This window comes from Chenopodium quinoa, unplaced genomic scaffold (genome assembly GCF_001683475.1).
Source record: "Chenopodium quinoa cultivar QQ74 unplaced genomic scaffold, ASM168347v1, whole genome shotgun sequence".
In the NCBI taxonomy this organism is placed as follows: Eukaryota; Viridiplantae; Streptophyta; class Magnoliopsida; order Caryophyllales; family Amaranthaceae; genus Chenopodium; species Chenopodium quinoa.
The window spans coordinates 1620031-1692119 of record NW_018742651.1 but is presented as its reverse complement, the minus strand read 5'-3'; the positions used below and the strand labels follow the sequence as shown (position 1 = coordinate 1692119).

Below are 72089 nucleotides of genomic sequence, written 5' to 3'. Positions count from 1 at the left end.
AACAACATTCCATGCAGATCATCCTGGTCACTGAATGGTTCGGTTGTCCATGCTTGATCAATCTCCATCTCTCAGTCTCTCTGCTGCTGTCTTACTCACCCCTGGTCTCCTTTCCCTATAAAGGATTGAGTGTTTGCCATCATTGAAGTCCTTACCAGGTAGCAAAAATGAGGTGCTTCAAGCTTGCACCCAGAGATGCTTACCGCTGGTGGTAGCATGGCAAGCATTTGGAGTGAAGAACCAAGGAGCCAAGGACTAATTATACTACAGGCTATGCTGGTCAATGTCCTTTTCAGATGCGGCTTTGTTGAAAAAATGCAAGTGCTCAACATCCTCTTCATCTTAACATGTACTACACTGTAGTTTGTATTAGCACTGATGATGTTTTTTGTCCGCCAATTTCTTCCTTGGTCAATGCATGTATAGTGTTAGGTTGATTCTGCTCTGCATACTTGGGTATTGAATTGCTTCCCGCACTGCCCCAAAAGCAATTTGGGCAATGTCAAGGCATTTAATCACAATGCACATATTTGTGAACTTTAAATGACTCTTCCAGTTATATAGCCTGATCAGCGATGTTAGAAAATTTCTAGGACGCTGCTCAGAAGATCAGAAAGAGTCCAAGGATACTGATTTTTGCTGGGATTGTTCAATTAATGATTCCTATAATGTGAAAACCAGGCTATGCACAGCTTAGAAATTTTCGGGAGAGCTTGATGTCTTGATGTACTCAGGTAATGGATAGTTGTGAGTTGAACACAACTTATAAGACGCGAAGAGTTTTTATGGAATTTCACATTGAACTTGAGTTGTATATGTGCCCAAAAAATTGTCATTATGTTACAAGAAAGCAAGTAAGTTTTGACAGGCAGAGCTGCAGAGACAAATTTTCCGTTTATGGGGTTGCAATGAAGCTTGGAGCAAAGCAATGATCCATGTTGGTCATGTGAGATTGTGAGAAGAGCAGCTCCATACTTTGCAGCTCAATGAGTTCATCCCATACAGGTTTTTTATACTATAAATTACAAGGTCCACAGAGAAGTTGAGAATCTATTTCGGGTTTGAATTGTTGAGGTAAACACACGATACTACTAGTTTGTTCAACGTCACACCATACTTGTTCAATGTAACACCAACACTAGCAATATGATATATTCTCCAAGATCAATACACTAGCAATATCAATACATAAAAGACTGCAACATATAGCATAGAACGAGCACAATCAACCAAGAAAGGAACACAAGATGTTTATGTGGAAAACCCTTTTAAAAAGAAAAGTAAACACCATGGGACAATTAGGAAGTCCACCAAATTGCTCTTATTATGATAAAGGAATGTTACACAAACACAATTTCAAGTCTTAAAAGTGGGTACTCTACCCAATATCAACAATCATAAAAGCTAAATTACGGAGGAAGAAATTGAGAAAATGTCACAAGAAAATAGGATTATGTTCAACAAGTTATACAAAACTTTTGTTACCCACACAATTTACTCGGTAAGGCACTTAGGCACACCAAAAGTTAATAAAAGATGTGCTTATTTATTTAAGAAGGCTTTACATTTGGGTATAAGCTATACTACTTGCCCCAAAATAATCACCACATCAAATGAGTTTTTCCACATAAAAAGGGACCAATAGCCCAACATGAATCTCCCTTCATAATCAAACATCTTGAGCATAATTTCTAGCCTTCTGTACAAAGAATTGCAAATCAATTGTTTGACAAATTCGCATACTATATAAAGTAAGTGTCAAATGACTCTAATCACATGATCTAACAAATATTCCCACAACTAAGATATTTACGACTTTGTCAATCGATAAACAATTTTGTTTATTAAGGAGATCAATTAGGCATCCTCAATGATAAAAAGGCACAAATTATTACTTTGTAAGTTCATATATACTCCCTTTGTCTTTAATTGATATACTTGACATTTTTACTCAATTTTGACCATTTTTTTTATATTAAATATATTAAACTACTTCGTATTAATAAATAAGTTATTGTTGAATTTATCTTAGCATATATTAATATCAAAAAATATGGTTAAAAGTCAAGTGTATCAATTATTCTAGGACTTATCTTAGCGTATATTATAATAATATCAAAAAAATTGTTAAAAGTCAACTGTGTCAATTATTCTAGAACTTATCTTAGCGTATATTATTATAAAATAAAAAAAATGGTAAAAGTCAATTGAGTCAATTATTTTAGGAATTATTTTAACGTATATTATTGTAATATCAAAAAAGATGTTGAAAGTCAAGTGTGTCAATTATTATACGACGGAGGGAGTAATGTTGTCACTATCAAAGACTCAACGTCTCTGAAGTTTAACATGCACCATGAACCGCATTTTCCGAGTCCGAGCCAATAGTCCACACTAGTGACATGACCACTAGCCCTCGTACGAGCCGTATCCAACCAACTAATCTAACCACATACGTAGTATTTGGGTAAGACTATGCCCTCAATTCAATCACATTTCCTTCCTTCTAACCTCTTTCCCGCTCCACTGCAACTACCAACCAACCTTCACACTCTCTCTCCTCCACCTCCAATGGCGGCAAACTCCGCAACCTCACTCCGCCATTACCCCAACCTCTACCTCTCAGTCCCACACTCCATACTCCAACCTCAACTACACCATCAATGGCAACCCAAAACCTCCGTCATCCCTATTTCTTGCGCCTTCTCTCCTCGTCGCCGGCGCCGGCGCTCCACTCGCCGGAACCCTAACAAGCGAAACGACTCTTCTCAATCCCATTCTTCATCTTCTGATTCTGGTAAACTTCAATTTGTACTTGATGTTGATCAATTGAAATCCAAAACACCACTCTCTTTTCAACGAACAATTGATTTGTGTGAATTGAAGTTTCATCAATTTGTGTCTTCTGGAATTGATGCTTATTATGATTTACGTAGTCTTGTTGTTGTTGAACCTGGGAGTAATCGAATTGTTGTGTCGTGTTCTGAGTCGACTGTTCGATTCGTAGGTGGTGTTGTGCTTTGGAGTTTTGTTAGTGTTGTTTTTGTTAGGGTTTTGGTTAATCTAGGGTTAGGGTTGCGTCGGAGAGGTGGGGATATTAAGGTGGAGGTTGTTACGAGGAGGGATAGGAGTTTGGGTGGCAGAGAAGTTGTGGTTGAGAAGAGAGTTGTGGAGGGGGTTGACAGAAAGAGTGATCTTGAGTTGAATGAACGGGGTTCGGAGGGAATGTCGAGGAACTCGATACGAAAGGAGCCGCAGCGGAAGTTGCCCGGTTGGTGGCCAGTTATTAGTCCAAGACCTGTTGTGGAAGTGCTGAGGGAGGAGTACCGGAGTGCGGCCAACAAACTCGTTCAAGGTTCGTGTTTTTAGGACTCAGACAATGCTTTGTTAATGATAGTTGATTTTGTATTGGTGATTAAATGTGGTGTGAAAGTAATTGCTTAGTTTTTTCTTAATGTCCATGACTTCTGCTAGTAGTTTTTTTTTTATCATTCTTAAATGAAATGTGGGTGATGAGGAGTCAATATTAATTGGAGTATTCGTCAAAGAAATTCTTGTTATGTATGCTGATGCAGTAAGTAAGATGTATGTAAGGAGTAGCTGAACTAGAGCAAACATAATTAAGCTTTGGATCAAACCATTTACTATAATGATCCATCCGAAGAATGCATACATTCATAATATTATATGTTAATGAGAACATTAATGGTCAATGAGAAAATGAGCCATTCTGCATTATGACAATTTTGTTACGTGGACAACATTACTGCCAGAGCTTTTCAGATTGTGGCTAGCATGCTAATTCAATCAAAATCTTATTATTGTTGGGAAGAACTATCATGTCGACTAGTACTTTTCAGGTAGTGGCTAGGATGATGGTCTTGCTGTGAGCGATTTTAGTACACATATTATGTGGTATGTTGTGCACCTTGGATGGTTCTCTTAGGTCTAGTTCATTTGCCTGACACTTATACATGTGAGCCTATTATTCGCAAACATAGAGATGTGATGTAACGAAACGGATTTTGGAATGATGAGAGACACTTGCATGAGGGAAAATGGTTAGGAACTTTGACCAACTCTAAAACTGATTTGCATTATGCTAGAGATTAGTATGAAAACAGTAAGTAAATCAGCTAATTAGAGAGAGAAAATAGCAGCCAAGGGATGTTTGTATTACTAAACAGAGTATTTAGCAATACAATGCCTTCAATTCGAGAAGAAAGAACTCTCCTACACAACAAACCTCACAATTAATTTTCTGATGCCTTCCCCTTAACCCCAAACACCTATTAATACCTCATTCAGCAAGCTGTTGCTAAGAGAAACCAAAATAACAAACTCATAACAAACTTTCATATAGATTACTATCTTACCCTCTTCTCCCAAAACTGATTTTAACAAACTTCCAACTCAGCATTCTGATTAATTCTTGAGCCTTCTAGAATAAGTGAAGCGTGTATTGGGCTGATTCCTTGCACATTATACCCTCGAGAGAGAGGTGGAAGTATTTGAAGTATCATTAGAAGAGCAAACTTAACTACATGATCTCCCAATTGCCACCTGCTAGACCACGTACTTGTTTATCTCATCAATCTTCGGAAGATTTTGACATTCCAAATATTAACCATATTCATGAGTGGAATCCTGATGAAAACTCTGTTATTTCTACCTGAGAAAGTGTTATAGACTGGTAATCTGGTTGTATGCTTTACTGATTAAGAGGAAATTTAAAGCAGAAAGCTTGGAAATTTGATTAAACGGATTAATGGTTTCTTACAAAAGGTAGTAGGTTTAGCCTACAAGCTCATATTATTGACTTGAGGTCACAAGACTCACAACTCTCCATCTCCAAATAGTGACTTTAGGTCACAACTCTCTCAAGGATTCACTCCAAAACTCTGCCTAACTTCTTCTTCCTCCCCTCTCTCTATTTATACTAATGCTAAAAATCTACTAACCTAATAATACTAGACTTCCCAAATCGCCCTCTTAAGGTTAGTCTATTACAAAAAGTGAACCATTTGTTACTTCTCGTAGGCATCAAAGCCTTTCCAATTTCAAAAAGGGCCAAGCATGAACCTTATACTTCAAAGCCTAGAGAACCAAGCCCAAATGCACACCTATTTCTCCAATTTGTTTGGGGCCTAAACCAATATTTGTTCCTAGCCCAATTCGTCAAAGAACTAGCCTAAATTATTTATCTTACCCATCAGCCTCTTATACACCAAGTTCACCCGTTAGAGGTTACTGAGCGGATGGTGAATCAAAGGTAAATGATCTAGACTATGATCCAAGCAAGGCAGATTATGATTTGGAAGACAATTTGTTGATATTTTACTAGTTATTTTTAATGTTTTCAATCAATGCCCCAGATGGCAAGTTTTTATAGTTTTTTTGTTTGGGATAATTCAATTAGTGCCTGCTTGTTAGTTAAAGTTTTTAACAGGCCAATTAGTGGCTCGCATGTTAGTTTATTCTTCCAATTAGTGGCTCGCAATATCACCCCTTTTTCTTGGAAAGGAAGACCCTATAAGCCTTGAATATTGGATTAGAAAATTTGACAGGTTGTTTGCTGCTATCAATTGCCCTGAAGATCTAAAGAGTGAATAATGCTATTTACTATCTTAGGGAACGAACCCTTTCTCATATGGGGGGGAGGACTTCCGCATCAAAGCAATTCCTTAACTCTCAAAGAGGACAATATCTACTAGTTGGCTTATGTTAACATGAGCTATTACACTATGGATTATGTCAAGACAAACTTTGGACCTCTTTATGGTTCAAGCTTTATCAGGAGGCAGCAAGCGGCCTCTTTGAGCTAATAACATATGGCTGTAATAGGGAAGTGAGCAACTTTTGTTAAATTTCGAAGTGGAGATCATGTCACAGTTGACATGGTACTTATACAGTTATACATCTCACATTAATGAGGGGGGAGATAGAGATCATACATAGTGAAAATTCCTGTTGGGGTCGTGTGGGGGAAGGGGAGAGAGATGACCCGTGGCAAAGCTCCTGTCAAACTTAGTTTCTTTTTTGTGAAATAGAGTCCAACATGGTTCTAATCTAATACTCCTCTCTCTTAGTCTTTTATTTCTTGTGAATAAATGATTAATTTACCTTTATGTTATTTGAAAAAACAGGTACCTTTGTGCTGTGTGTCCATATTCCATAGTAATGCTTAGTTTTCGATCTTCCCTCATTGTTGTATACTTTTTACACTCCCCAAGGTGTCAACATTGTGTGATTGATTGCTGTTTGTCTTTTGAACAGGTAAATGCATGCATTTCAAGCCTGTCTAAATGTTAGAATCATACTTTTCTCCTTCAAATCATGATTCGTTGGCCTGTTTCCAGCAATCATGGATGATAAATTGAGAGGAAAGGACGTCTCAGAGGAAGATATACTTGAAGTCAGTGGTTTCTTATGCTATTCGTCTTTATCTTATAAGTTATAACTATAAAATTCTGTTATGAACATGTTTGTTTTGGCATTTTGCAAATAATCTTGAGTTTCTTTAGGGTTATAGCTGCTTTAAACTTCTTCCTGCAGTAAAATTGTGGTGGATATAGATGACTTAAGTAATTGCTTTTTTACTTCTCTCAAATTTTGGTAAACTTTTTTTCCAGGCTCTTTTTTTTTTTTTTTTTTTTTTTTTTTTGGGGGGGGGGGTCATAAACTCGCTCCATTGCTATGTAAGGAAAGGCAATGCTGTAGAAGGTACTCACTCCGGCCCTATTTAGTTGACATGGTTTGACCACATAGAATTTCAGATATATTTTTCAACTCTAGTATTTTATTATGTAAATGTTGGTAGTGGTGTAGTTTTTTTTATTGTAGTTAGTGGGGTGTGGGAATTGTTTTCAGAGAAGTTGGGAAAAATGTGAGACCCATAACAAGTGAGAGGAAACATTAAAAAATAGTGGGATCGAAAAAAGTAGAAGTGTCCCAACTAAATTGGGACGGCCCTACTGGGAAAGTGTGTCAACTTAATAGGGACAGCAGGCGTATAAAAAAAAATAATAAAAAATAAAAAAAGAAGAAGAAAATGAAGCTGAGAAGAGATGGTTGTAGGGGGGATGAAGTAATGAATGTGTCATGACAAAAGATGAGAGGGAAAAGCTATTTCTTTCATACGGAGGGTAATAGTTGTCCTAGGGTAGAGGTGGGTAACGATTACTCCCATTAGGATGGTAATAATTCATATAATCATTCCCTCTCCTTTATATTAACACTATATTTCTTTACTACCACTTCTTCCCGTTAATCACCATCTTCACTCACTTTTATTTTCCTTAGTTTGACTTTTACTACCCCTCCTTGATGCATTACTTCAGAGTAGGGGGTGGCAATTCAGGTCAGTGGGTTGTGTTCGGGTCAGATTTCGGGTCGATTTCGGGTTATGCTTAGAAACAATAAAAAAAATAGTGTAAAACTTAATATTATTACGAAATATGAAATTTTGGCCAAATCGGGTCGAATTCGGGTTATTCGAGTTCGGGTTTCTCTCAGTAACTTCACGTCGGGTTCATTCGGGTTATCGGGTCGGGTCAGGGATTGCCAGCCCTACTTCAGAGTATATGTGATAAAAGTTTCAGTCCAGAAGGTCCCAGCATTTAACAAAAGTTTCTTCAATAACGTCGATCATTGTTTACCAGGTTGCGCTGCAGATAAGGCTTTAGTGTGATTTTCTAGATGAAGCTCTTGATAATCCCAAATCCCCAACACTTGATATTGAGGAGTGTGGTTATGAATATAATCTGTTTTTTTAATCATCTTGTGATAAACACTAGTTTTCCAATTATTATAGATGATATTACAAGAAGTGGGAATTCACTTTGCTTGTGCTAAATTGTGATAACAATTATTTATGGTAGAAGAATATTATCTTAAAAAAAATAAAATAATAAGTTATGATGTAATGTGTCATGGTCTAAGTGCTTAGACACCAGATTGTGTGGCACTGTTGCCAATGTGTTGGCAAGGGTGCAAGCCTGGTGCAGAAAGAGACTTGTGTGCACATAGCAACCCTTGTGGGTATTTACTGTAAGAAGGGGAACTCTTGCCTAGTGGCGTCAAGAACAGAGACAATGATCATAGTGCTTGTGTGCACATAGCAGGCATAAGCAAACGAGAAGAATTTTGAGTTTGCAAAGCTTTAATGAGTTTAGGGTGCTTTGTTAAAAGTGTAGGCATGTTATAAAGGCCTAATTAACTCAATGCAAACATTATAGCAAAAGCGACTTTGGGTAGGAAGCCTTTATTACAAATGTAGCAGCACATTATATATAAAAGCCTAACCAAATAAATAGCTTTAATTTGCAATTACAATTTATTTTCCTTCATTTGATTGGTGTTAATATAATAATTACGTCTAACGCCCAAATACCTTGATGAAAAGTCCTAGAATACATTGAAAGGAGGTTGGATTCTAACACAACAGCTTCAACTAGGAGCGATAGAACCTATATGTTTTCTCTTATCAATTATTTGAACGTTCAAATGCTAAATTAAAAGAGTGTGTGTACTATTGTACTTTGTGTTGCTGTTTTTATTATTCACTTGAATTATTGACTGGAATGGCTATTTTGTTTTTCTTTAATTTGGTTGGCGGGATGAGCAGCTGCATAGGATTTGTAAAATTTCTGGAGTACAGCTCTCCTTCGGAACGGAGAATGCCCGAGACTCTTTTTATCGTCTAGCTGTGCACAATGTCATAAACACTTGTTGTAGGTATTAGTCATTTTCACTTTTAACATCCGCTTACAATTTTCCAGATCTAATGCACTTCCAGACCTCCCCAAATTTTTAAGATATATTAAGTTATTTTGCAGGGCAGGAAGTCCTTCAGTCCAAATTGATGGTGAAGATGCTCGTCTGTTTGTAGCTGGGCTTGCTTATGATGTAGGTCTCTCTAATCCTCGAGCAGCAACAATTGTATCTGCTGCTATTGCTGCTCAAACACGCCAATGGTTTTTACAGGCTTGGGTAATGTTATTAATTATCAATGTTTAATCTTAATTGTTTGTAATATCATTTGTTTTGTTCTTATTATTTTACATTATGTTAATTTGACCAACCTTTTTATACTTGCAAAACATTTTTAGTGAAATATAATTGATGCATTTACCACACTTCAGCATCCATCAAGATTTTATGATGAAACATTGGTGCAGAAAATGTTAGAAGTTATGGATGAATCATACTTTGTTGTATTTATATGGGGTTTTCCTTGTAATTTTCAGGCTATATACTACTCGTATATAATTTCTTTAATTGATGTGAAGTCATTTAATTTATGGCTCAAAGTTGGTCTCCATTATACACAGGACTTGTATGATGCGTGGATTCTTCATTTTTGCTCAAGTAACTATGTCTGATACTTAAATCTCCTAATGGATTATATACACTCAGACACTTCACTATTAGCCTAAGAAATGAGTTTCAATAGGAGTACTTGCCTACTTGTGAATTGTGATGAATTATACCATGGAAGTGGTGACCCTGATTTTTATTCTTGATTTTAATACGAAGTTCCTGTGTTTGGGCTTCAATTTACATCCATGTCTAATGTTTTGAATGGACTGATTCTAGTGTTGTTTTCTGTTCCCTCTTTTTTCAGGCCTTGGAGATGCAAGCAAAACATTCTGAAGCTATGGAGGAATTGAAGAAAATATGTCTAATTCATCAGATATTTCCACCAGAACCTTCTTCTGTATGTATATTTGCTTAGTTGCTTTTGGATTATTATTACAACGTATATGTGTGCATGGGCTGCGAAAGACTGTTTATGGGTCATGCTTGAATTTATCTGTATGTTAAAGAACTTTAACAGAAAATAATCAAACTATATGAATGAAAAAAAAATTGGGTTTCTTGTGGCCATTATACAACGGCATTGTAAGCTCACATTCAATGGAGTCAAATGTTTGTACAGTATTTTTTTTTTTGTTCTTGGACTATAATTAATTACCTAAAAGTAACCTATTAAACCTCCTGCATTTACTTTTTATGAAATAGCAGGCAGTTATTATGCATTAGATTAGGGGTAAGGCCACATACATGTGATCCCTCTCTCCCCACTAAAAAGCAGGAGCCTTTTAGAGCCATTTGAGGTAATATAGTTGTAGTGTTGTTGCTTTGACTTTTATATGGCTTTATGCTTGCTTAATGGTCTCCTGTTTAAAGTTAGTGATTTCATATCTTTCCCATTCTCTGTACGTCTTCTCTCCCCTACCTCTAATAAGGCTTTTTATATACCAGAAAGAAGCATTCTGATTTAAAGTGGTGCTGATTGTTCAACTGTAGCTACTCTTGCCGTTGTAATGTTCACTCTAATATTTAAGGTGTGTATGTTTTTGCAGCCAGAGATGGAGATGGTGGCTCGGGGTCTTCAGAAACACTTGAAACCAGAGCACCGGGAGTTGCTACTGACAAATTTTGTCAGTATCTGTGGTGAAGGGAGTCCAAGAAGTGCTGCAGAGGCCCTTGGTCTGGTCTAATACCCTTTTATGCATTCTTCTAGCAAAAATCCTCTGAAATTGTTTGTAGAAGATTAGATAGGTAGCCATTAGCCAACAACTGATTGAAGATTTCACTTTAAAAATAATTTTACTCACGGAATTTATACTTGGGCTACATCAATTTATTATAGCATCAGTTTATCTAATGTAAATTTAATTTATTATATAGCCCACGTTCCACGGTGAAAGAGTGAATGGAACTTGAGCTTCTTTTTTTGACTTTTTGGTAGAAATGAGAAAGTTGTTTAAAGATATTGGTATATAATTATGTATTACTCCATATTTGTATAATGTGTAATTGTGCACCATATAACAAAATATTATTTACAATTTACAATATATGATTGAAAAACGGAACAAAAATAATCTTTTAAAGTGACCATTTAATCAAAAACAACCTCATAAAAAAAAATTTGTGACTTCAGACTTGATTACAAAATTTATTTGTCAAAGACAGCCTAAACCTACTCTCCGGTGTTGACCTTTTGATTTCTGTCATTGGCTTTAGTGTGCTTGTCACGTGACCCTTACTTTTACTAATTGCACCCCTTTCCCCTCCAAATTCCAACTTAAAAAGTCCCTCTCTCATTTCCTTAATTTCATCCTTTCTCTACAACAAAGTTTCGAGGATTAATTACTAACAAAAATTCTCATCAAAAAAAGAACAAAAATAAAAACTAATTGTTTCTACAATTTAAAGTCTTCAACCAAGTAATTCCTTAATTTTGAACCAGGTATTGTGCCTCTCCTTCTTTAATATATTAAAATTATTTTAGAAATTGGGTATTACTGAAATTTGTTCCCCCCCCCCCCCCCCAATTTTTCAAATCGATTAATTGACTAGCGATTTATCAATTATGCAGTAGTCATGGTTTATTTGAAGGATATCAAATATTCAAATATACTTTGTGGTCCCTCTAAACCTCCTAGACAATGATGTAAGCTCCCTCTTCCCTTTGTTTTTAACCATGGTTAAAAAAAAACGTACAAAAGAAGAAAAAAAAAACTATAAAAGAAGAAAGTTTGTTTGACTTGCATCAACAAATTATTACACTATTTGGGAAGTCTTCATTAATGGAGCTTGTAACTACAGAGATGAGTTGCAAAGTGAATGACGAACACTAATTTATTTCCAAATTGAGGGAGTTAAAGAATAGGGGTTTTATTTGAGTGATTTGGAGGGGAAAGGGGTGCATTTAGGATAATAAGAGGTCATGTGGCAGTGGCACATACACTATGGTCAATGCCGGAAATTAAAGGGTCAACACCAAAAAATGGGTTTAGGTTGTCTTTAACAAAAAAAAATTTGTAATCAGGTCTGAAGTAACAAAATTCTCATTGGTATTTGTTTAAAAATTCTCATTGGTATTTGTTTAAAAAAAAATGTTTAATTAAGCTCAATATTTGTTAATTAGAAAAATATTGTCATATTAGAGAAATTTATCAAAAGTAATGCTATTTTCGAGAATTTGTAAAAAAAAAAATTTGTTACCATTAAAAATGTGCAATTTTACATTGCTACCAATGAGAATTTCCCTAAAAAAATTTATAAGGTTGTTTCTAATAAAGAGGTTGCTTTAAAAGGTTGTTTTTAACAATTTTTCCTTAAAAAAACAATAAAAATGAGTTTGATCCTCATTCAAAGACTTCAAGATAAAACTACAATAGCATGTTAATTTTTAGAATGCATGTAACTATGTAAGCCTACATTAATTAATAAGGGTATGTTCTCTTCAGCTAAGTTTCTGTTCAATTTAGTTCAGTTTAGCTCAGCTCTAATCAGTTCAATTCAGTTTTCAATTTCCTTCTCTCATAAACAATTCATTCTAGTTCTATTTAGTTTAGTTAAGCTCAGTTCAGTAAATCAAAACAAGCCCTAAATCAATTTTTAATGTTGTAAAATGTTTCCTTCTTGAAAGATTTATAGCAATTTAATAGTACTCCTTTCATAATGGTACGAAGTGAGTCATGGTACGAAGTGAAAGATCGGGGATAATGGTACGAAGTGAGTCATGGAAGACAACTTCACTTATATTGGACTATACTTGATTCTTATAATGAAAAGTGTTTCCTGCGATCTCAAATGCATACAAACAAAGATTCAATATACTCCAAACTAGATTAGGTTAAATTGGTTGAATATAAATGCACACATAATTTTAGATATTAGTGATCACTTCAATTAAATATAAGATTAAAAAGGAACCAAACCGGTCGTCCAAATTATCTTATTAATTGTTATTTTCAATTACATTTTATCTTTATTATTTTCAATTACATATTCTCTTTAAGCATGCAATATGGTGATCAACATACATAGAAAAAACAATAAAATTTGAAGCAATTTAACCATAAAATTGTTAGTCAAATCATTAAACACGTAACTCAAAACCTAAACACGATATTAGTAATTAATATAAAACAAGAGTAAGTAATTAATTGTATAAATTACTCATGTTTCGTGTTTCTTGAAATTGCTACATCATAAATAAAGCGTTAGTAACTTCAAAGAATAAATAAATCGAAATGAAATTAAATTAAAGTAGGAACTTTTGTCAACAACTACCAATTAAAGCATGTGTTTTGAAAACAACTACTTATTAATTATTTTTCAAAAAAGAACTACTACAAAGTTGTAAAAAGTTTAAGTAGCACTACTACTCTAACAATTTTGGCTAACATTTTTGGCATTTTTGTCTCACTTTTTATCACTTTTTACCTTTATAAAGGGTAATTTAGTCAATTTAGATGGTGATTTTATGAGGTAAAGGTAAAAAGTGGAACCTACATGTCGAATATTCTAGATGGAATTATTAGAGTGGTAGTGCTACTTAAACTTTTTACAAATTTGTGGTAGTTGTTTTAAAAATAAAGAAATTATTAATAGGTAGTTGTTTTCAAAACACGCTCTTTAATTGGTAGTTTTTGACAAAATTTCCATTAAAGTAGAGTTGAATTGGTTTAAACCCTCAAACAAAGCTACCTTTCACACTTTCACGCCTTGGTTTAAGTATGGAACTTCGAAATTGTACAATTCCTTGCAGTGCCTAGGGTAGGGGTGAAAGTAATATGGATTAAATCCGCAACCGAACCAAACCAAACCGAATTAACAATTCAAATTGGATTTTTATTTTAACAATATGGTTTGGATCAGTTCGGGATTTTAAAAAAATTGGATTGCAAATCAATTTCGGTTTTAAGCTTAAAAAACTCGAAATTTAAAATAATCGAACTTTTTTAAAAAGCCTAACTCTCCAGCCCATTAAACCTCTAAATAGAAACCCTAATTCATTTTCCCTTCCTAATTCTTTCACTTCAGCCTCTCAGTGAGACAACCACTTTCTCTAGCCACTTTCTTAGTCATCGACCACCGGCTCCACCACTCCACCTTGATTCTCATTCTCAGTCTCCTACGATCCACTGCTCCTCTAATCCCTTTCTCATTTAGGTTTCTCTTGAAGGAAGACTTCGATATTTATTCATTTAAAATTTGGAGAAATGGAACGGTGATGTTAGCTTAGAGCCTCTTGCTAAGTGAAAGATTTATGGAAATGGTTTAAGAAATTTCAAGGGAAACAATTGTATGGAAATATATTTGGGAGTTGACTTCAATTACCACGCTCATATCAATAAATCTGTCGAATTCAATTGTTGCTTTAAGATGCTAAAATAAGGTTAATGTGATTCATAATTTGGCAATTTCTCTTTATTTTGCTTGAATTAATCTGGTTATATTTTGGTTTTGCTTGAGTTTTTATTAATTATTAGGGCTTCGCTTTCCCCAAAACGACATACCTAACAAAATTCGGTTCGATTTGGATTTAATTTTCAAAATCGAATTAATTTGGTTTGGATTGGATTAGACTGAATCCAAATTCGGTTTGGATTTGATTTCAAACATCCAAAACCGAATTAATTCGGTTTGGTGTAAAATCCAAACCACAAACTGAAGTTTCACTCCTAGCCTAGGGAATGAATAATGAAAGTATAATGATTGTAAGTATGAAGGAACGAAGAGAGAATTGATGTTGCTGCCTTGATATTTGTAAATGAGCCTCGTATTTATAGAAGAAATGTGAGGGAAACAATCTAGAACCCTAGAAACGAGTGCCACTGGAAAGCAGATGTGCCATGACATGACATGTATACCTTGGCGCGATTCTTGTACCGTGTAACAGTATTGAATTTTATCATTTCTAGAAGATGAAAACTGAAGGATTTATGTCTTCGTCGTGTGCAATTACTAGATATATAAATGGATCAAATTAGGGAGATAATTAAGTTCGTACATTTGGGTCATCGTTTTATCATCGCTAGAGATACTAACGATCTTTGGGCTAGTAAAATAGCCCAAAGCCCAATTGGACGGATCCTATAAGGTCACGCAAAGGGTCTAGATCGGGCACGAGAGGAAAAGGCCCATGATGGGCCTCATCCTGTAGTATGGTCGGCCATATGGAGTGGATTGAAGGGTTTTGGGCTTCCTAACTCTAGTCTAGTTATAATGTGATTATAAATAGACTAAGTGCCTAGGGTTTGCATGTAAGCAATTCAGTGATCAGTAAGATCAAACCCGAATTAGCAAACACGAGACCAACCCTCTCAAACTCTCCTCACTCTCACGGCTCCCTCGGCGCCAGTATGGTGGTTCGTGGTGGTGGTGGATCGTGGTAGTCGACTTAGTCCATTAAAGGTGGTGATCGCGGTTTTCCTCAATCACTCGACCAGTCTAGTATTGGTGGACGGCTCGTTCGAAGCTCGTGGACTAAGTAGAGGAGCAACGCTTGGGGCTCTGTTCTCTCCCTGATTTGCCTATCAAATTGCTACGTGGAATTCACGCTTCCAAGGTATGATTATGTGTCTTGTGTGTTATGCATGTGATCTTGGCATTAGGTACTTGATTGAATATGATTCATGATTTTTCCGCTGCATAGTACCTATAAACTCCTACAAAAACACGTTAAGAAAAGAGTTGGAAGATTTTTGTATCGTGTGACGGCACTAGCTAGTACCGTGGCTCTGTACTTCCCAGCTTTACCAAAATGCCGTTTGATTGAATTGTTATTTGATTTTTCATAAAGCACACGTGATAATTAGGCGTTGTTTCCATTATTTCGGTCTGATTTAGGTTTAGGGTTTTGATTTGAGCATAATAAAAATAAAATAAAATAAAATAAAATAAAAACTAAGAGAATGTGTGCGTGTGTAATATAAGTAATTTCAAGCTCGATTCTCTATTTTTTTCACAATATTATCTCCTTAACTCTACTTAAAAAATATTAGTGGGTAGGTTTAAGAATCGTTGATAAAATATAATTAAAAATAATATGTTATTTTAAAAAATATGTTAACGATGGCATGTAGACTAAATAATAAAATTTGAATTCCCTTAAAATAAATTTTAAAAAGAAAAGAAGTATTGTTTTTTCAAGAATGGTAGTTTTTTATTTAAAAAAGTAAAAAAAAAATGAAAGGGTATTTTGGGAAAGTGAAATAAAATGTGTTAGACTAAATAAGGATTTCAAGCAATAATCCAAAGATTAAATACTCAACCAGACCAATAATGTCAATGAAAGGTTATTTATCATCGGGTTTGGTTAGTTTTGGGAGATATTTTTAGGTATCCACATTATCGGCATACATGCCCAGAAGAATTGGAGCAAGTAAAAAAATATGGAGGTAATATGAGTTTTAACATTGGATAACAATAGAATTATTCTTTAAAAGTTAAATCACATTCAATTTAAGTTAAAATCATATTTTATTAAGTTAGATAGATTAACCAAAGAAAATTAAAAGTTATCTAAAATTGATTAAAAGTTACCCTAAACTGTTCGATATATAATTAAATTATTGTAAATCGAGTGTACACAAAAGTTTTGTCATGTGTAAGTTAATCACCGTGCACGGTTGTTGATTTATTATAATGAAAATAAGTTTATAACATAATAAATTGATGCTCCAAGTATTGAAACTAAAAGGTATGTGATGTGTCCAATTTATATAGCATTTTACCCCCATCACTTGGTCATAATTAGTAGTGTTTTTGGCTCTTTAGAGCCACTTTTATTACTAATTGGTGTTTTCTAGTATTTTTGTAGTTTTGCTTGAGTTTTGTAGGAAATTGCACATTTGGAGCGTTTTCCGGGTTTTTCGTGGAGCAACTACGAACATTAAGAGGACACGACCATCTTTGAAGCCCAGGATCGGTTAGAGCCGGTGATTAAGGGCTCGGTGTGTGATACCAGGAAATTTGGACCAAGTATTCAAGAGCCGAAGAAGAAATTCGGATTGGGCCGAAGAATCAAGCCCAATCGAAGTCCAAGCCTCGAGGAAGAGACCGGGCCCGATCGGGCAAGCTTGCGCCCGATCGGGCGGGCGCGCAGAAGAAGGCATCAGCAAAGGCGCGCCCGATTGACAGGGTAAAGTCGTATCCCCAAATCAAAAGTAATTCCTAAGTCCTCTAACTAAAGTAGATAGGGAAGTAGGGTCGATCTCCACAGGGAAACAAGTCTTTTTATTCCTAATTAATTAGAATAATCTAGATTATGAAGTAACCAATATTTATATTTGAATAAGAGACTAAACTACTAAGATTGAGAATAGGGAGAAAACAATATATAAAAGGATCTAGGGCATAGGTTCACCAATAAATAATATTCCAGGGTAGAATATAATAACCATTCATCAATGCATACATCAATCAGATTATAAAGGGCTTTCGCTACGTATTATAATCACACAATTAATTTACCGGTATTAAATCTCATCTTTCGAATCTCGAATTAACCATTTATAAATTAACCTGCCTATTGAAACTAGACCTAAACATTAATTCTCATCTGTCGAATCTCGAATCAATATTGTCAAACTCATGCATAAAAGATCAGGCCTAATCTAGTCACAGAGCATTAATTTAATAAATAGGGAATTAATCTAGCATTGATAATTAACAACAATAAATTACCCCTTCATATTATTTATGGATCTCCACAAACCCTAGAATTAAAACTACTCACGCATAGTAGAAATTAAACTAATCAAAGCAGTAAAGCAAGACATGATAAAAGGAATAAAGTAAATAACTAAGATTAAGAGAAGAGAAATCGTTACCAAACTAATCTGTATTAATGGAAAATAATCAAGAACAAGAGTTGAGAGAAGAGTTAAGAGAGAGAAAAGATCCTAAGTAGAGAGAGAAAGTCTAAGGAAGAAGCTCCACAAAAATCCGTACAAAATCGTATATAAACGTTTCCTAAAACAAAAATTAAAACTAATTAATCAGGTCCAATAGTAACACGTGCCCGATCGGGCGAAGGGCCGCCCGATCGGGCGCGCCTTTTTCTTCGCGTTCCTTGCCAGCAGCATCGCCCGATCGTGCTAGATGCTGGCACAATCGGGCGCGCTTATTCACGCACAACACCTGGCCTTGCCGCGCCCGAGCGGGCGACCTCTTGCCCGATCGGGCCCTTGCTCCACTTTGAGGCTTGGACTTCGATTGGGCTTGATTTCTCGGCCCAATCCGGATTTCCTCCTCGGGTCTTGAACACTCGGTCCGAATACCTCGGGATCCCAATTACCGAGCCCTTAATCACCGGCTCTCACCGATCCTGGGCTCCAAAAGTGGTTGGTCCTTCTAGCTTCCGTAGTTGATCCATAAAGCCCGGGAAAATGCTCCAAGAGTGCAATTTTCTGTAAAATACACCTAAAACTACGAAAACACTAGAAAACACAAATTAGTAATAAAAGTGGCCCAAAAGAGCCAAAAACACTACTAATAACGACCAAGGGACGGGGGTAAAACATTATATAAAATGGACATATCAAACTCCCCCAAGCCAAACCTTTGCTTGTCCCTAAGCAAAGATCTCATCAATGAATCAATAAATATGCTTCACCCCAAAAGTAAAAATCAAGCACAAACGATCCAGGGTAAATCAAATAAACATGCTTCAAAGACAACCAATCAAATCCACCTAATTACCAATCTCCCTAACAATTGTCAAATAGAGAAAACCACAAGAGCATATAGAATTCAATACTAGTACTCACACACTCAACTCTCATTTATGTGGCGAGTAAAAGATGTACTCGATCGCTCTCCATCCAACCCCCTTATGTGAACAATGCCCTCCCAACTCACACTCTCGTGTGTATAGAACAATGAACGCTCAGTCCTACTAGCTAGTCGACTCGAAATATGCCAAATCATAACTTGCATTGATAAACAAAACTTTCACATTCATACAATTCTATGCACAAAGGTCGGAAGATCTTTAAAGCTTGTAATGTAAGGCTAGGGCAAAGGGTAGGATAAATTTGGAGTAAGTGAGAGAAAAGCTATTCTTAAAGGAGCCATATCCTAATAAAACCCATGATCAAAATAACTAATGATCATACATCTCCAACAACATAACCAACTCAAACATCAACCAAATATACTCCAATCATAATAAATAAACCCAACTCTTACAATTTCACTCATAAGATATAATAATGAAGAAGTAGAGTGAATAAACAAACTTTATTTTCAAACTTGAATTTTTCATTGAGGCTCAAAATTATTTTTTTCTTTGATCAACCTCCAACTAGAACATTTGAACATTTTTTTTCTTTTGAAGTTCATTTATTTTTTCACATTTTTCTTCTTGAACTTCTCTTTTTTTTTCATAATATCATGCTTTAATTTTTCAAGAAAATATAACTCTCAAACTCATCAAAAATAAACATGATCAACAACAAAAAAACTTCTCAAATCCCACCCATATTGTGCAAATAATAAGCACACTACAAACTCCCTCACCTCACTCACTAATAATAGCTCCCCCAAGCCAAGCTTGGGACTAGTAACCAATGGGGCAAAATAGGCTTGTAATGCGGCTAATAAACAACAAAAAGTCAAGGCAACAACATGGGTAGCAAGAAGGGAACAAATGTATCTACAATATCTGGAGGCTACCTAAAAGAACAAATGCCTTCGTCCTCCACAATGTGCATAATAATGAATCATATAAACATTACTTATACTTGCAAATCAATACTCAAATTCATTGACATGCCAGGAACTATGGAACAATCACACATTCCTTACCAAATCAACCAGTCAAGCACTATATTCACAAGTTTTTGGACAAAATTGACGCATGCTAAGGTTTCAAGGCAATCAAACACCAAATCATGATCAACTAATCCACAATGCCTATCATCAAATACTAAGAATCAAAACAATTTTCTCAAGTAAGGGGCACAGGGAAGCATAATTTATAATTCATTGGAACGTATTTTTGAATTTTTTTTATTTTTTCAATTTTTTTTTTTGTATTTTTCATAAAAAAGAAAGCAATAAAAACTACACTAGGAAAGCAATAAATAGAGAAAAGAGAAAGAGGATTACCATATATACAAGAAATCTCTCCCCAAGCCAAATCAAGCAATGCCCTCATTGACTTGGGAGGGTAGCTAGAAAGAGCTACTCCTCATCGTCATCCATCCTCTCATATCCTCCTCCATGACTCGAGCCGGCACCACCCTGGCGCGGTCCAGCACCACCATAACCTGAACCACCTGCAAAGTAGTTAGGGTCCACATCCACATAAGTACCATACGCACCGGGGTGAGCATACCCTCCTTGCGGGTATTGGAACCAATCGGGAGTAAGTGAATTGGGAGGAATAGCCCCCCGACGGGCATAATCGTCATACATGGGGTATAGACCCCTCCCGAGGTTCCTCTCTATGTAACCAACCCGCCCATATAAGGTGCTTAACCTAGAATCTAGGATTTGCATCATACCCCCAACTCTCCCTTGCCCCGTCTCGATATGGTCTAATTGGCTCCTAAAAGCCGAAAAGTCATAAGGGGCATTGGGGTCGACGTTATAGTCGACCGAGGAAGTGGGTATGCCATAGGTGAAGGGTGGAGGTGTTGGGTAGTGTGGTGAATGGTGAGAGGGGGAATGGTCTAGGGGGGTTGGTGTTGTTGTGGTGAAGGGTGAGGTGGTTGAACCTCACCTTGACCATTAATCTTGAAAGTATAAGAAGGCTTCCCCTTCTCAAATTTGGTCAAGGCGGGGTTGGGTAAGGTAAAGGCTTGATCCCTCTTACCCGATTGTCGGTAGACTATCCACCAAGTGTCACTCCTCACGGGTTGCACCCAGTTCAAACTCCCTAAATAGGCTAGGTCCATGAGGTTTGATCCTACAACTTTCCTATGCCCATCCGGGTTCCAACCTAGGTGTTTTCTAGCAATGTGGGTCACTAACCCCCCAAAATAAATAGGTGCCCTAGACCTACTAGCCTCGGCCGCATTGGCCGCCCTTTGGAAGTGATTGGCTATCCTATGGGGTATGTTTAATTTTTCGGCAGTAGGAATTACATAGGATGCCAAAAGTTCCAATTCATCTCTCATAACATTTGTCGGTTCATGCCTCCCAAAAATAGTGAGGCCGGCAAATCTTTGCCAAAGTTTTGGGACGGGATGTTTAATCCACGTCCCTTTGGCATGTTGGAGGTTAACTAGATCCTCCCCAGTTAGCCTCTTATAGACCACGACGATGTGGTCTTGAGAGGGTTCAATCGGTTTATCCGATTTCAAATCAAACAACTTTCCGAATTCTTTAAGAGTTAGTCTCACATCGTTGTTTAATAATCGGAATTGTACATGAGTAATTAGTGCATTCATTTTAATAACATTAAAACTTGAAATAAATTCTAATGTTAAGTAGTCATACGTATCATGGCACATTTGAAAGAAACCACTCATGCCTATACCTTTGAACAATTTTTCCAAATATTTATCTAAGCCTAACCTAACTAGTGTGGGATGATGAATAAAACGGGTAGAGATTACCTGGTGATCGATGAGGTTTAACATTCTAGCCCATTGCTCCTCCGAGGTAATGACAACCTCCTCCCATCCCGGAATTTGAAGATCCGGGTTGACCGTTGGTTGTGGTGCCCTCGAATTCTCACCCCTTTGTGTCCTTGAACGTTTTGAGGCCATTATATGTGGAAAAATTTTATGCTTGGAGCTTTCTCTCTCTAGGGGTTTGAAGTAAGTATGAGAGAAAGTGGGAGAAAATAGGTGGGAAATGTAGAGGAAGATGTGAGGATTAATAATATGTAAGAATTTTGAGGTTTTGATGGATGAATTTGGGGAGATCTTGGATTGAAAGTGTAGTTTAAGGTGTAAAAATGGAGGTTTTAGAGAGAGAAAGTAATGGAGAAGAAGATGAAATAAGAAGAAAGTGAGGAAAGAAAGAAGAGGAAAAGTTTAAAGGGACGACCAAAATAGGCGCGCCCGATCGGGCGGATAAACTTGATTTCCAGAAACTCAGTTGCGCGCCCGATCGGGCGAAATTTACTCGAGTTTCTGATTGCACTTGCGCGCCCGATCGGGCGAAATTAGCTCCGATTTCCAACTCTCCTTGCGCGCCCGATCGGACAGCCTCGCCCGATCGGGCGAAATTAAGGCTGAAATTTGCCTTGTTGCGCGCCCGTTCGGGCGAGCTCCGCCCGATCGAGCCCGTGCCCAGTCAGTTTTCCTTAGCTTTTTCTTCGTCTTCAAATTTTTTTAAGTCTTTCGACCTCTTAAACCTGTACCTGTACAAAAACACTTATAAACGGTAAAATTTCGCTCTCCTCGCCTCTCTAAAATAAAAGTAAAATTAAATAAAAAAGGAAAACTAGTCTAGAAAGCAAGAAATACGGGTTGCCTCCCGCGAAGCGCTGGTTTATCTAGGTCCCGCACGACCTTTTTGCCAAGTACAATATCTAGGACCCTTGGCCTGACGCTTGATCGGGTGGTTTCTCACCCGGTCTAGCGGTATTCAGGTTGCGATGCGGCTTCCTGACATACCCTGTGGGACGCCAAATTACCTTATCTGGTGGGTCCTCCTTGACTTGGACTAGGGGATCTTCAATGATGCGCACTAAAAATCCTTCTTCGATCGAAGGTTGCTTCAAATTGTCATTGCGTTCAACACTTGCAACTCGATCTGGCGAAACATTTATCGTAGGCTCGGTTCGCACAACTTGCTCGATCGGTTCCACCTGTTCATCCTCGAAACAAAGACCAACAGTGTAAAGCGCTCTTTCTATTGCATCGACTTCCTTCTGCCATTTGTCTATCTCATCTGAAAAGGATGCAACACAAGATACCGCCTCCAAGGGATCTTTTTCAAGAGCTTGGGGCTTGTTAGAATAATTTACAACCACATTAACACTGAAACATTTCTCCTCAGTCATGGAGCTTTTAGGGGCATTATTCAGATTAAAAACAACTTTATCATCCCCTACTGATAATGTTAACTTACCACTTCTTACATCTATGACTGCTCCTGCAGTGTTAAGGAATGGTCTACCCAAAATAATTGGGGTTTGCATATCCTCAGCCATATCAAGAACAACAAAATCTACAGGTATATAAAATTTACCTACTCTAACGGGGACATCCTCTAAAACACCTAAGGGGTATTTGAAAGAACGGTCAGCCATTTGTAGAGTTATATTGGTAGCTTTTAATTTACCCATATTCAACTTAGAACACATAGATAATGGTGTGACGCTAACACTAGCACCCAAATCACATAATGCATTATCAATCAAGAGATTGCCAATATGGCAAGGGATAGAAAAACTACCCGGATCTTTTAACTTAGGTGGAGACTTATTTTGAAGTACGACACTACACTCTGCAGTGAAATCTATTGTCTCTACCTCACTAATAGACCTTTTTCTCGTCAATATTTCTTTCATAAACTTTGCATACGAGGGGATTTGTGTGATCAATTCAGTAAAGGGAACTGTTACCTTCAAATCTTTTACCACCTCCAGGAACTTACCAAACTGCTTATCCAAGTTTGTCTTCAATTGACGATTGGGGAATGGAAGTTTGATAATTGGCTTTGGAGCATTATTACTCTTGTCTGGAGTAGCCACCTTCTCTGGAGTTATACCCTGCAATGTAGAATTAGATATGTTAGTATTATCCTTTAGCCCTGCAGGGCTATCAACTACATTGTTTGGTTTAACGGAATCAAGATTAGCATTATTTAATAAAACAAGTTCATCAACTCCGGGCATGGAGGGCCCTTCATAGTTTGAACCACTCCTTAGAGTAATTGCAAATGCTTGATCCGTAGGCCTAGTCGGCTGTGCCGGCAGAGCTCCCTGTTGGCGGGCTTGTAGGGTAGCGAAGAGTTGCGCAATTTGATTATCTACAATTTTATTATGCGCTAGAATTTGATCAATTGTCGCATCTCTGCTCTCCATGTGCTTTTGCATATTGGCCAACATTGCTCTAATTTCCACCAGAGAAGGGTCAGAAGATGAGGAGGGTTGTTGTGGTTGGTTCTTCTGGCTAGCATTGGGATGATAATATTTCTGCTGCTATTGCTGTGGCGCCTGTGGCTCTTGTGGTGGTGGATTTTGAACATTAGTGCTCCGGTAGGAAAGGTACAGATGATTCCGATACCCAGGATTGTAAGAGTTGGAGTATGGGTTATTCTTCCTATAAGCTTGGAAGGCATTAACTTGCTCCACGGAACTCCTGCAATCCTACTCCCAATGACCTACAATACCACAATTTTCACAGAAAGCCTCATTAGAATTATTATTAATTGCAGAAACATTAGCTACATTAGCAGTGCTCAGATTATCTAATTTTTGGCAAATAGAGGTTAGTTGAGCTTGCAAAAAGGATATAGAGTCAACACTATGCTTCGCCTTGTTAGCAAATCCTCTAGGGTTCCCATATTGGGAATTGTGTATCGTCATGTCTTCAATAACCTGACCTGCATCTTCAACATCAAGATTCAGAAATCTCCCACTAGCTGCAGAGTCTAAAATTATTCGAGAAGAATTTCCAAGGCCATTATAAAAGGCTTGGATTAACTTCCATTACGCTAAATTATGGTGAGGGCAATCTCTTTGTAAATCCTTGAACCTCTCCCAAGCCTCATATAAAGATTCATCGGCTTCTTGGGCAAAATTCTGGATCGCACTCCGTAGTACGGTTGCTCTCTCTGCAGGGTAATACTTGTTATAGAAATTCAAAACAAGAGTTTCCCAGTCAGTTATACCAAGTGTAGTTCTATTTAAGCCACTAAACCACAATTTAGCTTTTCCAGTTAAAGAGAAGGGAAAGAGAATCTCCCTGATTTGGTCTTGAGTGACCCCGGCTTGCCTGATAGTGTTACAATATTGACAATAGTCGGCAATGTGAAGATTCGGGTCTTCACCCTTGGCTCCACTGAATTGCTTCCTCTCTATCATCGTTATAAATTGAGTTTAATTTCAAATTGAACCCCATCAAGAGCCGGAGTAGGGGTGAGATGTGGAAAATCCGTAAGCTTTGGTTGTGAATAATCACTAAGCTTCTTTGGAGTCGTCATCTCTGATTCTGCGTCTGATGATGCCTCTGAATCGCTAGAACCAGTCGGAGGATCGCGGTGATTATTGTTATTATTACCAGAATCCGCCAGGATTTTCTTGTAGAGATTTTTCTGTCTATGGAAGGAACGTTCGATCTCAGGATCGAATGGGATGTAACCTGATCTGGAACACCTGGGCATAAACAAAAACTAGAAGCAAATGTGAGATTTGTCTCAGAGAACTAACGCTCTCTGAGACAAAAGGGAAATAATCTAGACTAAAAAAACAATCAGAAATAAAAATAAAATCGTTTCCCCGGCAACGGCGCCGAATTTTGACAGAGTAAAGTCGTATCCCCAAATCAAAAGTAATTCCTAAGTCCTCTGACTAAAGTAGATAGGGAAGTAGGGTCGATCTCCACAGGGAAACAAGTCTTTTTATTCCTAATTAATTAGAATAATCTAGATTATGAAGTAACCAATATTTATATTTGAATAAGAGACTAAACTACTAAGATTGAGAATAGGGAGAAAACAATATATAAAAGGATCTAGGGCATAGGTTCACCAATAAATAATATTCCAGGGTAGAATATAATAACCATTCATCAATGCATACATCAATCAGATTATAAAGGGCTTTCGCTACGTATTATAATCACACAATTAATTTACCGGTATTAAATCTCATCTTTCGAATCTCGAATTAACCATTTATAAATTAACCTGCCTATTGAAACTAGACCTAAACATTAATTCTCATCTGTCGAATCTCGAATCAATATTGTCAAACTCATGCATAAAAGATCAGGCCTAATCTAGTCACAGAGCATTAATTTAATAAATAGGGAATTAATCTAGCATTGATAATTAACAACAATAAATTACCCCTTCATATTATTTATGGATCTCCACAAACCCTAGAATTAAAACTACTCACGCATAGTAGAAATTAAACTAATCAAAGCAGTAAAGCAAGACATGATAAAAGGAATAAAGTAAATAACTAAGATTAAGAGAAGAGAAATCGTTACCAAACTAATCTGTATTAATGGAAAATAATCAAGAACAAGAGTTGAGAGAAGAGTTAAGAGAGAGAAAAGATCCTAAGTAGAGAGAGAAAGTCTAAGGAAGAAGCTCCACAAAAATCCGTACAAAATCGTATATAAACGTTTCCTAAAACAAAAATTAAAACTAATTAATCAGGTCCAATAGTAACGTTCCTTGCCAGCAGCATCGCCCAATCGTGCTAGATGCTGGCACGATCGGGCGCGCTTATGCACGCACAGAACCTGGCCTTGCCGCGCCCGAGCGGGCGACCTCTTGCCCGATCGGGCCCTTGCTCCACTTTGAGGCTTGGACTTTGATTGGGCTTGAGTTCTCGGCCCAATCCGGATTTCCTCCTCGAGTCTTGAACACTCGGTCCGAATACCTCGGGATCCCAATTACCGAGCCCTTAATCACCGGCTCTCACCGATCCTGGGCTCCAAAAGTGGTTGGTCCTTCTAGCTTCCGTAGTTGATCCATAAAGCCCGGGAAAATGCTCCAAGAGTGCAATTTCCTGTAAAATACAACTAAAACTACGAAAAACACTAGAAAACACAAATTAGTAATAAAAGTGGCCCATAAGAGCCAAAAACACTACTAATAACGACCAAGGGACGGGGGTAAAACATTATATAAAATGGACATGTCACCGATCGGGTGAGCATTAGCTCGATCGGGCGCGGCTGCTTGGGAGATTCTTGAAGAAAAAGGCGGGCCCGATCGGGTGGGCGGCCCTTCGCCCGATTGGGCGCGTGTTTTTGGAGGCACCTGATTGCCGAGATCTTAGTTTTCAATTAGGATTTGTTTTAGAGATGTTTAAGTACGATTTTAGTACGTAATTTTGATTTACCTTCTCTTTTAGACTTTCTCTCTCTACTTAGAATATTTTCTCTCTCTAAAATTCTCTCAACTTTGTTCTTTATTCCATTCCTTAATTCAGAATACTTTTGGTAACAATTTCTTCTCTTTTAATTTCAGTTATTTTCTTTAATTCTTTCATCATGACTTATTTTATTGTTTTGATTAGTTTAGATTTAATTATGCATGAGTAGTTTTATTTCTAGGGTTTATGGGGATCCAATAAATAATATGAAGGGGTAATTTGTGATTGTTGATTGTCAATGCTTAATTAATTTCCTATTGATTAATTTAATGTTATGTAATTAGGTTTGGCCAGATTTAATTGTATGAGTTTAGCAATATTGATTCGAGATTCGAGAGATGAGAATTGATGTTTAGGCTTAGTTTCAATAGGCGGACTAATTTATAAATGGTTAAGTCGAGATTCGAGAGATGAGATTTAATACCGCGCGGTAAATTAACTCTGTGATTGTAATACGTAGCGAAAGCCCTTTATAATCTGATTAATTGATGCATTGATGATTGCTTATTATGATTTACCCTGGAATATTGTTTATTGGTGAACCTATGCCCTAGGTTTTTCCTTCATTGATTTACCTCTTATTTTATTTCCTTCCTATTCTTACTTCTAGTAGTTTAATTACCCTTTTTATAATAATTTGGTTACTTGATAATTTAGATTGCTTTTAATTATTTAGGAATAAATTGACTTGTTTCCCTGTGGTTCGACCCTTCTTCCCTATCTACATAGTTAGTGGATTTAGGTTTTATTTTGGTTTTATTAGGTGAATACGACTTGAGCCTGTCAGTATGAAGTACATTAAAATAGTTAAAACATGTCATGACCAAAAGTTTACTTTAGGTTTTATAAAGTGAAAGTCAGCCAATTGACAAAACTAGTATTAAAAAAAAAAAAATACTGACAATTTGGTAAATAAGAGTAATTTTGGCATATATTGGCAAAAAAAAACGTAGACCACAAAACAATAAATTGGTTAAATTTTTTTTTGTAAAAAAAAAAAAAAAAAAAAAAATCTCATGCAACATTTAAACCCTTTTTTTTTTCCACCACAACTTTACAAAATGCCTATTTTTTAAATTAAAATTTCTCATAAAAAAATTCAATTAAAATTTCAAATATTTATTTCAATTAATCTTGCTAAATCTCGAATTTTAAAATTTTATTCCAACCATTTTTTTTTAATTTTGTTAATAAGGGTCGAAAATTTATATTTTAATCATTTTATTTCAACCTTTTCATTTCTTTAAAGTAAGGGTTGAAAAATTAAGGGGGAAAAAATCCAAAAACACATTATATTATACATTTTCAAGTATATATATATATATATATATATATATATATATATATATCACTTAGGGTTAATTATTTTTACCATATTGTTGGCGAAATTTTTTTTAATTATAATTTTTACTAAATAAAGTGTCATTAGAGGTCATTTTTTTCACCAATCTCATCAATTAGCCAGTAAAAGTCATAACTTAGATGTATCTTATTTTTATTTAAAAATTAATTAGTTTAAGCAAGTAATTTTGGAGGAAATTTTTTTAATAATAAGTTTCCAAGTGTCGTTTTTATTTTTACTTTAGTAATATGTAAATAGATCATTTCCGAGCACATATTTGGATTTTTAAAGTTATTTACAACTAAAGCCCTATTCACTTCACCTTAAAAAAAAATTATTAAGTAAAAATAATTTCAGTTCAGTAAAAATAAGTTCAGTTCAGCAAAAATAATTTCAGTTCATTAAAAATATGTCCAGTTCAATAAAATTCAGTTATCTTAAAGAAGAATTATAATAGAAAATCAGTAAAAATAATTTCTCTTCAGCAAAAATTATTTCAGTTCATTAAAATTAATTTAACTTCAGTAAAAATAATTTTGGAGGAAAATTAATTATTTTAAGCGAGTAATTTTTGAGGAACTTTTTTTTAATAATATGTTTCCAAGTGTCATTTTTAGTTGTACTTTAGTAATATGTAAGTAGATCATTTTCGAGCAAATATTTGGATTTTAAAGTTATTTACAACTAAAGTCTTGTTCACTTCACCTTAAAATAATAGTATTAAGTATTAATAATTTCAGTTCAATAAAATTAAGTTCAGTTCAGTAAAATTAATTTCAGCTCAGTAAAAATAATTTCAGCTCGGTAAAAATAAGTTCAATTCATTAAAATTCAGTTATCTTAAAGAAGAATTATAATAAAAAATCAGTAAAATTAATTTTACTTCTGCAAAAATAATTTCAGTTCATTAAAATTAATTTAAGTTTAGTAAAAATAATTTAAGTTAAGCTAATCTAATTTTGTTTTAGTAAAAATAATTTCAGTTCAACAAAAATAAGGTGAAGTGAACGGGGCGTAATAAAGAATTCTTTGTTAAATATAATTATTAAAATTTTGGCAGTATAAATATTCAAAAAAAAAATCTCAAGCATTGATTAACTTTGCCATACCCAAAAAAGAATGATAGACTAAATTAATTTAACATTTTTTAGTTTTAGACTAAAAATTGGCATTTATTTTAAGAAAAATAAAATAATAAGTATTGTAAAATCAATGAGGTAAATGTTTTTTTTAAATTAAATAAAAAAAGTAACAACTAAAAGAAATAGTTAAGTTTTGTAAAAAAAAAAATATAAAAAATATAAAAAAAAAAAAAGTTAAGGAGAGTCAACTAAAAACCTTTGTAAAATTTTTTTAGGACGGGAAAATATTAATAGTGGTCTTTGGCCTGCTTTAATAATAGTTAAAGACATATATTCTTTCCAAAAAAAAAATATGGATAGATATTGAGATAAAATAAATATAGTAAGAATTTTATAGAGCATTTAAACATGAAATACAAATATTTTATTTAGGAATCAAATCTTCATGTTTGGAATATGATGATTAAGCCATAAATACCATATTTACCTTAACATAATTATTAACTTTTCAAATATTTATTATGGCTAGTGTACCAGACAAATAAGTAAAGAATAAGAATTTGATTTTTGGATAATATCTTGCATATTCCATAACAAAAGTATTGTCTTTGGATAAAAAAAAATCTTTTAATTGCAAAATTCTTCTTCTTTTTAATACATATATATACATAATGCACTGACTCAGTCATTTTTCAATTCATAAGTTAAAATTCAAAATTAGAGATAATCTCAAGCTCATCAAAAATGACAAATCAAGGTTCTATGAAGGTAAAGGAAAGCTCAAATTCACCTAGTAAATCGATTTTAAGTGTCATTACTACAGGAAAAGGTACAAACTATAATCATTATGTACATTATTTTGATATGAAATTCAAAATTGAAATTTGAATGATATTACATTTCTCTTATAAAATTTAGTTTCAGATTTAATTAAAGAATCAACAACAACAAAAACTCAATTATTGATTGAAGTTAATAGAGAAGAAGATGATGATGCTACAAAGAAAATAGGTAAGTATCTATAATATTATTAAAACTCAAAGGGACAACATGATACCGCAATGTGTCACCGTTCCTTCCATATGACTTAGAGCCACATGAGCACTATGTGTCACCTTATAATGCAACTACTCAATAATTGCACATTGAGACAATATTCACACACTAATGGTTGTGTGATTCCTTGAATGCTAATTTTCTAGATTCAATATCATTCAAGCAATTACACAAAGTATTATTCTGTAATATATAAATATTATTCTTAAATTTATTATTATTATATTTTTATTCATTTATAAATATAATATTGTTGAACATTAACCTTTTAAATTTGGTGTTTTTTTTTAATTATAAACTTACAAATTTATAGTGATTTGGGGCAACGCTCGAACCAATAATTGGGTAACAATTCAAATATACAATTAATGATAAATTAAATAATATAGAAAAACTATAAAGCTACTTCAAATAGTAGATTTATAATCATGTATCAACTGAAACTATACTAAATTTAATATTATAAAACTATACATTATAACAAATATAGCAATATTACTTCACATGACTATATATAATACCTTCATTCTGAAAGTTAGACCTACTTATATTCATGTGGTCAAAATAATATAACTTTGACCATATTCTATGATTTTCACATTAAAAATAAATTAGCACGGGAGAGTTTAATAGATTCCCCTTATTATAAATTCTGTAAATATAAAGTTATTACAATTTTCATTTATAAAAAGCTGATCAAAGATATTCATGCCTGAAGATGTTCATGGGAGATCGGATAAATGCAAGGTCAGTTGAATTTTCAAGAACAAAGGGAGTGTGTATAATTGTATGTATTAATGATCATATTTTGTCAAGATTTTTAAAGTTTGACCATGAGAACTTAAAATAGGAACAACAAAAAGAGACAAGAGAATACCTATTAACTTTTTTTTTTTATTTAATTATGAAATCTATATACTATGTATTAAATGATAATATCAATGATTTTATGACTGATATAGAAATATAAATTAATGAAAAAAATGATATCAAATATCAATAATGATATCATCATAATCATTAATAATAACAAATTTTGAGAAATGATAAAAAAAAAAAAAAAAAAAAGAACCCACCCTTAAAATATGACATATGAATTGAAAAGGTTGAAAGCAAAACTCTAAAGCATTAATTATTAATATCTTAAATTCAATAGATGCTATTTAATACCTTTGTTCTTTGTTATTAAAAAAAAAAAAAAAAAAAAAAAAAAAAAAAAAAAAAAAAAACTTTAATTCTTGAAAGTTCTTTATAGTTTCTTTTTGCACATAAATTAATATAATTTGGTGAAAATATTGCTGTATTTAGTAGGTGTAAGAAAAAATGTGGTTAAAAGTACGAAAAAGAATATAAAAAGGTAAATAAATGAGTGCAAGATAAATGTGGAAAACGTAAGAGATATTGTAAAAACTAAAAAAAAAAAAAAAAAGGTGGTGTAAGGAAATGTCTAACCCACGTATGTTAAACTTAGAAATCGGGAAGGTGAAGGTTATTTAATGAAGGTCTTATTCCTAAAAAAAACCTAAATACAAGAGATAACAATATAAAAATACAATAGTAGCTCAATTAAAATTCTAATGTTTGAGACACACTCTAACAAAATGAATTTGATTATTAAACCATTCTAATAGTGTGTTGTTACATTTGAATCAGTTTAATTTGTGGTAACGTTCGAATTACAACTAATCTTTTGACGTCTATTTGAATTTTTACATTCTTTTGTCATTTTTACCACATAAGTTTAATGTAGTTGCTTTTTTAACTCTAAAATTAATAATAGCATTAATCACAACTCTTTTTTTTTTTTTTATAAAGTTATAACTACATTCTAAACAAACACAATGTTGTATTCATACTCCATCCTATAAACAAACAAAAACATTAAACAAAACTTTATACAACAAATTTCTCATATAAAATCTGCATGATCTAACGACTCTTATTAATTATACATGATCTAACGACTCAGATCCAATACAAAATATCTAAATCGTCCTCCCTCTATAACTTTTCTAGAATTTTTAATTCACAAAACCAAAACGTTGTTGAACTCAACAACCAAAATTTGATTAATTTGCCATAGTCCGAATCCACGTATAAATATAAAAATGCATTACAAAATCATTAATGTATTTAATTATGTTTTAAAATTTGGTCATATAATATGAGTGTTACAGATACGATGAATTAAATTCTAAGCAAAATAGGAAAAGAGAAGAAGAAGAAGTGGGCTTTTAACCAAATTGAACATCCCACGAGTTTTCTCTCTCTACATATTCTACGCATCTCTCTCTCTCTCCTCTGTAGTCGGTCGGATTTCCACCATTTTCAATTCAATTCTATTTCAATTTTATTCAATTCGATTTCAATTGCATTACCCAATTGCTGAAAACCCTATAATTTTTGTTGTCTGATCGGAAATTTTCTCGATTTCTGGCAATAAAGTTGCGATCTGACCGGAATTTTTACTTCCGGTTAGTTGACTGATTTGATTTCGGAGTTTTAGCTCCTGGGCGATAATTATATATCGAGGTAATGGTTTTTTGATTGATTTTGTACCAAATTTAGGTTTAAATTTGTTCAATTGTGGAAGAAAGGATTAAGCTTTGAATTCTAGTTTAGCAAGATCTGGAATTTGTTTGTGATTTTATTGATTTCAGTTTTAATTTTGAGGATTTGATTGATTTTGGGTGTCGGTGCATTTGGAATTTTGCTATAATGTAAGATTTGATTGTTGTCATTGGGGTTTTTTCAGGAGTTTTAGTTTAGTTCTTGATGGGATCTGATTAAACTTTTTAACTTCAAGTAAATCAATGAAATAGTGATTTGTTTATGATTTAATTGTTATAAATTATGTGATTTGCTATTGTTGGATTTAAGTTTGTGAAATGAATTCAGATAGATTGATTGACATTGTTTATTTGATGTTGTTGCTATTATTGATTTAGCTGCTGAGGCTCCATTAGAAAGTTTTGAAGCAATGAAGAACGGAGTGATAGAATGTAGTGTGTGTCACTCAAAAATAATGTCGCCGACCTCCAAGACCGTGTCAAGGGCCTATGACCGGCATAGGAGTAAGGTTTCTTCGAAGCAACGTGTTCTTAACGTTCTCTTGGTTGTTGGAGATTGTTTTCTGGTTGGTTTGCAGGTAAAAAGACTATAAGTTTGGTGTAATTTGAATTTTTTATTTCATTCGAAACTAGAGTGGTTGATTTAGACACTTCAATTAAAACACACTGAAAAACGACATAATTATACCATATTATCGTCAGCAGGCTCAGCCAATCTGTTTTTTTGATGCTAGATCTGAGTCTGTAAGCTTGAGCGATATGTGAAGACTTATTGCCCTCGCTTATTTAAGTTGCTCATCCAACTAGCGGTTTATACTGTTTGATTATTTGAATGTACTAGCAGCTTCAAGCTTACAATTGACATGTGTGTCATTTCTCTTTTCTTGCTAGCCTGTTCTGGTTTACATGTCCAAGGTGGATGGGAAGTTCAATTTTAGTCCAGTCAGCGTCAACTTCTTGACTGAGGTTATGAAGGTTATTTTTGCAATGGTTATGCTTTTGATTCAGGTAAACTTAAATTCCGTCACTTTTACTTTGTTGAAATTTTATGTCAAGCTCTGTTCAGGTCTTTTCACCCCGCCTCTTCTGCCTTACTCCCATTCTTTACATTTTTTTGAAATTCACTGGGTGAAAGAGATACAAAACATTTTGGTCTCATATATGTATTTTGTTACATGGGCAAAGTGCTTTGCTTAAGCTGACATCCCAAATTGCCTTGATTAGTTCACTTGATGGTTATCCTTAATGTGCTTTCTGCTGTAGATATCACCTTGAGTTTGATTGCATATCACCCTAGATACAGAAACTTCGTACTAGCCTAGCCTTCATTTAGCATGGGGTATAAGTTCAATTAGTGCTATGTAATGATCCACTCTTCCCTCCCCCCCACCCCCCCTTCTCTTCCCATGCAAATTGGGTATTGGGAATGCGCATATTGGTATGGTGGAACACTTTTGGGCCAAATTAACATCATTAAGTAGTAAAATGCATTCAACGTATTGAAGTGCACCACGAATTAGTAACACTGGGCATAAGTCTGACTTTATATGTGTTAACCTCTTTTAAATCCCACCAAAAATTACATAGTAGGTTATTGTTGTATTCAGGGCTCTCTAAAATGACTTATGCTTCTTAAATTGGGTAGATTTTGTATATTGAAGAGATGTGATCGTAGACTAGGTATAAGATGGAATAAGTATGTAGTTGCAGTCAAGGTCCTTTGGCTCTATTTAATGATATTCAAGACAAGGTAGACCACAATTGTTTCTCTTGTTAACCTGGTGGGATATAGGAAATTACATGAAAGACATCTTAAAACGAAGAGGCATATATGATCTTTGGACAGTCATGATGGATCGATTTGCAGATTTAGAATTCTGACTAAAAATCTTACATTTGAGTATTTCATGACAAAGAAGATAGACGAAACAATAGTTTTTTTTTTTTTTTTTTCTTTTCGCCAGAGGAATTCTCAGTACTCACCAATTTGAATGATTTTCTTTGCTGAAATGTTAAAAAAATGTAATCTAACTAAATACTAACTGGAGAGTTGTAGGATGTCTAGGTTTTTTTGGCTGTGTGGAACTATGGATAATAAAGCTACTAATTGAGTACTTTTGCTTCAAGATGATAATGAAAAGAATATAGGAGTGTATAGAATTTTGGGGCTACATTGCTACAATTAAACAAGTAGTAGCTTTATTTCTTTCATGCTGGACTCGGATTCAAAATTTAAGAAGAACTAAGTTACTTTTGATCTTTTGGATGTCTATGAGCAACACTTTGCCATAACTAATTAAGTAGCACTGTATTTTACTTTGAAATTTAATCGCTCTTCTCTCGTCTTTTCTCCATGAAATTTTTGTTGTCATGTTGTTGACCTATCTGCTCTGGCTACTGGTGATGTTTGCAGGCCAGAAATCAGAAAGTGGGAGAAAAACCTCTTCTATCTATCTCCACTTTTGTTCAGGTAATTTTTTTTTTTTCCTGATTATGTCACTCTTTTCATGCTTGCCATCACTACTAAACAGTCTACATTAGCCTATGCTCTTCACAGAACCATATGCCTTTGTTCTGAAAGACCAGTGAGTTTAACAAATATGTATCTATGATTAAGATGGAAGTTTATCTGAAGTTTTATTCCTGTATTTATTGGAAATATGTTCATTAAAATCTGGACTCTTATTTCAGTGTACCTCACGTCCTCACCTAGGTTGCTTTATTCTCACAAGGGAAGCTATATGTAGTCTGGGATTCTGGTCGGATTTTAGAATGGCCAGGTTTTGAAACCTACTGGGTGAATATGAACACATGTAATACTCATTGCTGGCATATGCTTTGAAGCATATTTGCCTGTCATAAGATGATTACAAAATAGAAACGATCTGAAGTTGGAAGTATCATATGAAAATATATCACTTTGTTGTTATATTTTTAAACACAACTATCAAATTGATATAATTACAGCCTTATATCAATGTAGTTTAACCATCATTAAATATGGTGATGTTTGTGTAAATTAACATGCTTAATGCTGGCAATGCTGCAAAGATTCCCCTCAGATTGAACTATTAAAAAAATTCTTAAGTAGCATCCTTTCTGCGAATGGATGCTGCTGCTTGATTTGGTTGTTTTCTAGGTGTCTCTTGCTAACTTACATGTATCCGTGTTCTCAACATACACCTTTCCTCTTGCAGGCTGCTCGCAACAATGTGCTTCTGGCTGTTCCTGCACTTCTATATGCAGTTAACAACTATCTCAAGTTTATTATGCAGGTATGTCATATGTAGATTGTGCCAATGTTGTGTTATGGAATCTGTGAGTGTGATATACTGTTGTAGTGCTCATTGCAATCATGCCCGTGCTGGATTTTCAATCCCATCTTGTGTCCTAATTACTCAATGTTTTATCCTGTTCAATCCCATCGCAACAATCCCTTATAATTCCAACTTTCTAGTTTATTTTAATGAGAGATGGAACATTACTTTCTATTGAACAGGGTGGTAGCAAATTTTTCAAAGTGAATTAAGAAAATTGGGCAACTTGGCCATCTTTAAGGGATAACTCCAGTAAATATTGATTGATATATTGGCCTCAAAAGTCTCAAACTTTGTGGGGACTGGGGAGCTGTCTGTGGAAACTCAGTGTTTCCTCAAGCTGCAGGTTCAGATATCCAATCTGGTTGTTGGGTACTGTTACCTGGTGTGTTTTGCTTCTTCCATGGTGCAATAAGCCACTTCTTGTCCTTCAATTGTAAGCTGCCATCCTTTAATGGAACCATCTTTTTGGTGCATTGGATATTGGATTAGTCCGGCGGCCATATTTCTGCAAAACAGGGGTGTAGTATTTGTATAACCTCCTGCGAGCATAAGTACTTTATGTATTAGCTAGAACAATTGAATTACAAGGCTAGGTTTGAGTCTCTCTAGAATGCCATTTCATTCTAGATAGGGTGGGTTATTGTGATGATAATCATGATAGTTCTCCTGAAAAAAAAAGTATAAGGGAAAACGGGGAGAGATAAGAGGGTAAAAGAGTGGAGATCATAGATGTGTAAATCCAAAAATTTCTGAGATCTGACAGTGATAGTGCCTGAAGTATATAGACATAAATGTCCCGTATCAAAATTTAGCACTTGCTATGCAATTTAGCCAAAATCTATCATTCATTTGGAGATGCTCTCCAATTCAAGGAAGTAAAATACATAATATTCATTACATCATGAAGATTTTATTGCTGAAAAATAGGGTGCATAGTATTTTACTGTTGATTCACGTCCATTCATTGCATCTTGTTCCTTTTTTACCTTTCTTTGCAGTCTAGTTGCATACTCCATTGTTATCTTAAATGTGTGATCATTGTATGTCATCTGATGCTGATGTGCGTAGCTGTAACACTTTAATCTTTTAGCTGGTTTCTTGTGTTTTTCTACTTTTAATAGTGTCATATATAAATGCTCACTCGGTATTTCTTGGTACAGTTATATTTCAATCCAGCAACTGTCAAGATGCTCAGTAATTTGAAGGTAAGTTTAGCATTTGTTTTGACCTTATCTTTTGGTTCACTTTTTCTTTCTTGTTGGAAATGTATGTTATCTACCAGAAGCTGTATGTGATTTTATAAGACAAACACACTTGAAAGGGGTCCTAGGAAAAAGGGAATTTGCAGTGATCCTAAACCAACTTGCGCATTTTTGGGTGGGAGGATAGTAGTATACTAGTTTACAAAAGAACTGTATCTTCTTCGAAACCTAGCTCTCGCATTGACATTGAAAGGAAGAAGTCAATAAATCAAATATTGAGTATTGAAAATTGCGCATGTACAGGGTTTAATTGGCTTAGTGATAATTCAGCACAACAGTTAACTGTTTACTTAATTGACTTGGATGTTTGGTTCTGGAGTTGCTTTTCCTTCCTTTTTTTTTCCCTCTCCATCCTTCTTTGATTCTTTTCTTTCCTCCTTTGGTCTTATTCTTTTTGTTTCTATTGTTACACCCCTGGAAATCTGGAATTGTGATGAAGAGGATGGGTTAATGTCTTACTTGCTTTTACATGTCACTATGTTTGCTTTTATTGCATTCACATGTCACTGTATCTTATCTTTGTCCTCACAACAGGTTTTGGTAATTGCTGTTCTGCTAAGGATGGTAATGAGACGCAAGTTTTCTATTATTCAGGTGAGTGATAATGGATTATAAATCCAGTATATATATTGAGCTTATAAATTATTACAATACAAAGTAGTTCACTTCATTTATGCCATGGATGAATACTAATCTTTAATGTTGTATACCTTTTTATTGTTTTTGTAGTGGGAAGCTCTTGCTCTGTTACTCATAGGCATTAGTGTCAATCAAATGCGTTCTGGTCCTTCCGGACCTGAGGATTCTGCATTGGGACTTCCAGTTGCAACAGGAGCATACATCTATACATTGATCTTTGTAAGTCACAAATTTCTGAATGTTTTCTCCTTGAATTTTCCTTTTTAGGTTTGTAAATAAATAGTATTGATGCTTATGTATAAACTCAATCTGCAGGTTACAGTTCCATCTTTGGCCTCTGTATTTAATGAGTATGCTTTGAAGAGCCAATATGAAACGAGCATATACCTTCAGGTAATTCTATTTCTTTTTTCCCTTTGTGGATTTTCCTTTTCCTATAACTTGCTATCAGTTTATATCTGAGACATTAGTAATGAAACATCCAAGGCTTAAAGCTTATAAGCTGCTTAAAGCTTGGTTCATCTTCAAATAGTACCAGAAAACTCATTGGTTAAAAGTTAAATGTGAATGCATATGCTTGATGTTTCGACTATATTTTTGTCCATATCCCTTGGACTATATAATGAAAATGAATAAAACATACTACGTATGAAAGAATCAATTTACATGACCTCGAAAAGTTCATTTTCAATCTGGGACTAGCATCAGGACCTGAGTATTATAAAATTATATAAGTTCCAAAGCTGGTGTTACAGAGGCGTCATTGCATATCTGTTGTATTTCTATTTGCACTTTTTGTGTTAAAAACCTTGCCGTGATGTTAGAATATAAGAGAAAGCAAAAGAATAATGTTCCTGTCCCGCTCTCTGGTTTTAATCTTAATTAATTTTTAAGCTCTTGAGTTTTGATGCAGTACTAATTAAGGGCACATTGAACATATTGAATGCTCTGCCTTTGCATATTTGATTCCTTGACATTCCCTCGCAATGTTACTTTGATACTTATTTTTGCCTCAATTTTGATATTATGACAGAACTTATTCTTATATGGATATGGTGCAATTTTCAACCTTTTGGCCATAGTGGGAATTGCTTTGGTGAAAGGTATGACTATTAGGCTCTTAAACTTCTTAGCCTTTTCTTTTGGCAAAGAATAACATTTAGCTTTCAATTTGGGCTTTCTGCATTTGTTATACAAGTTTTAGGAATTTGTGAACCATTACCTTTAACTACCTTTGACTTGTATCTTCTTGGAGTGCGGATGAAAAAACATGATCACATACAATTGCATCACGAACTGGCACTTGAATATGTGAGATAGATTTTGAGACTAGTATCAAATCCATGGTGACCATATCTGTTTTAAGCCAAACGAATTTTTAAGTGTTACTTCTGGAGTGCTAGGTCTGCACTAGAAACAGACAGTAGGTTGAGGTCAGTTTTAGTAATAGTCTAGCCTCTTAATGAGAACAAAGTGCTCTCTTTGTTGGAAAAAGTGCTCTCTTTGTTGGAAATAAAGGGACCGGGTATATAGCAAGGCTGCAAAAATTATAGAATGGACTCATGGAGAATCACCAAAAAACTGATCTGGAGAAAATTAGTAAATGATGTCATGGAATTTGAATACCTTCATCCCAATCGCAAAGAATGATATCATTTTAGAGATAGTTTGCATATGATGCCTGTTTTCATCCCAATCACAAATAATGATTTGCATCTCTAAAATTTGGATTTGTATTTTATGTTTCAGGCCCAAACAGCTTTAACATTCTTGAGGGACATTCAAAAGCTACTATGCTTCTAATATGCAATAATGCAGCTCAAGGAATCTTGTCTTCCTTCTTCTTTAAATATGCAGGCAAGCATTTCTGGAATTTGTTTTGCTGCTTAATTAGTTACATTGTGTTCGGTTGTTGGCATCTCCCTGTTGTTTGATGGAGGACTTGTTGTCTTATAATCTGGGCATTGCTGTTGTAGCTCTGTAGCAGATGTTTTACAGTTTAGAACATGATCATTTCTGTCTTATGCTGACAAATTGTTTTTCTTTTCTTTTTTCCAGACACAATTTTGAAGAAGTATTCTTCAACTGTTGCCACGATCTTTACGGGTTTTGCTTCTGCTGCACTGTTTGGTCATAGGCTAACAATTAACTTTATGTTGGGGATTTCTATAGTTTTCATCTCAATGCATCAGGTAAACGAAACAAAATGAAGTGGGATATGAGAGGGTATTGCTATGAAGAACCATTTCATCTCACTGATTATTTTTTTCACTTTTTACAGTTTTTCTCCCCTCTTTCAAAAGTGAAAGATGAACAGGAAAACAATGTAGAATTGATGGACGTACCAAACAATATCAGGTGAGTTGTTGTCTTTTGGCTGTTGAGCAAGGTAATTCGTGAATGGATCTGATTTAATTGGTTATGTTTCAGGTCGAAGGACCCCTTCATAGATATGGCTGCTGGAGCTAATGATGAGGTTTGTACTTTTGCGTGTGATTACATATTTCTAAACTACCCCCCCCCCCCCTCCTAAAAAACTTCATACCTTTTTCATATGCAATTCAATAATATTTCTGAAATTTCTTTTTCAGGCTAGTCATCGTGTAGATCATGATGATAGACAACCACTTCTTCCCAGATAAGGTTAATTTCTGTGTATAAATCAGTTCAGCTTTTATTTCTTCAATATTGTTTCAATTGTTGATGACATTTATTCTGCAATCTCACACTTGATTTTCTGTGCAGTTTGATTGCAGTCGTTCTTGCGAGTGTATAAAATGGATAAGTATTTCCAAGTAAAAGTTGGACTACAGTGGCCATTAATTGCAGAAGCTGGAATAAGACAGAATGAACAGATCATATATTTCCTGCTCCATATAGATGTATACAGCATTTGTGAATTGAATTTGGAATTTGGGATCTGAGGTACCTGTTTAATGTGTATTCTCAGGGGCTAGTCATATCCTGGGCAGGCTAGCTTTTCTGCGATCCCTGCTCGTCACCACACACAGCTAGCAATACTTAATTCTTGAACATTCTTTTACGTAAGTTAAGTGCAGATAAATTTTGCCCCTCTTCATATTACCTCATTTTGTAGCTCTATTGTTGACATTTTATTGTAGTTTCCATCATGCGCCTTCACATTTAGCTTTTAGTTTATTGTAAGTCTGTAAGGTACAACATTTTGATGAAAAATATATCCAGGTTTTATTTTTTTTAATGCTAATGCTTAAATGTGCTCCATTTAATAGTTGTGTAATACTTAATATTTTCTTTTGTACCATGTATGTGTGCGTCTGATACTCTGATGATACCTGCTAATCTGCAACAGTGAGCTCAAATTGTTGGGGGGAGGCTGATACTAATGTATTTTGGAGGATTGTCATCAGCTTTTTTTTTTTTTTTTTTTTTTTTTTTTTTTTTTCCATACAATAAAGTTTAAATAAAAGCTGAGTCTGAATCGAAATTGAGACAATGATAGAACTTTTATTTTGAATGAGGTTGGTACTTGGTAATACTTCTTTCCTTACGAACTATTTATTCCTCTGAATATAAACGAGAAGTTCTACTAGCTAATAGATCATGACATTGAAGCTTTTTTTTTAAACTTATTTAGGCAAGATTGCATCATATGCTCCTATTATAATTTATTATTATTATTATTATTATTATTATTATTATTATTATTATTATTATTATTATTATTATTATTATTATTATTATTATTATTATTATTATTATTATTATTATTATTATTATTATTATTATTATTATTATTATTATTATTATTATTATTATTATTATTATATTTTTTTTTTCTTTTTGGACAATATTTGATTTAATTGATGAAAACAATATCTCCCTTTTTAAAATCTAATATATATATATATATATATATATATATATATATATATATATATATATATATATATATATATATATATATATATATATAAAGCTAAACTTTTTGCCAAGTATCGTGCCACATAGGATAGAGTTATATAAAATTTAATTTGTAGGATAAAAAAGCTAGTTTAGAATTTTATTTTCAATCAACTTTGGATATAATTTTAGGATAAAATTGTTAATTTAGAGTTTTATTTTTGATAAAGTACCAATATGAAGTCATATGTACAAATTGAATTATAATTTTATTCAAAAAATAATTAGATTACAACTCTCATAAATTATCATATAAATTTGTTTTTTGTATCATAATTTTTTTAGAGCGAAGGAATTAGTTCAAAATGTACCACATCCATGGGTTATAATATATTCTAATCAATTAAAATAATATACTTCACAATCTAATATAATTTTATTATTGTGTGTAGACCTGTTAATCAGGTCGGGTCACGAGTCATTTCAGAAAGGGTCAAGAAATGTTTTTCACCAATATTATTATTAGTCATTACATGTCTGCAAGTTTAAATCGTTACAAAAATACGTCAATTGCTAACTAATTTTGTATCAATGATATATTTTAAAATTTGACATATAGATTAAAATATATCTTAAAATTTAATAAACAATCCGGGCATCGCACGGACACAAAACTAGTATAATAAATTTTAGTGATAGAGAGCCACGTATGATTTAATTATCTTAACGCGCCATGTAGGATAATAAATTTTAGTGATATCCAATTAAATAAGAGATTATTAATCTTTTAGAATTAATTAAATCAAATGTCACGCAAGCGGCGAATCATATTTTTAAGTTTAAATTAATTAAATATAAAATATTATCTTTTGATATTATGAATTTTATCTATGTAACAAATTTTATGACATAAATACAAAAAAAATATTTTAGAAAATTCAAATAAACCGTACATCGCACGAGCCTCATCTAGTAATGTTTTATTTGAGAGTCAAGGATAGTGGTTAGAACTTCTCTATCAATTTAAAGAGATCTGGAATCGATTCTCATTGCCGCCCTTGTGGTTCTCTAAATATTTTTTTTTTATTTATACCTATAGAAAATATTTTGTTGAAAATTTGTAAATGAACAAAATATAAAAGACTTGTTCGTTCAAAGCTAATTTATGCCAATTTGAAAGATTCTCAAAGAGAAAAAAGATTTCAAAAGTAATTTACTCATTTACGTCATTAATAATGGTAAATTCAAATGTAAATAGACACTAAGATAAAAACTATAGAAACATCAAAGAATTCCCTATACATGAAGTGAATTAATTATCGATATGCTTCTTTTCCATGTAAAAAAAAATTATTATAAATAAATAAATAAAAGTCATAGAAACATATTATTCTAGAATCGAAATAGGTTTTTTATTAAAAAAAAAAAAAGATCTCAATGTGCATACAAAGATATAAATGCTTATACAAGTATGAAGTATTATGCTATTAATTAACATGTAATCTAATTGAAAAATAAAAATATGTATAAACAAAGAAATTTCTTGAGATTATTTCTAAGGTGATAATAGTCAATCATCCATTTTGAGTATTTTACTAAATAAAAATAGTAACATCATTCCTCAATTTATTAAGACTTTCATTCTATTCTATAACAAAAAAGATGATCCAAATTTACTTTATTTTCTATTCTCTTGCATCATTTTCAGTAATCTCTCTATAACGAAAATGAGTCTCCATTCAGTGCTAATTCTTGCTTATTTGACGCTTTTTCACCTTTTTCAAAGAAAAAATTAGTTCACATGTCAATATACATTAACGATGGTAAATCAAAACTATAACATGCACCCAACTTACAAAAATAACAGTGTAATTATGACACAATTATCAAAAACCTCTACCTACACTTAGCCCATAGTTTCAAACACTACATTCTTTATTCCCTCATGTCTTTTTCAACAATCCCTAGCACCAAAGTGTTATTTTTATAGGATGTCCATCCTATTCACCGGAGTTTAGCTCCAACTACGTCCGAAATCCGACCCGAGTCGCATACTTGGCTTATGGTGGATGAATCTTCTAACAAGATTTTCTACACACTGAGCTTCGAGACCGAGACCGAGACCTTCCTTAAGTGACATTTAGTTGCTTACCATTTGAACCAACTCTTGGTTTTTGATAGCTGAACCAACTCTTGTTGGTGCCAAAGTGTTGTCATTCATAGCATATTCTTGCCTATTTAACTTAGTTTCCCTTTTTTTTTTCCACATATACAACAAATTTCAAAGGTCAATTTACGGCATGTCATTAACCATGGTAAATCCGAATATATAATTAACCATAGTAAAACCAAATGTTATGTATCACTGATCATGGTAAACCCGAGTGTATAATTAACCATAGTAAAACCGAATGTACCATTAACCATAGTAAACCCGAGTGTATAAAACCCGATATAAAAAGCAAACACGGTAATTACTAATTAGGACACGAACTTCGAAAACCTTCACCTACACACTCCCTCAGTCCACAGTTTAAAACCCCCCAAACAGCCGCTCCCTTTTCTCTCTCCTCCACACTTCCATGGCCTCCTCTTCAAAACTCACCAAAAATGACATTCTCTCTCCTCCACAACCGCCGCCACCTCCACACCATCCGCCATTGAAGAAACCTTCGGACGCCATTAACAAGAAACGAAAGCTTCACACCTCAATCACCTCCGATAACTCCGACATTCTCTCTCCTTCAATGGACGACCTCGCTCTCTCCAAATCCTCCCACCTTACTCACCAGGAACTCCTCCGCCGTCGTCTCCACGGTGTACGTCGACTCTCCGGCGTTTACAGAGACCATTACTGGGCTTTAATGGAGGATCTTAGGGTTCATTACAGGGAGTACTACTGGAAGTACGGCATTAGTCCTTGCAAAGAGGAGGATGAGAGAGAAAGTGGTGGTGGTGATCGGGAATTTGCCGGGTTCAATGCCGAGGGTTGTGGCGAATCCAACAATATGAATAATAATGTTATTAATAGTAGTAGTGTTACGAATAATCATAGCAATTGCCCGGTTTCAGGGACCGGTGGCGGGAAATTAGGGTTAGGGTTTGGGGGTGAGAGTGGGGCTGAATTTAAGGTGACTGGAAATAACCGGTGTGCGTATGTTACGTGTAGGTTGAAGGCTATGGCTTTGACTAGCTTTTGCTATTTGCATATATTGTCTGATCCTCAGCAGAATCTTTACAAGGCTTGCAACTATATTATTAAGATGTAATTCTCTTTCCTCTTCTCAATTTTTTTTTTAATTATGTTGATTTATTTGATTTCGTAATTGGGTTTTAATTTGGTTCTTGATTGTTCAATTTGTTGGCAAAAGTATGATGATTGAAGTGAATTAGTGATCATAGTGTTATGGTATGAATTTTCGGATGCGTAATGCTGAAGCTGTTGATTTTGACTAGCTAATTATGTTGCACTAGTTGAAGTGATGGTTTTTAACTAGCTAATTATGTTGGTGAAAAGGCTCGTTCTTGACATTTTATAGGCTTTGGATGAAACCGTGGACGAGGTTTGCTTGTGTTAGGATTTTAGAGTGTATGCACATAGTTTAGGGAATATTATTCGTGCTATGTTATCGAAGTTTCTAACTTCTACAGCATTTTTGGATAACAATTTAAAAGGGAAAGGAAGGGTGAGGAAATAGGAAGAAGGGAAGGGGAAAGAAAAAGGGAGGGGGATAGTAGAGCTTTATTTTCCCTCCAAATCTCTCCAATTTTGGAAGGATAATGTTTATTAAATGAATCCCTCAATCCATTATCCAAACAAGGTGATTTGTCCCCCTCTCTCTTTCTTGTACACTTTGTTTGGATAGGAAGAAATGGAAGGAAAAGAAGAGAAGAGAAATGGAGGGGGACAAAATCTCTTGTTTAGGTAAAAGATTGGGGGAAGGAAAGGGAAGGAGAGAGAGGGATCCATTTTCCCTCTCTCTATAATAACCATAATCTCTCCAAAATTGGAGAGATTTGGAGGGAAAATAGAGCTCACCTCTCCCTCCCTTTCTTTTCCCTCCCCTTCCTCCATTTTCCCTCCCCTTCTTTTCCTTCCTTCTTTGCTATCCAAACAAAACGGTAATCTTCCCTCCTTTCTCTTAATTTCCTCCCACCCAAATAATGTGTTAGGATCATAACTAGTTTTTGATCCCATGCCAGGATCTTAGTCATGTAAAGAAGAGAGACAAATAAGAGATGATGAACAAAATTTGTTGTAATTGCAGTGAAATTAGTATTAGGGGAAGCAATGTCAAGTTCGTGAATTTACTCATTTTCTTTATGCATTCTGGATTTTAGTGTGCTTATTGATATATTTGCAATTAGTATACCCAAATTGAGTGATAAATATTGCACTTTATACAAGCTGTTTTAGGTTTGAGAATTGTCAAATTATGATGCAGAGTCATGTCTCATGTTAGTGGCATGCCAGTGCGATGGTGGGTTGACTTGGCAGGATTTCATGAAAAGCAATGCCTTTTCAATTGATAGATTGATATACAAACAGAAATTTGTCGGAATTGATGTTTAATTACACATTGAATATAACCTGTACCACTATAAGAGAAACAAAGGAGAAATATTTTGTAAAGTAGTGTTACCTTATTTAAAGTTTAGGAAAGGTGATATACATCTCTAATAAATGCAGCATATATTATTTGATACATGGAAATGAAATTTTTTTGTACCTTGGTGTATGATGTGTCTTCAAACCACCAAAAAAGAGAGGGAAGGTGGAGAGTTAAAATTGATGGAGTGCATTTAGCTATATATATTTTCCTCCCTTTCTAACCTTCTTAAAACTATCTGGCTTTAAATTATTGTGCCCCTGTCATTGATGGGCCCATTATGGTGGCAACTCCTTCCTAACCTCACGATCAGGCCTTAATAAATTAGTGATGCTAAAATGACAACTTGTATTAATTGTATGGAGGAACGTAGAAACATTTTATTTAGCATCTTTGGGTATACCCCCTCCATTCGGATTTAATTGTCACATTACTCGATGAATTAAAACTACGTATAAGCATGACTAATATTTGGACAGTGGAAGTGCCTTTGGAATTACATTACTAGATGGGGTTTGTATGCTTGTCAAATGAACAGTTCTCTTTAACTATTTATTTTGTTATATCTAGCATCTTTACGAAGCTGTTATATCTATCAGTATTATGAACTTTATAACAAATTCCAATTAATCAAGTGATGCTTATGAATTTTTATTTTTGTATATATTCAGTGCACAGCAAGGACCAATACTATGTGGGAGGCCAATACTGAAATCTACCGTTCCCTCACTGTGTAACATCCACTTTCCAAAGGCTCAGAAAGATGTTAAACATGCCTTGAAGAAAGCAGGTTTAAATGTATCATCATCTAGTAAACTTGCTCCCAAGTTCCATGTTATCATAGCTGAGTATGTTAACCTTATACAATCAAAAAGAAGGGCTGCTCAGAAGCATAATGGCAAGAGTGTCGTCGTTAAAGAAGAATCTGCATGCTGAACTCACGCTGTAGATCTCAGTTGAGTAAAGATTTTGATTTGAATACCCAATCTTATCTTGAGGAGACATGCCATCTTGCTATAAGGAACATTGGCATACTCGAGGTACTCTAGGGTTTTCTCAATCTTTGTTCCTGAGATCTACCTGGGTTTCTTCTTTTGCCCGAGAATTGCTGCTTGTTACCTGTGCCTGACATGCCTTGAGAACATTTATACAAGTTAGCCTTGCATAGTTTTGCTGACAATGTTTATTATGTGAGGATTTACCTTGTTTATGTTCTAATCTTGTTGTTTAGACCTACAGTTTGTAAATATGTAAGTTTATTGACTGTTGTATGTAGAGTTAAGTTTACATTTTGCGAAAGAATTAGATATATCTAGTCAGATCCTGTAGAGTTTAGCTAAAATAATTAGTTTTTTTTTTTTTTTCCTTCCTTTTTTTTATGCAGTCCACTTGATTAATGTTTGTTGGTTATAACTATATCTGTCAATTCGGGTCGGGTTTGGGTCAAATTTTGGGTTTTTTAGGTCATTTGGTTCAAGTGGTTTGGATTGCTTGGATCATTACAAATTATGATAAATAGGTCAAATCTGGTCTGTTTTAGGTCATTGAGGTCGGGTTGGGTTCAGGTTCTCTCTCAGTAAAACAGGTTTGGAATCGGGTCGGGTTGGGTTGGGTTGGGAATTGACAGGTCTAGTTATAGCTCTTGCTTGGTTAGGCCTTTTAGGGATCCTTTATTCCTTTTGTCTTTGTTACCAATAAGTGCTTCAAAAGTCTTGAGATTTCCTTGGTCTCTCCTATCAGCTATTGCTTCAATTTAAGTTTAGGGATTTTGGATCTAAATCTAGATCTTAAGAAACAGGATGGTATGCGCTGCGTGGTTTGGAGGAGACAACAGATCTAGGGATTTTTAACATAAACCTAGGCTGGATGGTTTGAGTTGAGGGTAACTGTGTAAGGATGCAGCGTACAGTCTTTGATGAGAGAAAATGTATAGGGAGGTAGATTAATTGAACTCAGATTTTGACTGTTATATTAGATGTATATCTTTGCCTCCCCGGTGTTTAGCTATATTTCTTCATTTTGTTCCGGGTGGGGGTTTTATACTCTCTTGTTTTTGTTTCAGGTGGGGGTTTTAAAAAAAGGAAATAATGAGGGTGCCAAGAAATGGTTCCAACTTATTGCCCTGACGCCTTCAGGTTTATAGTACATAACTCTTTTGCCTTTTTTCTGTAATAATTCATTGTAAGATAACACATTCCGACATTACTTGATCGCTTTTATGACCAACCTAGCCTGGATCTTATTGTATAAATTTCTGTCTTTCTGAGTTGTTTTGTCACTTAATTCTTATGTCAAGGGAGCTGTGTATGTGTAACAATAGGTTTCTGCAGGTCTGAACTCTGCTGTGTTCTCCAACTTGTCATTTTTTCTTAATTGCCAGGTTTGGTTTTTCGAACAGGTGCTGTAATCCGAAAATGGTAACCTTATTGACAGACAGGAAAGATAAGCTTATAATTCTGAGGCAGTGAGACTTCTGATCTGCTTTAATATGGAAAATTGTTCAAATAGTGGTGGACTGGTGGATACACAACCAATAATATGCATATTTAATAAATGCAGGTTATGGAGCTATTTTGGACCTTGAATTGGATACAACTCTTAACTCTACCTCACATTTGTATTTTTCCGGCTTCCAGATTGGGCAAACTGATGGTGGTCATTTATTCTATTAATAGCTGGCTATTAGCTAACAAATATTCTTAGTAGAATTTTACATGCAAGAACCTGATTTGAATACATGAGAGTGAGGGATAGTTTAAGTGGTTAAAGTTTTTCTTCTAATTTCGAATCCTAGGATCGTTTCATCTCCGTCGCTCTCTAAACACCCAAAAAAAAAGTTTCAAATTAAAGGAGAAAATTAATCCTATGTGGATAATAATTATATTTTGGGAATTTGTTTTTAATTTGATTAGTATTCTAAATACTCGTTTGTGCCCCAGTTTTACTTCTGCTTCACTAATTTCTCGACGCAGCAGTCAGCACCCAATCCTTAACTGAGTTGCCCCCTTATATATACACAAACGCGACACAAACAATAATTCTAACTAATACCAAATGAAGTTTAATAAACAAAAGCTTAACTTTGTCATATGAATTTTTCTCTACTCCTAGATCTCTTTTCACGATGATGGGAGTGTCTTCTATGCTTCTTGTGCCTGTGTGAGTGCTTATCCCTTCTGCTTTCCTTCTCTTCCGGGCTCCTTTTCCTCCTAGGAGAATATGCTTCCTTATCTTCAGAGTCCCTTTCCCTCCTAAATGATGTCTCCGAATGTTTGGAGTTCTTCTCTCTACTTGATGATGTTTCCCAATCTTCGGAATGTCGTATCCTTCTGGGTGGCGATGTTTCTTTCTCTTCATATTTCCTTTTCCTCCTATATGGTGATGGTGATGGTGATAGTGATGTTTCTCTCTCTTCAGAATTCCTTTTCCTACGAGGTGGTGATGGAATCTGACAATATGTAAAGCCAATCAGATTATTAGTAAAATCAATGTAGTGTCGCAGAGTAAGCCCTATAATTAACTCCAGCTAAAAGAGAGACTAAACACATGGTATAAAATTAGCTAGACAATAATGCAAAGAGGTAAAAGGCTAGACAGAAGATGGTATAAAATTAGCTTCATTCAGTTCATTGAGTGTATGATGGCAGACATAATTTAGATACTCATCAGTCATCACCCACTGCTCCCTGGTCAGTATTCCCCCCAGAAAACCAGTTCCTTAATTCACACTTCCCACAGATAAAATCTTACAGTATGGTCTACCCCATATCTAGACCCTGCTGGTTGCCAGACGAATATAAGAGATTTGTTTGTTGTTGCTGAGAAGGATAATCATAGACAACGAGGAAACTGTAACATGTACCTGGTAACGTGACATATATCTACCTTCTGGTGGAGGTGGAATACCAAGCCTTTTCAAATCATCATAGGGTATAGGTCGTCTGCATCAAGAAATTACATCAGTAAACATGAGAAAGTTTATTAGCTTACGTGCATGCACATCATTCAAAATTTAAACATGAGACAATGCCACAGTTTCCTTTCTCTCATTTAGATACAAATAATATTCAGTCTGAGATTGTTTTGCAAACTACTACAAATCCCAATCACTTTACAGATCAAAGCAGGACATCAGCAAGCATTTAATTGTGGAGGACTTCAACTAGAACTTTACAAGTGAGCATTACACTACCAACTTTATCATTGTTAACCTGGTATACGAAACATCTATATGGGGAATTTCACTCACTGGAGCAAAAACCAGAGGCCTCAAATTCTTCAGATAATGTGGAATTGCAAAAGGAAGAACAGAAGACTACCTGACAAGTTTCGATAAACTAACATTAAAGATGGAGCTGAACATTGTTCATCCTCAGAGAGTCAGAGACAATAGCTATAAATGTTTCAACAGCCAAAAGATATGCAAATCATTAAGGCCAAGAAGTTAGGCTTTTATTTGTAATGACATTCTCTTTCAACAATTGCAGAAGAACAATTTTGCTAGTGCTCCACTGCCTTTATTGACTCTACCCTCTTCTTCCCAGGCCCCCAAAAGCCACAGAATAAGAGACGAGAATTGGAGTTTTTTCTATGATAAAATCAGTACGCTCCCCTTAACTAATTTTCAGAGGCCAAATAACAGAAAGCAGGCAGACAGTAAAGGCACAAAAGCATATAGAGTAAAGCATATCAAGAGTCCACTGTAAAAATAAAAATCAAAAAAATAAACCCATCAAACAACATTTGCACAGTCCAATTTGTAAAAAGAAGAATTTGGAAGGGGAAAGCAGAGATCCACAAATCATAAGAATATAAGATTCAATATTCTCCACTTTTTTCTCATTTGAAAGAAAAACTTAAGGGCATACAGGGGTGCACGGAATGGTCTTTCTCGTCCGCCAAAACGAAGTTGCCCAGATTCTTTCTTACCACCAAGCCCTCCTCCTGTAACAGAATAGAAACTAAGTCAAATTAGTGATGAGCGTTATTTACATTGCTCATAAGCTAGAGAATTAGGAAGTTTTAGGGTGATTAAAGTTGTTTTCCTTTGTTTTTCACATGATTTAGTTCCTTTACTTCTTCTGATCTCTCTGGTCCTATGTTGGCTCTAACCTTTGTCTTGTGCTCTCATGTATCTCCTAACATGTTCTAGATGATTTGCTAATGACTATACGGCATTTGGAGAGAATTTTATCAAACTTGAAGCAAAATTGAAGAAAAAAAGATATAGAAAAGGAGATTTGCAAAAGTCCGCCTGAAGTCCTGAACTAAGAAAAGTTTGCCTGCACATATATCACAGCCTCCCAAATAGACCAGTTCCAAATAAAGCTCTAAAAAGTTTCGCTGAACGCCTGAACCTACAATCTAGTTCAGGTGAACTTCAAATTTTAGGTTTTGGGGGCTCTACTTAAGGCTCAAGGCCCTCTTGTAATAGGGATCGCTTTGAGATTTGATTAATTACAGAGAGAAACATATCATTAGAATACTTTAAGAAGCTTTGTAATCAAATTTTAAGATTTAATCAAGCTATAATAACTTCTCTTAATCATTTCCTTTGATTTCTTGTATTATTTTGATTTAGCTCCATGCTTAATCCTTTATCTTACTAGTTTATCTTATTTTTACTTTAAAGTTTTTTAGTTGGCAATTGACGCTTCCCAACTTGTTCTACTTGATTCATATCAACATCCCTTAGTCCTTGTGGATCAATTCCCAACTTGGAGCTAGACTTATAAATTCTTAATAGGGTTTAGTTAGAAAAAAAAAATTGTTTGTTTAAGGAATTTTGTCAAACGACACAAAATTTCCTTCATCAATTAACAGACATACCTACATCTGTATTGAAAAGAAAAGGAAGGATAATAAACTGACCTAACCTTCTTGGGATCCATCCAGGCATCAGTTGTTGTCTGTTGTAATCAACAATGATTTCAGAATCATCAATAAAAGAATGGTGTGCATCCTACATGGAAAGGGAAAAAAAAATAAGAGCTACATTTTTTTTGGAAATTTACGGAAAAGTAAACCAGAAAATTTAACGTGCACTTTACATTCCTTACTATCTATCCACTTTACTCCATATCAAAGGGACTTCCAAGGATAATGAACCACGAACTATAGGCCATAAGCTATCCCTACGATCCTATATATATATAACCCTTCCCTCCAATCTCGATCGCAAGCTTTGGAGTTTGTGACTGACAAGTTTCAAAAGCCAGAGTTTGCTAATATTGTGAACAACTAGATTGTGCTATTCAACATCATCAGCAATTCAATATGGACCTATTCATTTTGGGGTTAAAATATACGCAAAGTTATCCCTAGCAAAACAAGGGTCCAAGGTTGATAAAGTGGTTGGTTACCAGAGGGTGATAGCAACAACAACAACAAAGCCTTGGTCCCAAAATGATTTGGGGTACCAGAGGGTGAAAGATTTAATAAAGAGAGAGAGAACTATAGACTGTACATGAAATCAAATCACAACCTCATATGCACGCCTCATTTCCTTGTCTGTTTCATATTCAACAAATGCATAACCACGCGATGCACCTGTAACTGCAACAATACAGCATAAAGTTAGCAACTTGCTATAAGATACATTGTCATTTCAATTCTAAAATTATTTGACAGAGGAAGCTACTCTAGTGAGTGTATTTCATGTAATCTCAATAATAAAAAACTTCAATAGATTTCAAAGACTCCAAATACAACAAATAATACAGAGATTATTCGAGCTTACAAAAGTCTAATTTTGGGAGATCTCCAGATTCTACAAAATCAACTTAGCTTAGTAAGAGCCTATATTCAACATAACCACCAAATATATATAATTACACTAATGTGTGCAGGGACCACATTTAGCTACTTCAAGATACTTGAATTTTTGGCCCAATTAAAAGAATTTAACTGCAAAGACATCCTAGTGAAACAAGGGAGACCAAATGACAAAAGCTTGGACCTAGATGACAAATGTTTCCTTTGGTAGCTTGGCTATAGCATTGATCACATCCCTGTCTTCTAGCATACATATCCAGACTGTTCTCTGTGAGAGTACTTCTAGATGGATACAGAATATTTTCATGAAATTATTTGTGTCAAACTTAAGCTCGCTGTCCAGGTACTCATAGGCCTTGCAATGATTTATTAGTCTGTACCTATTCCAAATTCATAAAGGTTCCACTTTCCAGTATAAACAGAAATTTAGTAGTATGTAGACTCTGTACAATCCATTCACATAAAGGTCAGGATAGGATCTGTGAATTTCAAATTGAACAAACCCCTAAGCCAAATGACATACACTCATTCAAATTCTAAAATTGTAATATTAGCACTCCGAATATTTATCCCCTTTCAATTGAACAGATAGGAGAAGCATGCCATATTGCCATCATGCCATGGCTATAAAATATGAATACATGTCACATGTGCACCCATGGAAAGGTAGATCTTCATGGTTTGAAATTGATATTAAATTTTCTCCTAGATGGACCTAGTTGAATACACAGCTAAAACTAGGAAACTTACTAAACGGATTGCCAATAAGTTGGTACCATCCTAAAATGTTAAACGGATTGCCAATAAGTTGGTACCATCCTAAAATGTTTGGAGGCATCCTAAAGTGCGAAATCTTCATTATTCCGAGAAAAATATTGTTTAGCTAACTAATCGAAGCAGGGTTCTGTAGTCTTTGTCACTCTATGATATTCCATATCCTATAAGTCAATAACTCTCTTAATTCCTTCACTTGTACTTAGTTATTCCCAGCACCACTTATTCCCTTCCATTCCCTAATCCCTATCTTTAATCCTAAACTGTGTTGCATGTTTAAGTGCAGAAACACAAAAATAAAAGCTCTTACACATGCTTATCATAAAATCAACATACCAAATTGCATCAACTACATGCTACATTCAACAGTCTACTCCATTAAACAACCCTTTACTGAACAATTAGGAAAACTCAAATTTAATATAACCATTACCACACAAAATCACTACTATTCTACAATAATACATGTACCCAATAACACAAATTCCACAAACCAAACAAAAAAAAAACCGAAACAACGAATGTAATCTTACCAATATCTCTCACTATCCGAACATTCTTCACCCTACTATACCTACTCATAGCCTGTAAAAAAAAAAAAAAAAAAAAAAAAAAAAAAAAAAAATCAACCACCATAAAACAATCAGAATTTAGTTTACCCTTAAATTCGAAAATAACATAACATAAACTTCATATAATTAAAAGGGTCTCAAAATTCATGGAAAAAATCAATGAAATTACCTTGTTAAGGGTATCTTCAGTTGTGGAGCGAGAGAGGTGACCAACAAACAAAGTACAATAGGGGTCACCTGTAACTTTTGGATCACCAAATGGGTCATCTGCAAATTACCCAAAAAAGGATTATATGAATGAATTCTGAATTGGGTGTCAAAAAGGAAGAGAAAGAGAGTAGGAAAAGAAGAGAGAGAGTACAGAGGCCGGCGGAAGAGCAGAGAAGAGCTCTGTAAACAGCGTTGTCGTGAGGAAGAATATCGGTGCCATCGATGCTGCCGGCTTGAATGGGGTGGTATGTTTGTGCGTAAAACACTGCATTTACGCGTTGCTGCTGCTTCTGCTTCCGCTCATCACTATTTTCTGTGTTGCTGTGCTCGTTTTTTTTATGTTCTTCAGTGATTTTGCTTGACAGTTCGCAACCAGGCTTAAAATTGGCATATATTGAGGTAATACTGCTTACACGATTAGGTGTTAAGTGAAACTTTTACTCCTTAAAACTGTTATTGTTATTAGCGGTTTTACCAAATTTTGCCCTAAAATATGTCGATTTTTACCACTTGATTATCAAAATGATAAACTAAGGCTCCCTCCTTAAAACTAATACTCTTTACTTTCTTTCTTTGCGACTTATACAAAGTATATTGCGCTCACTAAAACCATAGGTAAAATGAAAATTAGAGACGTTCGTATGTAATAGACAATCATTTTTGACTGATTTCATGATTTGTGGTTTTATTAAATCTTTTATTGTATTTTGTATAAAATAGATTAATTTTTTAAAAATTGAACTTTATGACATCACAAACCAGCTAAAGTCATAGTAAAACAGAATAAGGTAGCAATAGTAATCAATGATATTCATATTGAGATACAAATGAACAAGTTTTAAGAAAATCAGTAAAACAACCATGTCCATGAATAGTGGACGTAGTAATGATGAATCATATTTATATAGGGTTCTTAGGCACGTTTATGTAAGTTTTTATACCTTTTTCTTAGTCTTTTTGGTCGATTTTAGGGTCATATTTGCATTGCGGTATAACTTTTTATTCATCAAGTAACAACCAGGTACATGTTGAACACTAAATGTCATGTCACATCTAGTTCATCCAATCCTAGCATCTACAAGTTTACATGTTAGTGAAACAATTATCAGCAAGAATCTTAATACCATCAGGAGTTGTAATAAAAGCTCAACTCCTCTGGCACATAAAGCGCCATATTGTCTAGATTTACAGTAGAAACAGATCCCAACTTGCATTAATAATTTGCATATTCGGAAACTGAGATTTGGCAACCAAAATCAAGAACTATGCCGTATGCTGATGTCTAGTGACACCACGAGAGCACTTCTTTCGGCCTCCTTTATTGAGTGCACAAACACAAATCTCAAGAAGCTCATAATCCTCATCACAAGTCAAGGCCGAAGCAGCATTAGGGTTTTCTAGGAGCATCTTTGATGTTAGATAACCAGCAACAGTCCAAGTTTGATGAAGGCGTGCTTGTTTACCAATAAACCGTCCCTTTTTAGTATCATAATACTCTGGCCATTTGTCCACTGAAAGCCTTTTCTCAGCCAAAGTAATAGCTCTTTCAGCTAGCTCTGGCCTCTTCATCTTTATTCAAGCTAGTGTGAACTGCAAAACAGGCTTAGTTAAGAGCAACATCATATAGTAAATTATCAGCATTCATGATGCCAGTGGTTGTGGCGAGGGAAACTCGGTTCATGCTAACAAGTCGCTCAAGGGGTGAAGTATAGGGGGCATTACTGAGTTCTCCAATAGATAAATACAGTAATAGAACTAAGCCTAAACCCACTTATCAAAGTACTCACGAAATAAAGTCCATATTCATGTGAAGTGAAGATGAATATAACACTCACAATAAGAGCAAAAGCAAGGATGGCTTATGTCAAATGTCTTGGAACTTACAGAAAATTAAGCCTAACTACTTTCAAAGCAGGAAATCAAAGGTGTGAAAAAAGAGTTCTCTAAAGAGTATAGAATCTCCATCTAGAACCAAATGAAACTGATTTCACTTGAGCAAGAAGAGCTACCGACTCTAAGTATGCTGACCACAGATGAGGGTTCTTCAATCAAAAGAAGCAAAATGGTAATACAACAGCTGCCATAGTTCTTAAATTTGTTTCTGAAATTAGGTTTGTTTAGTTAGGTAGAAGAGAACGAAGTACGTCCAACAAAATGCAACTCCACCACATGCTGACTACCAAAACTTATGCCCTTGCTGTCTAAGTCTGGGCTACAGCATCAAAGAAACAGACACTAAGAAGTTCCTTACTAGCAAACTTTAATAGCCTTAAACTTTATTAGCAAAATTCATCACGATTTTATAGGTGTTACTGTTTAGTGTTTGTCTAGTGCCTTAATATATACTTCCTCTGTTCTATTTTACTTGACCTGTTTCTTTTATCACGCTTGCCAATGCATAATTTTAACGGTCAATAACTTTAATTCTCCATAATTAAAAAATATATAGTTATATATTATGATAGTACTTATTGAGACAAATTCAAAATGATCCAACATAAATATGTTTTTTCTTACATATTATTCACAAAACACGGTCAAAGGAGGGGTGGTGAATAGTGTATAAGTCAAAGCGGGTCAAGTAAAAAAGAACGGAGGAAGTAGTTATTTCTTGATATCTTCTACATTATATCCCTTTCCATGTAAAATCGTGCAATCTGTATGTTGGGTATCTATCCTGCTGATGAATTGTTGTCATGTAGAATTTCCATGTTGCTCTACACCTCCAAGTAAAGCACAAGGTCAAAGCCTAGTTACCAGAGTACATGACTTCAGGTTTTAATACTAATCATCTAGTCCACCATCCCCTCTGAATAACTAATGCTAAATGCCTACCCACTGCCTGTAATCAGTGAATCAGTTGTCTCCAAAACAAAAAAAAAAAAAAAAAAAAAAAAAAAAAAAAAAAAAAAAAAAAAAAACTGCCCCATGAAAATACCATAAACTCACAGGGTCTGAACAGAACCAATATGTGTCTTTGTCACGTGCTTACCCAGTTGAAACTGGTATTGGAGCCTTGGCACTGATACAAAAAAATTCCATAGAAAAAACAATTTTGAAAGAGAAATAGAGATAAGAGGGGGGGGGGGTAGAAAAAGTTAAACCCCTTCTTTGAAGGCAGTGACACTTTTGACAGTAGGTGGAAGGAATAATTGGAAACTAAGAAAAGAACAGATTCAAAGGGAAGTAAAAAGAGGTGGAAGAGAGCCAGAAACCATCTAACAAACTACGATTACAACAGCCTTAGTTGATAGAAGAATATTGCATTTCAATGAAAAGAACTGACAGAGAAACTTTCACCCACACCCAAGTTAGGGGACCATTTGGAAAGATATCGCAGTGAACATTAATATACATACCTGCCACAAAAGTGTTGGCCAAGATCCACCATTATGATATGACCATGGACTGCATGTAAATGAAGAGGATCAAGGTTAAAAACCAAGATCAACCAAATCCGTAGACAACTATAAATTAAAAAACAAATGCAGAAGAAACTAGACTTTACGTGTTCTTTGGATCACAGCCAGTGATGATACGCCATTCCTCGGACTCCATAGCAGGATAACATATTTTAAGAGGCATATCCGCAATAAGGTCATCCCATTTTGATTCGATCAAGGTAAGTATACTCTCATTTTGCTGGGGTAGTACCCAAAGATGAAATTATAGACCAAAGATTCCCAAGTGTGAAAAACCGAAAATCCATGTGAGCGGGTTGCAGATTACCTATGAAATAACCACCTTCCTCAGCAATCCAGTCTGCCAGCCATGAAGGTATCTGTTCTGGATAGATATTAAACTTGTTGATGGCATCAGTAGAATATTCCTCTGTTTTGTAACGATATATTTCATTGAGTTTCTTCATGTCAACCCAATAATATTCCCTAATATGAAAAGACAGTGCACTTAATCTACTGTTGATTGCTGCTATCAGACTTTTGGTACCATCACTGACGATTAGCATCTCACGTGAGCAACGTAGAGCTGAGTAGAATAAAGCCTGCAAGATTACGGATAGTTACAATTATGACATATTGACATAGATTAAGTTAAAACCCTTTTTATTCTCATATGTTATAGTCCCATCAGAAAAAGTAATTTATCTACTGAACTCTAATCAGCACCAAAGCTACAAACCAAAAATCAAATGCATCTCAGCTGAGGTTGTACTAGAATAGCCACAACAAAATTGTAAGTTTCAAATAGCATGCCAAAAAAAATTAAAAATAAAAATTGATAAATAGGATACCAATTTCTGGGAAAAAAATGTTAGCTATCCCAAGTTCTCCAATACTGTCAAAAGTCAAGACAACAGAAATGGGAACTAAAACAATCTTTCATGCAAAGAGCAAAACAATGACCTACCATGCAAAGAACAAATATTAACGCTTTAATATTCTGTCTAGAAGCATCCACTAATTGTCAGAATTCAATTGATGCAGACCAGAGTACCAGACCATTATAAATCCACATTAACACATAATTAGACATCAATACAGGAACATTTATCGATGTATGTATGACCAAAACAGACATAACATGATTACATGATTATAGCCATTGTAGACTACAATGCATTAATGGAATTAAACAGGACCGGCAATGGATATACATACAGAACAGGTGACATCACCTATTTTGCTTGAACATCATTGCACACCAACAAACATGAATATAACAAATGAGTGCAGCATGAGATATCAAAAATAAGGCCTAAAATAAATAGAAGTAAACTTACTTGAATCTCAAGAGGATGACCGTGTATACCCATGCGCCTATCAATCATGCAGGAACCATCAGTGACTAAAAGTGTAGGGAACATATCAAATCCATTAGTTAAGCAGAGGTTGACAATCAATCGAATCCCTGTCTGAACATCCACCCTTTCTTGTAGTGAATAATCACCAGTAATCTTTCCATAAGCTCTCAACAAGATAATCCACCACAAACCTGCACATCAAATAGCATTTTATGGATCGTGCAAGAACATTAACGAACTTCAAGTCTAAAATTAGGTGAACACAATACCAGAATCAATAGGGGCCACACGTCCAATGGCTGCTTCATCAAAATCCGGGTCTAAAACTTCTGTAAAGGCTCCTTCTTTTCCATCAAGAGCTACGGTTTGAACTTTAAAACTTGCTGGCATCAACCCTTGTCCAGGAGAATAGCAATCAACAGTTTTCTCCCAGCTCTATGGATTAAGCAAGAGTAAACTTAGGTAATTGCCTTAAGATATGCTTAACATTATAATGTATACCAGCTTATTTCAGGAAAGCCAGTATTATACCTTCTAAGTCCTAAGTCATCAGCCAGATTAAAATTACTTGTATTGAGTTTTTTTATAACTACTACCTCATATTACAATCACAAACTTAACATTTGTAATTTTGTAGATTTCTCAACTAAGATATAAATTTCATAACAATGCTTCCTCTATTTCACTGTGTCGTCTTTCTGCAAATACAAAGGAATGCAATTGATAAAAGAACTATAATGTATAAACAAAAGTAACCAACTTTTTCTTTCACTAATTTTGTTTCCCAGATCCTATAATATATGCTCAGTAAAAAACGAACATCCTTGCTAATATACTGATATTCAGGTATTTCGTCCTTCAAGAAATCAGCAGTAATAGCATATAAGATGCCCAAGCAGTGAAGAACTGAAGACAGATAACCCATGAGGTACTGACATCAAAATCTCAGCTGCCTAATTTGCTACGTATAACTTCTAAATTTTCCTCTATACTGCTTCGGTAGTGGGGCATGAATGACATGATATAAATTCAAGGGGTATAATAAGCTTTAAATTTCATAATCTCAAGATTCTCAACTCACCTATACATATATATAGTAATACTACATAGACAGCAATAAAGAACAATGAAATATGCAGCAAGCTATCACACATCTGAAGTGACAATGTCAGCTTCTACTGTAGCTAATGGATACAAGAGATTACCTGCAATTGCAATGTATGAAGCAGAAAATTCTTCACAATGTCTCCTTCCCCATTGAGTAAAAAGGCAAGTGCAGAAGGAACAAAATCCCGAATAAAAACTTGATCATAGTTAAGTTGCTCCTTTTCATTCGGATCATTTGCTGCCACCGTCCCTACGGGACTTCCACAATAATTCACAATAGAACTCCTCAAAAGCTCCCACGCCTCCTCCTCAATCTCCGACAACTTACCCTTAAGAGTGGAAGCTCCAACCTCGTTCATTTCTTCTATGTCATTATTATTTACACCTACACTATGCTTCTTTAATTCTACACCTACATCATCTTCTATTCTCTCTATCACGAAAGGATTCACATCTACATTCACATTTAATCCACCTTGAATGTAATACTTCTCAAAGCTCTTCTCATTAACACGAGCTTCAGACACCGATGATGATGATGATGAAGTCGAATTGTTCCTATAATCCGATGCTACATTCACCACCATAGCAACACCCCTACTCCTATCATTGCCACGACGACAACGTAATAAAGTCCTAGCATGACTCCAACTAGAACCGGAATCACAAAAAGTCATCCGATTCGCGCCATTCTTACATTTACTACCTACAACATTCAATGTACAATGATCATATCTATACTTCCTGATCTTATAATTAGGCCTATAACCTCGTAAACTCGACATATCATCAATCACTATAACATTCCGAGAAAACCCTAAATTAATCGGATTCTTACTCTTACGACTAATCAGAGCTCTAGTAGAAACCCCAATCAAACCACCACTATTCATTCCAACAAATTCAAACTCAAATTCAAACAATCAGATACAATCTGATCTAAATACAATAACAAGTAATCAAGTATAGTATACAAATCTGTTGAAATTGAAAATATGATTCAACAGAAACAGATTAATAAACCCTAATTATATATATTTACAAAGTAATCAAAATTAGAGAAAAGATTTAGAATAATGAAATTGAAAGTATAATTGAGTGATTAATTAAATGATTTAACCTGGAAAATGGAGAGAATTGAAAATGATGGTTGTGATTTGAAACTGAAATTGTTGTTGAGTAATGAAAATGAAGAATGAAGTTAGCTTGCTAAAAATGCAACTTTTAATTGTTTGTTTAAATAAAAGCGTGTTGGTGGGGGAAAGAACATTGGATCTATTTTTGTTTGAAATATCAAATGAGGAAATATCAAAAGTTATTGCAAAGTAACGTTCCTTACCTTCTTACCCTTACGTGGTTGATGCTTTTTAAAACTCGGAAGGTGTCTGACCCTACCCATCTGATCTGATTGGAAAAAATTTACTACCTCCGTTACTTATTAAGTGCAACAAAGAAATATTTTATATCTCATAAATACTACCCCTTTGACTCATATTTCTTTGTTGCACATAATAATTAACATAATTAACGAAGGTAGTAATTCAGATTTTGACTCATATAGACACAATTTAATTTGCAAATAGATTTGACCTATCCGATCTCATCGAACTCTACTCAAGTTTCTCAATTACTCTAAGTGATACCCCTCAAGTGACTCGTACTTTCCTAAATCAACTCCTTTTTTTTTTGTTTAGAGAGTCACCTCCTAGAATCGGGAGAGAAGCTCTAACCACTTAAGATGTCCGTCACTCTCAAAACGACGCTTTTTTTAAGTACATTGTTTTTTCAAATTGATTTATTTTTTAAAAAAATTGCATTGTTTTTCTAAATTAATTTTTTTTTCTTCAGAGTGTAATATTTTTAAAGAGAGAAATAATTTACGGAGTATATTTTATTTTACATATCTCTCCACTAATATAGACCTTACTCTTATTTTCGATGTTTTAAAATATTTGATGCATTGTGATTTTTGCATAATTTCTTTACGGAGTATTAAGTTTGACCAGTTACTCATATAAACTTTTTTAACAATTAGTATTAGGAAAATTTGATAAATACCACCATCTATTGCTGGCAAAATTGGAAATACCACCTCAAGTTTTTTTTTTTTTTTTTTTTTTTTTTTTTTTGTATTTTACCACCTAGTTTTTTCCTAAACTTTTGAAACTCCCACCATGACGTCATTGTGGGTCCCACATTTGCGTTTTCCCTCTCTTTGCCTCTCTTTTCCCTCGATTTCCCCTGTTCCTCATCTTCTTCTTCTTCCCTCTCTTCCAATTTCGTTTCTTGAATTTGAAGGCGTATACAAAAATTTGTGCAAATTAGGTTATAATTTATGCAATCTAACCTAAAACGAAGTGTATTGATTAGATTAATTAGGGTTTGGGTAATTAATTTGGTGGTTTTGCTAAATTGGACAAATTAGGGTTTATGAAGTTAAAATTGAATGAATAAGTGGACAATTAAACAAGTAATTACCACGAAAACACAATTAAACATGCAATTGGGGGCGAAAACACTAACATTGTTGAATAGAGAAGGAGAAAACAAGTAGTTACCACGAAAACACAATTAAACATGATTCTTTCACATAGAAAAGGAGAGAGAGTGAAAAATGAATGTTGAATGTTAGGGTTTAACAATAAATTTGGGTGGGTGAGAGTATAGTAATGGGTATTGAAGAGGAGAGAGATGAAATTGAAAGAGCGAACTTGAAGAACAGGGGAAATCGAGGGAAAAGAGAGGGAAAATGCAAATGTGGGACCCACAGTGACGTCATCTCACAAAAGAGGTGGGAGTTTCAAAAGTTTAGGAAAATACTAGGTGGTAATTTACAAAAAAAAAAAAACTTGAGGTGGTATTTCCAATTTTGGCAACAATAGATGGTGGTATTTATCAAATTTTCCTTAGTATTAATATAATTCTTCATACTATTAAGTTTTTATATTTGTATTTATTTTTCATATTAATAGTCAAATTTAAGTGTATAAATGTGTCTGATCAAACTGAAAGTAAATTTTTTTTATTTTTTATTTTTTATTTTTTTTATTTTTTTTTAATCTTTCATCGTTCTAGAAAATATTGCACCATTTGCAGATTTTAAGTTATTCACACAATCCATTTCAACCATTTAGTGTGATTTATATGTAATTATGTAAATAAAAATATAGTCATTTTAGTATTGTTAGACTTGTCTCAATATGTATTTTCATAATATCAAGTATTTAATAATTACACCCATTGGATAACTAAATATACTTAAGGTTGAAAGTATGCATTGATATGCAAAAATCCCCCAATAGTGCAATAATAGCATAATAGAAAAGAATTTCATTTTGTCACTTTCTCTATTCTATCACAAATTCTTATATGTGGGTGGCCATAATGAGGATTACTCAATCAATGTTATTAGGGTTACTTGATCGATATTACATGGGTTTTTCAGTCAGTGCTACAAAGGTTACTTTGGGTGTGGCCAACCATAGTGAGAGGTTACTCATAAGGGTTACTCGGTTACTATTACAAGGGTTATTCAGTCAGTGTTATATAGGGTACTTGATCAGTGTTAAGTTATTTTACAACTAGCTTAGTCACACCAAGTGGCCAGCCATACACAAAACGGACAGAAAAAACTAATGAGTACAAAGTAGTAGGTTTGGAGATTGGCAATGGCGACTTGCCACCTTACCTTTTGCTTATGGTGGTTTAGGTATCTATTCGGCGGGAGATGGTCGGCACTATGCTTTCCTTGCGTCGCGTATGCAGTCTTCTGGTCTTCAGGCTACGCTTCTTAGCAATTCTGGTATTGTTGGATCAGGACCGACCTTCAATGGTGCTCTGAGTCTTTTTAACAGGACTGTGGAGACTGACCTTATGAGTAACCCTAGTGAGATCGCTGCCTCCAGACTCATGAAAAAATTGGCAGATATATATTCCACGAAGGTCACTACATCAGCGGATTCCACTTTCTCCTTATCTGCGCATCAGGTTGCCTTATGGAAGTCCGTCCCAACAGGGGGATCACTCTTCGGCTTGGTTGCAGACGGTCTCGATATCGGGTTTGGGTTAGACTATGAATGGTAAGACTTACCGTAGTGTTCTTTGCTACAGGTTAGGTGTTCTTTTGTTCTCCATTTCAACACCGTGTTCTGCTTGTTCAAGGGTTTTTGATGGGGATATTTATGGGGATCATGCACTGTCTTGTGCTGGGATGGTGGGTATTAAACATCGGCACAATATTGTTCGTGATACCCTTGTTGATATTTGTTTTCAGTCTTGGATTTCTGCTCGATAGGAGGTTAACATTGGGTTGACTGGAGGGAACGACGTGGCTCTTCGACCAGCAGATGTGTTGCTTTATTCCTGGGATAGAGGCCTTGATGTTTGTGTTGACTTGACGGGGTCTTCACCTTTGACACAATTGGGGTTGTCTGACTTCGTTCCTGGTCGTGTTGTGTCTGCGGCGGCTCAGCGGAAGCAGGACATGTATGGGGCGCGTTGCAGGGGGATATTGGCTATGGTTTTCTTCCATTCTCCTTTTCTTCGTTGGGGGAATTAGAGAAAGATGCTATTACGTTGCTGAAACGGGTTTAGGGGTTCGCTAAGACTCAGGATATTGGTGCTCGTGCAGCTGCTCGCATCTTCAGCAGGTCCGGGTTCGCTATAGCTAAAGGGGTGGGGGCCCAGATTGTATCTCGGCTCCCCACCAATTTCTTGTTAATTGATTGACTTTGTAGGTTTTTTTGATATAATAATAATAATAATAATAATAATAATAAATAGAGTACTCCACATGAGAAAGTGTAAAAAGGTCCAATAAATAAATTAATAAATGGATAAGGTAGGCCACAGAAAAGTCGATGCTGTTCACAAATAAAGAAGTGAAGAAAAATGTGGGGAATTCAGAAATAAAGCGACAAATTTGAATCCAACATTTCCAATTTTGAGGGCCACGAACCCAACATTGACAAGGAAAAAAATAATTAAAAATTGACGTCTTTACACGTGTCTTACTGCAAATGGTTTAGAACCTGTCTTGGCGAATAGTTCCGTCGATATTGGAAGTTTGTTTTTTATGGACAAATTTTTTATCCAATCGATATTATGAACTCTTCTTATTAATCCTTTTTTGTACGGCAAACTGTAATTTGGGCTTCAAATGGGCCGGTTTGTATATCCTAATTTCTTGTTCTCTTGGGCCTTTGGGCTTTAGCATTATTATAGGGCTATAATGTTACAAACATAAGCAACATTTATCGTTCCAACATAATGGCTCATTGGAAACTCAAATACAGCTGCTGATCCAAGACTTTTGCACCATTCACTTGACATGGACCAACTTTTGTGATTTACACATAAGAAAAAACAAATTCATGTAAAATCTTTTTTGAATTGTCTCGATAAAGTGTACTCCGTATCATAATATCTACCGTACTTATTAGAAATTTTATTTATGAAGACTTAAAGAAATTTATAGTGAGGTGTATGCATTGACAAGTGTGATTAATGAAAACAGATTAATTAAAAAAGAACAATTAAATGAAATATTTCTTAATTCTAGAATTACAATGAATATACATCAACCTAATAAAACTGACTCATATCCGATCCCCCAACTTGAAAAACCTAACCCGAGATCCAAACTCTATTCAAAACCATTGCTTCTCTTGACCGTTACCATACTTGACCTATTAATCAAAGTTTCCCTCTTATGACATTTTTAAAAACAAAAAAACCATTGGAAATACAACCAAAAGTGAGCCAACCCCACCGAGTTGGATCTGAATACCGTATCTATTTGGAAGAGTCTTACTAAAAAATGACCTAATGATGATACGTACATCACTGCTTAATTTTGCAATAAAGTTGACATTGTTTCATAATAACCGGCATCTTGCATGCATCCACGCTTAGAATGATCCTTCAAACCATGTGGATTAAACTAACCTATTTTCCCACACATGTACGTTTTAAGTATGTGGCTAGCCCTTTGAAGGTTTAGACTCAACAACCAGAAAACACTCATGATAATAAAGGCTCGCCTTAATAGAATATAAATCTACCAAACCAGAGTTATATAGAATATGAAGTAAAACTTTTGCAAACCTTAATTAATAATATACATGTTTTAATTTTTAAAAGTGAAATTATTTAAGAAAAAACAATTATCATGTGATTCTTATTAGGTTTCGGTGTGTTTTTTTAAATTTCAAATATTTTACATATGAGTGATTACGTGAATAATGGTATTATTATTGTGTAAAGTTTGCAAAACAGTCAATCATCAGTTTGGTATCAACATATACTAGCTACCTAAGTGCTCAATAATCCATACAAAATTACTGAAAATGGTTGTACAACTAGTAATTCCCTTTACTTAATAACAAAAAATTACACATAAAAGAAATAGATATGCCATTAAGTTAAAATTCTAGCACATGTAACGCAAACTATGCAAGTTATAATGGTAATCTAGTGACCTATTCCAAAGAATTTTGAGTAGTTACGAAAAGGGTAGTTGTCAATAATTAAAATTTTGAGATTTGGACAACTATCAATTAAGATGAACATGTGTTCAAATTTCCAATAAAAGAAATCGAACATGGAAAAATACCCAAAAATGTTGCGAAGGCGTTATATCAAATGCACTTATTAAGTAATAACCTAAGATGGTTAGTAGTTAAAGTAAATCATCAAATTAATTAACTAATTTGATCATGATATTAACTTGTGGTTCTCAAGTATTGAAAAAATTGATGTGCATATATCATACAACATGGTGTCTTTTAATGTCACTTTCAAAACAATGCTTCACGCAAGTGAGGAATTTGAGAATGAAAGAACAACATAGGATCAATTAGTACTAATTTTGAATTAATGGATGAAAAAGGGACAATGAAAGTGCATGGTATTATTTGATCATATCATGTGGTCTACAAAGTTCTCTAACTATTGTGATAATAGTATCATAACTCATAATATGTCTTTTCAATGTACATTAAGTTTTGATATGTAATATGTGACATGGGTAGTTGTAACTGGACCATAGACGTCATTGTTTTTTCTCCTTATTTGATCTTTCTTATATGTTTTTTTAAAAGTAACTTTATTTTATTCTTAGCTTTAATTTATATATATACGTGACGGTTTTTCAAATTTCTCATATAATACCGTCTTTACAAGTATTTTAAAATGTTTACCCCTTACTTTTTTTTCATACTTTATTGTGTCAAACTTCTTTTACATTACAACAATATTATTTTTTTTTCCTGATTTTACTTTTGGAACTTTTTACAGTAGCTATTAGATATGTGATTAGGTTTTTTAACATGTGATTACTTGCAAATTGAGTGATAGTCACGAAGAGAGTAAAAAAAATTATTAAAAAATAATAATAAAAAAGAAAACAAAACTTGGCTGACATGGCTCATAGCTGTCCATATTTGCCAAGTTGGCAAGTTGATCTATTGTTACAGTTAACTCAATAAATCTCACATTTTTTTCATGACAATATAAAAGTTTCCAAAAGTGTAGGTCGCAAATTCATTCACATGAAAGAACAAAAAGGAGGTAGACATAACTATATTAGTATATTTGATTTTGATCATATAAAAACAATTTTAAAAGTCAACCATAATAAGGGTTTCTTTTTTTTTTTTTTTTTTTTTTTTTTTTTTTGAAACAAGGGTTTTTTTTTTTATTACTTACTTAAACAAAAACAACTATAACGTTGTAGTTGAGAAATTTTAAATGTTCTATTAGTAGATTTGTCAAATCAGGATTGTAGTTGGTTATAAATTGTCCTAATTCATTCATAGCGTATTGGGTAAAGGTATATGCAGCCATGTAGTTTTGCATTACTTTTAAAATCTTAAAAATTTAAATTAAGTCATTTTTTGACAGCTACTCTTGATGTGAGGTTATCTTTCATGCAAAAAGTTTACTAGCCAAATTTCTCACGACGACATGAATGATGGATTATTGGAATTTGATAGAGTATAAAACATTATTCCGGGCCTCAACTCAACCATCAACTTAACCAAAAGTTTAAGTTGATGGTTGAAGCTCATGATAATGTTTTATACTCTATCAGAATTTATAATGGGGTATAACTAGTTTAAAAGGATATTGATAGTTTGATACTTAGAAAGTTAAATATTTGATAAACATGCTAGCTAGTCTTATCCCAATTAAACAAGAAGTAGTACATATAAGCACTTATAAAGGGATTACGAAATCAACAACATTTGCTTAGGGGGGGTGATGTGTCTATTTTATATAGTATTTTACCCCTGTCCCTTGGTCATAATTAGTAGTGTTTTTGGCTCTTTAGAGCCACTTTTATTACTAATTGGTGTTTTCTAGTATTTTCGTAGATTTGGTTGACTTTTGCAGGGATTTACACTTTTGGAGTATTTTCCCGAGATATTTTGGAGCAATCACGAACATTGGAGAAGCACGACCGGACTTTATAGCCCAGGACCGGTTAGAGCCATCGAACCGGTGATTAAGGGCTCGGTATAGGTGATACCGGGGCAGTTGGACCAAGTATTCAAGACCGGAAGAGGAAACCCAGATTGGCCCGAAGAATCGGAGCCCAATCGTAGTCCAGATAGTGGCCCAAGAGAGCTGCCCGGCCAAAGAGGCTGGCGCCTGGAAGCACGCCCGGCCGGGCGGGAGAAGCTAAGGTTGGCGCCCGGTGACGCGCCCGGCCGGGCGCGAGAGTCTACCTGAAGAGCAAAAAGGCGCGCCCGATCGGGCGAGGCATCGGGCGGTGCCTCGCCCGATCGGGAGCGTGTAAATATTAGGAGTTAATTTTGTCGTTTAAGTTTGTTTTAGTTTAGGATTTGTACGGAGTATAAATACTCCTCTGTAATACGATTTTAGGGGCTCTCTCTCTCTCTCTCTCTCTCTCTCTCTCTCTCTCTCTCTCTCTCTCTCTCTTTTACTCTTTTTTTACTCTCTTAATTGTTCTCTTAGATTTTCTTTCTCTTAAACCTTTGTTCTTAATCTACTCTTAATTCCAGATTCATTTTGGTAACGATTTCTCTTCTCTTAATCTTAATTGTTTATTTTTATTCCTTTAATCATGTCTTGCTTTATTGCTTTGATTAGTTTAGTTTCTATTATGTGTGAGTAGTTTTCTTTCTAGGGTTTATGGGGATCCATAAATAATATGAAGGGGTAATTTATTGTTGTCGATTGTCAATGCTAGATTAATTTCCTATTGATTGATTTAATGCTCTGTGACTAGATTAGGTCTGATCTTTTATGCATGAGTTTGACAATACTGATTCGAGATTCGACAGATGAGAATTGATGTTTAGGTCTAGTTTCAATAGGCAGGTTAATTTATAAATGGTTAGGTCGAGATTCGAAAGATGAGATTTAATACCGGTAAATTAATTGTGTGATTATAATACGTAGCGAAAGCCCTTTATAATCAAATTAATGTATGCGTTAATGAATGATTATTATATTCTACCCTGGAATATTATTTATTGGTGAACCTATGCCCTAGATCCTTTTATATATTATTTTCTCCTTTTTCTTGATCTTCGTAGTTTAGTTTATTATTCAATTATAAATATTGGTGACCTCATAATCTAGATTATATTAGTTAATTAGGAATAGAAAGATCTGTTTCTTTGTGGATTCGACCCTACTTCCCTATCTACATTAGTTAGGAGATTTAGGAATTACTTTTGATTTGGGGATACGACTTTACCCTGTCAGGGGGCCATTTCTGTTCTCTAATTATGTACTCCCTCCGTCCCTAAATTACATTCCTCTTTCACTACAAAAATAAAAGCTTTTTAGCAACTAAGTTTGGCAACAAATTTTTAAAATGTTGCTAAATAGCAACGAATCTAAATTTTTTCATTGCCTAATTAAAAGCGACATTTTATGCTTTAGTTTTTAATAAACAATGGCTACATCTTTTTGATTTGTTGCTTTTTAAAACAAATTGTCTTACTAGTTGTTACTAGACGGAATCATATTTTTCTCTTGTTGCCAAATAGTAACAAACTATGACAACAAATATTTTATTTGTATTGATTTAGAAACAAATAAATACAATGAATTTTTGAATTGTTTCCATTAGAAACAAGTCTTCTAAGTTATTGTTGCTAATTGATAACACATTATTTTGTTTGTTGCCATTGGAAACGAGTTGTGTTACTTATTGTTGTTAATTTATATGTAAGCCACTTTTTGCTGTAATGTATAAAATTATTTGTTGCTAAAATAACATCAAATAGAGACGGATTTCAATTTTGTCTCTAATTTAGAGACGGATTTTTGATTTTGTCCCTAATTTGGAGATAAAATTTTCAATTTCGTCTCCAATATTTTGTTCACTTATTATAAATTATATGCATAGAAGTAAGTTAACAAATAGTACTTGGTATAGTTTGTAAGAGATTCACCATCTGACTTTGAGGTCGCAAGTTCGACTCCTACCAAATGCAAATCTTGAGACTGGGGATTCAAAGAGCCTTACATGCAAAGTCGAGCCGAGTTGACCTAACCTGAGTGAGATTTCAGATTGGTAAAGGCTGAGATCGGGTTGAACCGAATTGCTAATAGGGATTGGGTTTTTGTCTCGTAGTGTTGATAGCAACCAATATTAATGATTTGTAACTATTTTTATAAACCAACTTTAATAATTTGTTGCTATTTTTAGGATCCAACATTTATAATTTTTTGCTATTTTAGGAACTAACATGAATAATTTGTTGCTAATTTTAGCAACAACCAATGGTAATCTGTTGCCAAAGTTGGCAACGAATGCACCAAAAACAGCAACAATCATGGAAACTATATTTAAATTGATGCAATATTGCAACAATATTGCTTTGAAACTGGTTTTCAAAATCCCATGGCAACAAGCCTTTTAGCAACAACAAATTTTTGTTTCCAACCCGTTGCTAAATAGAGTTGGCAACGGATTTTTGATGAATAGCAACAAATTTTAGCTGATGCTATATTGATTTTTTTTTTTTGTAGTGTTTTAGCATTTATTCCTCACATAATAGATAGAAAGAGAAATGTAATTTAGGGACGGAGGGAGTACAAATTAATTAAAGTCAAGAAGACATGTTATTTTTCGAATTGGACGTGGATTTTGGACCTTGCAGAATGAGACTACTCCCAACTTAACGCTAAGCTGGTCAAGTAAAATTCCCGTCACTGCTAAGGCTCTATTCTTTTGGACTTAGGGCTTGTTCTCATAGATTGAACTCAACTGAATTGAACTGAACTGAGCTGAACTAAATCGAACTAAACTGAACTGAATA

The 72089-nt window shown here is 34.5% G+C and overlaps 4 protein-coding genes and 2 pseudogenes across 4 annotated transcripts in view; 4 read left to right on the top strand and 2 right to left on the bottom strand.

Moving 5' to 3' along the window:
• The window catches only part of LOC110722092 (uncharacterized lipoprotein syc1174_c-like), a 5615-nt gene extending 4830 nt beyond the window's left edge, over positions 1-785 (top strand). Inside the window, exon 9 of the mRNA XM_021901330.1 lies at positions 1-785. This exon is cut by the window's left edge and continues 90 nt beyond it. Coding sequence (XP_021757022.1) covers positions 1-57 — 57 coding nt within the window. The 3' untranslated portion in view covers positions 58-785.
• Positions 786-2475: 1690 nt separating this feature from the next.
• LOC110722091 lies at positions 2476-10786 on the top strand. The gene is made up of 6 exons (XM_021901329.1): positions 2476-3355; positions 6360-6415; positions 8627-8736; positions 8838-8991; positions 9626-9718; positions 10368-10786. Exons 1-6 carry the CDS (start codon positions 2476-2478, stop codon positions 10503-10505), a joined length of 1431 nt encoding a protein of 476 aa, XP_021757021.1. The 3' UTR covers positions 10506-10786.
• A 21682-nt stretch (positions 10787-32468) lies between these two features.
• On the top strand, positions 32469-41513 carry LOC110722090 (CMP-sialic acid transporter 3-like). The gene is made up of 16 exons (XM_021901328.1): positions 32469-32839; positions 33256-33455; positions 33769-33885; positions 35291-35347; positions 36075-36152; positions 37358-37402; positions 37994-38053; positions 38189-38317; positions 38414-38491; positions 39132-39201; positions 39848-39955; positions 40157-40290; positions 40380-40456; positions 40529-40574; positions 40690-40741; positions 40844-41513. The coding sequence occupies exons 2-15, from the start codon at positions 33288-33290 to the stop codon at positions 40738-40740; spliced, it is 1218 nt and encodes a 405-aa protein (XP_021757020.1). The 5' UTR covers positions 32469-32839; positions 33256-33287; the 3' UTR covers position 40741; positions 40844-41513.
• A 2843-nt stretch (positions 41514-44356) lies between these two features.
• Positions 44357-48879, top strand: LOC110722089 (INO80 complex subunit D-like). Its single transcript, XM_021901325.1, has 2 exons — positions 44357-45245; positions 47262-48879. The coding sequence occupies exons 1-2, from the start codon at positions 44563-44565 to the stop codon at positions 47524-47526; spliced, it is 948 nt and encodes a 315-aa protein (XP_021757017.1). The 5' UTR covers positions 44357-44562; the 3' UTR covers positions 47527-48879.
• A 594-nt stretch (positions 48880-49473) lies between these two features.
• Positions 49474-55224, bottom strand: LOC110722088 (annotated as a pseudogene).
• A 576-nt stretch (positions 55225-55800) lies between these two features.
• Positions 55801-62228, bottom strand: LOC110722087 (annotated as a pseudogene).
• Between the last annotated feature and the right edge of the window lie 9861 nt (positions 62229-72089).

What these genes read in the sequence shown, in the direction of transcription:
- LOC110722091 (XM_021901329.1), top strand. Translation starts at nt 2,476, where the DNA reads ATGCCCTCAATTCAATCACATTTCCTTCCTTCTAACCTCTTTCCCGCT. An exon ending in GGCCAACAAACTCGTTCAAG is followed by an intron (nt 3,356 to 6,359) that starts GTTCGTGTTTTT and finishes GCCTGTTTCCAG; the next exon opens with CAATCATGGATGATAAATTG. An exon ending in CAGAGGAAGATATACTTGAA is followed by an intron (nt 6,416 to 8,626) that starts GTCAGTGGTTTC and finishes CGGGATGAGCAG; the next exon opens with CTGCATAGGATTTGTAAAAT.
- LOC110722090 (XM_021901328.1), top strand. Translation starts at nt 33,288, where the DNA reads ATGAAGAACGGAGTGATAGAATGTAGTGTGTGTCACTCAAAAATAATG. An exon ending in CTATCTCCACTTTTGTTCAG is followed by an intron (nt 35,348 to 36,074) that starts GTAATTTTTTTT and finishes TTCCTCTTGCAG; the next exon opens with GCTGCTCGCAACAATGTGCT. An exon ending in ATCTCAAGTTTATTATGCAG is followed by an intron (nt 36,153 to 37,357) that starts GTATGTCATATG and finishes TTCTTGGTACAG; the next exon opens with TTATATTTCAATCCAGCAAC.
- LOC110722089 (XM_021901325.1), top strand. Translation starts at nt 44,563, where the DNA reads ATGGCCTCCTCTTCAAAACTCACCAAAAATGACATTCTCTCTCCTCCA. An exon ending in TGCAACTATATTATTAAGAT is followed by an intron (nt 45,246 to 47,261) that starts GTAATTCTCTTT and finishes GTATATATTCAG; the next exon opens with TGCACAGCAAGGACCAATAC.